Source organism: Hyperoodon ampullatus (assembly GCF_949752795.1).
Source record: "Hyperoodon ampullatus genome assembly, chromosome: 16".
NCBI classification, from domain to species: domain Eukaryota; kingdom Metazoa; phylum Chordata; class Mammalia; order Artiodactyla; family Ziphiidae; genus Hyperoodon; species Hyperoodon ampullatus.
Window position 1 is genome coordinate 61632028 of NC_136929.1, and position 60948 is coordinate 61692975.

General features: G+C 44.2%; 1 protein-coding gene across 1 annotated transcript; it reads left to right on the forward strand.

Moving 5' to 3' along the window:
- Window positions 1-29510: 29510 nt before the first annotated feature.
- SERPINE3 (serpin family E member 3) lies at window positions 29511-60197 on the forward strand (the record flags this gene model as incomplete). The annotated part of the gene is made up of 10 exons (XM_079721627.1): window positions 29511-29651; window positions 30890-30959; window positions 31077-31337; window positions 35414-35647; window positions 37448-37651; window positions 39607-39805; window positions 46462-46562; window positions 57026-57112; window positions 57619-57702; window positions 60154-60197. 10 exons carry the CDS (start codon window positions 29511-29513, stop codon window positions 60195-60197), a joined length of 1425 nt encoding a protein of 474 aa, XP_079577753.1.
- Window positions 60198-60948: the final 751 nt, after the last annotated feature.

The following is a 60948-nucleotide window of genomic DNA, read 5'->3' on the forward strand; positions in this document are numbered from 1 at the left end:
AGGTGAGAGGGTACTAGCACAACCTCTATAGGATGACAGTTTGCCAATATCTAATAAAAATCACATGTATTTTATGCTATCAAATAGCAATTCCAATCAAATAATTTATCCTATAGACATACTAGTACATATTAGAAATAATGCATGCATTAAATCATTGTTTATAGTAATAGGAAAAATCACAAATGAACCAAATGTCCATTAATAGGGTACAAGTTAAATGAATTCTGACAATGGAATATTACACAGCTGTAAAAAAGAAATAAGGAAGGTCTTTACTGATATGGAACAATTTCTGAGATATATAATTAAATGAGAAAATCAAGGAGCAGAATAGTGCCTACAGTATGCTTGATTTTTTAAGAAGGGAAAAAGGACATACATATATGGTAAAAAGTTTAAAATGCAAATATGAATATGATTTTATATATATATACACACACTCATGCATGCACACACACGTAACTGTTGGCATGAACAGAACTGAAACACAAGAGACCAGTACTCTTGGCTGCCTCAGGAGAGCAGACCTGGGAGTTAAGGACAGAAGAATGAGAGAATATTTTCAATGTATACTGTTTTGTGCGTCTCTAATCTTACAACCTTATAATTGTAATACCTTTTCTAAAAATAAAATATAAATGAAAGATGTGCCTGAAAAGAGAATGTATAATTTTGGATTTTATTATTTTTGAGCTCTCTGAAATTGAAATGCCTCCTCTACCCATAGGTCTCATACTGTACTTTTTTTTCTTTTTTTTTTCCGTGGTACGCGGGCCTCTCACTGTTGTGGCTCTCCCGCTGTGGAGCACAGGCTCCGGACGCGCAGGCTCAGCGGCCATGGCTCACGGGCCCAGCCGCTCTGCGGCATGTGGGATCTTCCCGGACCGGGGCACGAACCCGTGTCCCCTTCATCGGCAGGCGGACTCTCAACCACTGCGCCACCAAGGAAGCCCTCATACTGTACTTTTACTGCTTAGTGGATACCAACCAAGTGGGAGTTAAGCTGAGGATATGCTGCATTTGGGTCTAGTGGGATATACTTATATGTTGTTTTGCAGTTTCTTGACTGTACATAGTTAAGTCATGGCTGGTGTCACAGGCTAAGAACGGCTTCCATAAAGGTCCCCATCAGTCCATAGGTCATACTGGCATATGAACACGTCCTTTTTGGCACCTGACACTACAAGAACTTGGGTGGTCAGAGAGAAATAAGGCTTGAAATGTCCTAAGCCCAAAGCTTGTCTTGGGAAAATCCTTCCAAACCCCAGACATGTAAAAATGTGAGCAGAGAATTCAGTTCTCATAGGGGCCTTGTCAAGAATATGCTCAATAATACAATTATAAACATGCTACACATTATTTTTTTTATTTCCATGGGAATTACATGGAACAGAATTTATTAGTTTGCCTGGGTCCATAAAACACAAACCTATAGTAATTTAACACAAATATTTTATACTTCAGTATATGAAGTCACATGTTTTGTGTATCCCAACTATCATTTTAAAATATTTTGATCTTATATATCAGTTATATCACAGTAAAACTGGGGGAAAATTTTGTGATCAATTATGCTAATAAAGTCTGAATTATCTTTCTAGTCCCTCTACAGAAAGATAATCTGATTTTGGTATAGTATTACGAAAATCACTGTTATAAGAAGAGGTGGACAAAAAACGTAGGGGAAAAGTATTATAGATGTGGGATGTGTACTTAGTTCATTAAAATATTAGACTTTTTCTGGATCTTGTGATTCGTGTGATATTGGTCAGGTATTTCCAATTTGTAATTTGTTGTGATTTCTTTGTTCATTCTAAGTATTTGTTTTCTTACCTAACTTGTTTCGAATATTTTCTCTAGATATTTTTTAAAGGAGTCCCCACAAATTATGTAAGTTTCAGGCCCCAGACTCACATCTGGTATTTAGGATAAATTTAAAATTTGAATTTTCCAGTCTCTTGTGAGAAGATTAGAACTGGCAGCACAGGGCGTGACTCCCATTTTTATTCTAAGGACTATAAATCCCAGATCAGTGAAGTAACTTGAACCAATGGAAACAAAGCCCTTGGTCTCTAAAACTCCCATTAACTCTCTTCTAAACCTCTGTCTCCTCGGGGCACAGAAAACAAAAAGAGGTGTCCCCCAAATCTGCTTCCACCTCAGCCTGCTTGTCCTCAAGTGCTATCACGCTCCCTACCTGCTCAAGGTGTCAGGACACTTCTCATTTTGTATCTCAAAGCAGAGATTTAACCCTAAAACTTACTTCTCCCGGTAATAGAACCTCCACACAGCTACACATTGCAGGCTCATCTGTAGGACCTGACATGAACCCAGCTTATGAGAGATGGCCCCAAATTTCCAGGCTACTGTGCCACTTTGAATTGCATTACACGGGAGGCTTTTTCCACCTCCTGGCTATTTCACAAAATCCAAGATTTCTTAGCAGAACTTTTTACCAGTTTGTTCTCTTCAGCTATTGAAGCTTTAGTTATAACTCTAACCTGAAATCTATGAGAAACCCTCAACAGAGGTTTTCGTTTGCTGGGGAAAATCCCCCTACACCTAGCAATTGCGAGAATGCACCATTCAATTCTTTCTTGCCAAGAGGAGCTGCTGCAGGGGATGTAGTCGGCTGTCAGGATGATGCCTGGGCCCAGTGGGAGTGCCAGGCCACTCCTCCCACAGCAGGATTCTCTAGTGGGCAGTCTTTGCTTGGGCTCCCTATTGGCTGGCCGAGAGCTTCTCAAAGCTGCACCAGATTCTCCAGCTCCTTCTACCAACACCTTCTCTCCTCCAAGGTGTCAGACAGGCATCTCCGATCAATGGCTCTCCCCTCTCCCATTCTCCCTCTCTTTATTCTTCAAGGTTTCTCCCCCCAGTGACTCTCCTGCACATCGAATTTCATCTTCGCACCCGCTTCTCAAGGACTCTGATGGATACACTACCCTAGAACACTTGAATCGTGTTAGTAAGAGGAGGAGAAAGTGCTGTTTTTCTTTTTGCAAAGAAAGGAGGAAAAGAAGATTTAGAGGGCACCTACCAAGTGTCAGGTATTTTCAAATACGTTGTCTCATTTAACTCATAACAGTAAGCACTATCATTCCCAGATTTTTAAAAATCTAAGGGGAATTCTGGTTAGTAAAGTGGTTGCTGATACCCTCAGTATTTTTACAGAGCTGCCAGCCCTGCTTAGCTTTCTAGAGAAATTCTAGATTTGGAGTCAAGATGCAGTTTTCACGAGCCTCGGTAAGGGGTGCATTTTGTTGTAGGTTGAATGGAATGAGGACTGTTACCTGCAGTAATCTCATATCCTTCCTTCACCCCAGCCCCTCTCAGACAAGAAATCTGCCAGTGGGCCTTTCCCTCACTGATAAGCCCACCCCTCTTGTTCTAAGAATTCTCTGGCAAAGTCCAAACTGAGTCTGAATCCACCCTGGGGAGTTTCAGCCTTCAAATCTGACAAAAGTCATATCAAATGGTGACTATAGAATATCGTGGATGGTTAAAAAAAACTTTTATGGTAAAACTCCCTAGCCTTTTAATTTTAAAAAGAATATACAATCAAAATGGTCAAAAAATAGCTTAAAAGGTTGGACAGCTATATTAATTATGATAGCACCAACTGCTGGAACATTGACCCCTCACTTTTGACACCCAGTAGAAGCTTGTATCCTGCTTGCCCCACGGCAGTGGTGGCAAAGAGGATGGTGAGGGGACCTTGGCAACAGGCAGTCAACCACTAACCCAGGTCCACAGTGGCTCTTCCATTTTCAATGCACGGCATTTCCAAAGTTGACTTGGGTGTCAACATCCAGGTAATATGGAGAAGCAGGTAGAGAAACACCTGCTTCTGTATCACTTTTGCTAACATTAGAGCCATGGATGAGAACCACTCACGTGGCCACACCTGGATGCAAAGGAGGCTGGGAAGTGTGTCCCTGGCTGGACAAAAATGTGACACTATGAAAGAGAAATGTGAGTGTTTGGGGGAGAGCTGGCTATCTCTGCCCAGTAGGCATTGCTACCTAGGATGACTACCATCTCATTTTGCCCTGGGCACTCGCAGTTTTAGCACTGAAAGCTCCATATCCCCGGAAACCCCTCAGTCCTAGGCAAACTGGGACAGCTATCACCCCATTAATTGAAAGTGAATTAATAATTTAAAATAATAACTTAGAAAATGGACAAAATTGCTTTTCATGCATTCAGAAGATGTCAGAAAAAACCTGAGCAGGTAATTAGAAAGATTCGTTTTGAACCATTTTTTCCAGATGGAGAATTTGCTAACAGCCAAAGGCAAAATTTTAAGAATTCATGAACACACTGATTAGCAAGTAAAAGAGTCACAAACACCTGAAAGTAAATTGGAAATAAAATATAAAAGCAATAAAATCCAAAACCATTAAAACCATTCAATATGCTAGAATATGAGCAGAAATGCTTACTTACTAACATACAAAATATTGCTGAACTGACTCTCTGGCAAAATAAAGTTATCAATACCTGAAAAAACTGGGGTGATGTTCATTTTTGCCAGTTCACCCTGTTGGTCAATGTGTTATTCCATCAATTTGTCTTTAACCACGTCGTGATTCTCTGCAGAGAAGCCCTCTCAAACCAACCCAAACACAGGCAATCCCTGCCTTATCTTGTCCCCAGTCCTTTCTGTCTTTGCATCTTTCTTCAGCTTTGCCTTGCTACATTTTGTTCTCCTTGTAAAACAAGTACCATTTCTCTCAAGTACAGAGGCCAAATGTTCCCTTTTGGTGTGCTCTCCTCTCCTGCTTTCTACAACCTCTTGGTCCAAAGGGCAACTCAAATCAATGGAAGAAATAAAGCCTGAGAAGACCAGGTCCTTATTCTCTCCAGAAGGAAGTGATGCTTCTTTATTACCCTCCCATACACACACATATCAGAATTATTACCCTCCCTCCCTCATGCTCACATCATATTACATTCAGCTGCGTCTGTGAGCGCCTTTCATGGGCTGCTGGGAATGTGTGACCTTTGCCACTCTGATTTCCTTGAGGGATTCCTTACAAATTTCACATTGCATATTACTCCTCTTAGGAGCTCAAAAAATACAAAGCCTTGAAGTTTGATTCAAAAACATTAGATGAGGAAGAGATCCACAAACTTAGTCTCACGAGAAAGTGAAATTCTCTAGGGAGACTGGAATACTATAGCATTTGCATTTAAACAATTTTGAACAGCAATTTCTGTGAGAAATTTGAGCTCTAGAGGGCTATGCAGACAAATCAATAAATTCTGGCTTTCCACTGTAGCTTTTGAGAACCACAAACTTTTCATTCTTATCCCGTGCCTTTGAGTTTTCAGTGCACTGACTCCAGCTAAATTTCCTGGGCGGTGGAGTTAGTTTGTTTAGGTCATTGCTGATCGAAAGAAAGGGAGTGGGGCTGAACCAGCTTTTCACACCTGTGAATCCCAGTTGGGAATCCCCAGGGTGCTGAAATAACAGTCCCCTGCGCTAATCCAGTCTTGGCTTTTCCTGGGGGCTGTCATTACTGCAAAATGAGGTGAACTTGGTGGATAAAAAGTGCCAAGGCTGGGGAATTAGCAGTGATGCAAAATCACCTCTCCGGCATGATAAGGGGCTGTGAACGGAGAAGAAGGTAACCACAGAGACCGAATGGCCATACTATAGCCACTGTATATACTGCTATATATATTATATAATATGCATTTGATATATGTATATACAATATATATACACACATTATTTATATATATATGTATGTACTATAGCCACTATATACACTACTATATATATCTACGATAACTAGGGGCTGCATGTGTATATAGATATGTGTGTGTACACACACACACACACACACTCTGACCACTACAGCCACTACTATAGCAGCTCCCTGACCTCCTGCCCATCTGTCCAGCACCCCTATCACACCTCACTGGTCTCTTTCAGCACCCTGAGCGCCATGCTGTCACCCACTGCACGGCCCTCATGCCCGCCCTTCCCACATCTGAATCTCTTCTTCTACAAACACCCCTCACCTACTCACTCGTACTAATCTTAAGGTCCCAGCTCAAAGGTCACTTCCTTAGAGAAGGCTATCCTCTCAAATGAGGTCAAATCCCCCATCATAAGCTTTTTTTTCCCTGCACAGCAGTGTTCACCATTTATTATATAATTAGGCTAGTGTTGAAATAATATCTGTCCCCCCCAATGGACTATTAGTTCCAGGAGGACAGGGATCTTGTCTAACTTGCTCACCTTTGCATCTCCAGAGCCTAGAATAGTACCTAGCTGTAGTAGAGGTTTGATTAATATTGGTGGCATGGATGGATTTGGGTCTGATAAGGAACCCAGCCAAGACGCAGTATAGGTGGAGTGGAGAGGACGCCCGGTGGAGACTTCCTCCAGGTGCCATGGATGTGCCCTAAAGTGGTGGTTCTCAAATTTAAGCCTGCAGTAGAATCACCTGGAGGGCTTGTTAAACCGCAGATTACTAAGGGCCATCCCCAGAGTCTTCACTTCAGTAGGTCTGGACTGGGACGGGAAATTTAAAAATAACAGGTTTCCAGGTTATGCTGAAGCTCCTGGTCCTGGGACTTCCTTTTAAGAACCACTGTTCTAAGACATCAGGCAGTGGCTGCTAGAAGCAACCCAGCCACTCCCAGGCTTTTCTATAAGGAAGAGTAACCAACACACCAGATCTTGGCAATCTCACTCCTATTTACATCAGTGACTCTCAGCCATCAGTGGGCTGCAGAATCACCTGTGAAAATGCCCAAAGCTCAAACCTCGGAGATTAAGTTTCCATTGATTTGCTTGGGAACTCAACATCTACAGTTAAAAATCCTCCTCAGGTGATTTTAAAGTACAACCAGGATTGAGAATCAATGACTGAGATCATGGTTGGTAATTCAACCAAAAATTTTAATTGTTGCAGATGTCTAACCTGTAATCACCGAGGTTTTTCCAAGAACCATGTTGTGCTCCTTTATTGGACTAAAGACTAGTACCTGCATGATTCCAGGTAAAACAGAAACCTCTTACTCCAAATAACCATGTTAAAGGTACCACACAGCATGATTACAGGTAAAACAGAAACCTGTCTCTTACTCCAAATAACCATGTTAAAGGAAACTGTGCTTGGCGTCAGAACCGGAGACCAGAGGGTAGGAGATCATTCCTTCCTTCAGTTCTTTACTGGGGGATGACTATACCAGGTATGGTATTAAGTGCTGGGGACATAATGATGACTGGGACACAATGAGGCTGGCGACTGTGAACACCAGAAGGACACAGAGATGAGGGGAAACAAGACGCCATTTGGTCCAGAGACGCAGTCAGAACTGAAAAGACCTACCTGGTGTCCTCCGGGGCCCCCGGGGTATCCAGTGGGTCGCAGCAAAGCCAAGACGCTGAATGCAGCAGCAGAGGCGTCTGAGACCTGCAATACAGACCCGGCAAAGGAAAACAGCTTGATTGGGCGCACCTGAGCAGACCGAGTTTGGCGTTCTGAAATGCTGCGTGTCAGGGTTGGAGGGGAAGGTTGATATATTACCAACGGATTGCATCTTGGTGGGGAACAGGTTGTGCCCAGGGATCCCGCTCTGCCGCAACCCCTCAACTGGGGGGTTCTGGCCATCAGAGAAAACGCACACACACGCACAAACATCACACTAGCAAAATTAGAACGAAAATCTCACTAATGTCTGAGCAAGTTCCATACCTGTGAAATGCAGGGCCCTCCAGAAGTAGCTGGTTGGGGACTAAGGCCAAGCTGGAGCCTCCTACTCCCCTGTCAAATGATATCTTTGGGCAGATGTAGGTTCTGGCCACTCAAAGAGAGGTCGGAGAGCCAGCGCATCCCCTGGGAGCTGGGTGGAACCGGGCCGAGCGGGAATCTGCAGGCCAACCAGCACCCCAGGGATTGCGGGCTGTGGAAGTTGAAGGCCTGAGCTCCGCTCGCTTCTCCAGCCAGGCCTCATCTGAGAAGCACCAGAGGAGCTGTTTTCACCACTAGGGGCGCCCAGGCCCCACGCAGACCAATTAACCAAGAACGTGAAGGAGGGGTCAGACAGAGGTCTTTTTCCTGAGCCCACAGGCCCATGAGGAGTGATTGCTCTGCAGAAAAAGCCTCCTGATGGGATCCCGTTCGCAGCTGAGCCACTGCCTGGGCGGGGCTGCGAGAGGGTTGGCTCTTCTTCCTGCCCTGTGAGGTCGGCAGTCAGCCTTCCTCCTGCGGAAAAATGTGCATCCTGGGCTCTTAAAATCAGCTGACTCATTCTTAACTCCCGTGGCCTAGAGAGAGGACGGTGCTCAACGCCCCATCCCTGCTCAGGACACACCGAGTACCCCCCTACGTTCTCTCTGCTGAATGCTGCCCCTTCCCTTATTTATTCAGCAAACATTTGTGGAAGAAGAGGTCTAGATTTACTGAGCACTTAGCCGGTTCAGACAGTGTCTGCGGCTGAGGAGAGAGCCGGGGACAGCAGGGGTGCTTACAGAAAACAGTCTAGAGCCCAGAAACAGACACCAATGTGTAAACAAATAAATGGACAATGTGTCGGATAAGGGCTGCCATAACCCAGGATGATGTTATCATGAGTCGCTTGGAGGGAAGCGTTTCTGTGGATTGTCTGATCAGAAAAGGCCTCTTTTCTGAGAACATGACATTTAAGCAGAAACCTGAATTATAAGAAGAAACTGGCCACCCTGGAGCAGAGAGTCCCAGGCAGAGGGTACAGCAACAATGCAAAGGCACTGAGGTGGGAAGAGTTCGTATCTCAGGAGCACAGAGGACAAGGTCAGGCAGTAGGAGGGACCTGCACACCCACACGCAATGGGAGAGGCCACAGGAGGAGAGAGGCGATATAACTGGCAGTTGTTTTTTTTAACATCTTTATTGGAGTATAATTGCTTTACAAAGGTGTGTTAGTTTCTGCTGTATAACAAAGTGAACCAGCTATACGTATACATACATCCCCATATCCCCTCCCTCTTGCGTCTCCCTCCCACCCTCCCTATCCCACCCCTCTAGGTGGACACAAAGCACCGAGCTGATCTCCCTGTGCTATGCGGCTGCTTCCCACTAGCTAGCTATTTTACATTTGGTAGTGTATATAAGTCCATGCCACTCTCACTTCATCCCAGCTTACCCTTCCCCCTCCCCATGTCCTCAAGTCCATTCTCTATGTCTGCGTCTTTATTCCTCTCCATGACTGGCAGTTTTTAAAGATCGCTCTGGCTGCTGTGCAGAAAATAGAATGTCATACAAGGAGCAAGGGAGGAAGCTAAGTGACCAGCACGATTCTCCAGATTAGAGGCCACGTCCAGCGTCGAGGATCTGTGGTATCAAAGCACAGGCTGCTGTGTGCACCCACTGAAACCCTCACTGGACAGTTCTATGGAGGACTTTGGGGCACTGTTCCTGGCTCTGTACCATAGCCTGCTTCTTTGGCCCTCCCAGAGATGCTGTGAGCCACCAATATCCTTTAAAAAAATTCTAATTCTGCTCAGAGCAGCCAGAGTTGGATTCTGTTCCTTGCCACTAAGAATTTTAACATGGTTAAGCACATCTTGAAATCAATAACAAACAAATCAGAAGTTCTTGTGTGTTAAATGCAAGTGATACACTGACATAACTCAGTGTAGGCTTAGAGAGCAGAAAAGTATGGTAACATGATTTAATAATAAAAAGACCAATGACTCCAGTTTGCTGGACCTGCCTAGTCTGTATCTGCTGACCCCATGTACTGATTAACAGCTCTCTCATTCTCCAAAGCTTCCTGATTTGGAGGATAAGAATCATCCTCCTTATTAAGTCCTGGAGCATAACTTTGATTCTGGGTCCCCAAGTCAAAGCTTCCCAACAGGCCTCTGTCTTATGGCCCATCCAGCCATGACAGGAAACAGCTCCTTCTACAGTACCAAATGTCATGGCAACTACGGGGCTGCGGGGCATCCATCAGTGATGAGCCTTTTTTGGTAACCATACCAATGCTCTCACTGTTATGGGGGTTGAATTGTCTCCCCACCCCCAAATTCATGTGCTAAAGCCCTAACCCCCAGAGCCTCAGGATGTCACTGTATCAAAAGATAGGGTCTTTAAAGAGGTAATGAAGTTAGGCTGGACACTTAATCTAACTTGACTGGTGTCCTTATAAGAAGAGGAGATTAGGGCTTCCCTGGTGGCGCAGTGGTTGAGAGTCCGCCTGCCGATGCAGGGGACACGGGTTCGTGCCCCGGTCTGGGAAGATCCCACATGCCGCGGAGCGGCTGGGCCCGTGAGCCATGGCCGCTGAGCCTGCGCATCCGGAGCCTGTGCTCCGCAACGGGAGAGGCCACAACAGTGAGAGGCCCACGTACCACAAAAAAAAAAAAAAAAAAAAAAAAAGAAGAGGAGATTAGGACACAGACACATACAGAGGAAAGAGCATTTGAAGACACAGGGAGAAGACGGCCATCGACAAGGCAAGGACAGAGGCCTCAGGAGAAACCAACCCTGCCAACACCTTGATCTCAGACTTCTAGCCTCAAGAACTGCAAAAAAATAAATACCTGTTGTTTAAGCCACCCAGTCTATGGTACTTGCTATGGCAGCTCTAGCAACTAATACACTCACGTAACACAACGTAGACTGGCATTCTCTCAAAACCTCCACCTTAAACAGAATTTTCCATTGCCCTGACCTACAATTAGCACCACTCAGCCGAGGGACCCTCAGCTGCTGCAACGTGGGCCAGCTAATCTGCCCAGGCAGATAATCCAAGCCAGTTAATCTTCAGTACCTGGCAGCCCACTTCTGTGTAATGACCAAATATGGAGAGTTAGGGGTTAACTGGGGCTCCTTTAATCCATGCTGACTGCCAGTCTCTGTGTATACAGGGTACAGAAGGTTAAAAAGTATTAAGAACCTTAAACATGAACTTGACTCATGCCCACTGCTCCTGGCAAAGCAGGTTTCCAGGGTTACAGACTTGATGCCCGATCCTGTCCTCATACATAATACTTGCTTTCATCCCTGTGTCCTGGAGCCAACTCATAGATCTGAAGGTTCTCAGAGAGAAAGTCTTGTCATGAGGCTGGTCAGCTGTCTGCTATCAAGGCCTTTTATGGGATCAATCAACAATATTTTATCAGGTATTCCTGGCACTGTGACGGTTTCAAAGAACAATCACCCTTGGTTCCTGCCCTCAAAACAGTGACTGTATAGTTGGGGTTGATGTGGTTTAAGAACTTCAAAGTTAATAAAAATAAAAGAGCTGAGTAACTAAGCAAAGACCAGGACCAGCTCCTGATTCTTTGTCTCATTAGCTGCGTGACCGAAGTCAATTCTTCCACCTCTGAGTCTCAGGGGCCTCCTTTGCCAGTTGAGGGTAAGAATACCTTCCTCACAGGGTTCTTGTGAGAAGGGAACTGAACAGTATATGGAAAAAAGTGTCCAATAAGGAGCTGGCACCTAGGAGGTGCCCCTTTTTAAAGAGAAGAAATTGACAAGTGTAGGCCACGCTCGCAATAGCTGTGAGTGAGGGGAGACTCAGGAAGCGCATAGGACCTCATTCTCACATTTGTCCAGTATTTACTGAGCACCTACTATGTGCCAGAAACCCAGGTCTATGTTGGGAATACAAGACCAGGTCCCAAGATGCTCCCGGTCAGCTGGAAGCAGACAAGCTATACCCAGACAGGTGTGGGGCAGGAAGCGGGAGGGGCTCTCACCTGAGGAGGGTGTGGCTGAGTTTCTGTAATGCTGACTCAGCAGGCCCTTCACTGAAGAGATCTATCAGGAAGGGTGTCACTTTCACACACACACACACACACACACACATACAGAGTTTATTGAAGTTCTCACTTTACTTTGCAATTCTATGTTTTGTCTATAATGGCACCAAGAGACCCACATAGATTTATATCCATTTTCAGGTTTCTGTAATGTGATGGGTTTTTGCTTTCTATTTTCTCTTCTACAGAAAATGAAAACATAGATGAATGTCTATGATGATTCGAACTATAAAACACTTACAGACATGTGGTCTGTTTTCCCCTGAAGTCCTGATGTTTATCATATGCCAAGGTCCTGAGGCAGGCAGTTTGGTCACACAGTCTGTGAGGCCTCAGCCGCTGACCTGTGGGGTGAGGAAGACGGGTCTAAACAAGCCTGGGCTGCAGTCTGAGCTGCCCCCTGCCAGCACGAACCAAAGGGGATGGACAGTTGGGTTCCATCTGCTACTGTCATTCTTCTGGGGGGTCCAGTTTGAGCAGGGGTGATACCTAAAGTCAGGTGGGGGTAACATCATAGTTCTCCATGAACTCAGGGAGGGTCCCAGGTGGATGCAAGGTAAAGGGTCTTCACTCAGACCAAACAAAGACCCAGGGAGGAGCACTGGTCTCAAAGGGGGCCTGGGCCGGAAGCCATAGGCACAGTGGCACGTAACAGGAGGAGGCGAGGCGTTAAAGGCAACAGGAGCCCCTGCTGGTCCGGGACTTAATCCGTACGCAGTGCTTTCTGCGTGACGTCTCCCATGAGCCTCACAACAAGCTTAATGAGTAGTTCTTCATGAACCTCATTTTACAGACGAGGAATCAGAAGCTTGGAAAGCTTAGGAAGCAGCCCAAGATCCCATGACCAGTAAGCAGAGACCAGAAACCCAGCCCAGGTCTGACTCCCAGGTTCTCATCTTTAACCTCTACACCCCACTGCCTATAGGTAAAGCCCCTGGGCTTTCAGTAAATACGGGCTCATGCCCACAACACTATCAGGCCCCCAGGAGCAGAATGAGGTCCAGGCCTTGCCCACTTGGGGAGGTAGGTTCTGCCTGTGTTTACTGGCCTGGTCAGCTTTGGCTTAGGAGCCAGGTAGGGCTGTTCCTCCAGCTGAGGAGGGCTGGGGGAAGTGGGATGAAGAGCTGACAGTGGAAACAGGTAAGAAGTGAAAAATTCAGGGCTTCCATTTCTTCTATTCCAAATATATAAAATAAACATTTGGATGGCAAACTGAGTTTTCGACCTGGATGTTTGATTACAGATCTTCACATTTTCCTCATGTTCAGGAATTTTCTAAAATGATATTCTGATGCTTCATGGTCATTCTGGTCATTCTGAATGCATCTGAATGCATCTGGTAAGCCCAGAATAGAAATGGCTGGTGTTTCAACAGCATATCATCCATATAGTTTTCATGAAGAGTTTTACGTGGAAGAAGCAAGCCAATGGATACCCCTTGCGGTAACAGTCACTGGAAATGTTTATTTCATAAGGAAGAATGTTGTCATATTCAGATCTATGAAACAAGTTGAAATGGACTTTCAGCCAGGGGACAGCAGGTGACACCAACATGGTGGATGTCAGGATGCTCCATATCCAGAAGACAGACCTATTCCCTACTTTGGGGACCAGAAGGAGAGCCCCAGGCATTTTGGGGGGGGGTCTATCCAACCTCCAGCATGTGAAAAAGGAGGGCTCAACCCCCAATGGGGTTTCAGGAACAGGGAAAGATTGTGGGAGAAGGAAGGACCAGCCAAAGGGTCACTGGAGTCAGCAGCCAGAGCAGGGAGCATGGAAAGACTCAAAGCATAACCTCCTAGGGGGTGGGTGAAGTCCTAATTCCAGAGGCAAAACAGAAGATCTGTAGCAGAGAAAGGGCAGGAGTGAGTTAGCCAGAAACGATGGCCAGAGTAGACGTGATTACACAGGGATAGGCCTTTATAACCTGTCCTCATAGCCCTCGGATGAGGCCCTCGGCTGGGGGAGGGGGTCTGTGAGAGATGCTCCCTGGTTCAGACACATCCAAAGGTGATTCCCGAGCAGCTCCCTGGCACTCCCAGCAGGCATGGGCACCTCTAAACATAGGGTGATGCTCCCTTGTAGTAGATTCCTGGGGCTGCTGTAACAAAGTACCACATATTGGTGGCTTAAAACAACAGAAATTTATTATCTACAATTCTGGAGGCCAGAAGTCCAAGATCAAGTCCATCCAAACAGCCTCGTCTTTACTTGACAGCTTCTGCAAAGACCCTATCTCCAAATAAGGCCACATTCTGAGGAATTAGGGTGTTAGGACTTCAACATATCTTTTTGGGGGGGACACAATTCAGTGCATATCACCCCGTTTTTACCAGGCCTTCAAGCAGTCAGTGCTCCTCAAACCCAGCTGTCCATTAGGTATTAAAAATACCAACATCTGGGCTCTACCCTGAGACTCTGATTCACTGGGGCTGGATGGGGCCCAGGCACCTGTACTTTCTACAAGTTCCCCCAGGCAATGCAAAAGCATGGCCCAGTCTGAGCACTTCTATCCTGGGAGTAAAACAAGGTAAGGAACCAGAGACACAGGGCTGTCCTCTGCCTGGGTGAGTCCTTTGCCTACCGCTGTCATCCTGGGCTGTCGGTTGAGCAGCCCCGAGGAGGGCGCTTGGATGGAAAACATCAACTCTTTGGAACAGCATTAGATGATAGCTCCCAGTGTCTTAGGATGAGGGAGTCTGGGGTTTTCGTGCTTTTCAACCATTAAATAAAAAACGTGTCTGGGAGGGGGAAGGGTAAGCTGGGATGAAGTGAGAGAGTGGCATGGACATATATACACTACCAAATGTAAAACAGATAGATAGCTAGTGGGAAGCAGCCACATAGCACAGGGAGATCAGCTCGGTGCTTTGTGACCACCTAGAGGGGTGGGATAGGGAGGGTGGGAGGGAGATGCAAGAGGGAAGAGATATGGGGATATATGTATATATAGCTGATTCACTTTGTTATACAGCAGAAACTAACACACCATTGTAAGGCAGTTATACTCCAATAAAGATGTTAAAATAAAAAACAAACAAAAAAAGTATAACTAATCTTCCTCTTCATGAAGATGTATTTGCCTAGGCCTACCCTAAGGAGAGTCCTGGTGGTTTCCAGAGCATGTGATTGCCTGGCAGGCCAAAGAGCCAAAGGTTTTAAGTGAAGCTGAATATTATAAAGAAAACTGAGACTGACTCACCTTGCTGCAAGGTAAGACAGGAGATCACAGCCACATCTTCAGCCCAGGAAAGAGAAAAGTAATGAAAATCTAGATGCCTGTGACAAACCCCTTAAGCACCTACAGGCCTGATTGTATGCTACTCAAAATAATTTTTGCTCTATTTTTAAACACTGTTGAAATCAAAACTAAATTAATATGGGCTCAAATTTGAAGGGGAGGGAAAAAGGCACCAACCTCCATAATGAACAGACAAGCTAATTAACATATCTGAACAGAGGAAGAAAACCATAGAAACTGATTGGAAATCATGTGGATTTCACTCATCTGAGAGAGAAAGCAATTTAAATATTCTCTGGCAAATTAATTAAATCTAAAACGCACCCAGAATGCGTGTTGTTCCAGCTTCCTGCTGAGTTCCGTGGGAGAGGCTTACCTTGCCTTCTGACCAATAAGAATTTCTCAAATGCGTTCTGAAAATGTGTTTTAGAAGCAGGGCAGGAAACACAAGCATGCAATTGGATGTATGTTATTGGGCCTGTGTTACGGTCACCCTGGTGAGGATCAAGCCCACCGCTGGCCTCTTCTTTCTTCCTATGTCCTCCACCCACCCACCGGCTGGACAGGCTCATCTAAACTCGGAGTAACCGGGCCCCACTGATGCTAAAGCCAGGATGCCCAGCTGCTGGGCTGCTTGGAGCCCCTTGGCTAATGCCAGTTAGGAGCAGCCTACAATCTAGTATTAAAATTATGCTGTGGGCTTCCCTGGTGGCGCAGTGGTTGAGAGTCTGCCTGCCAATGCAGGGGACACGGGTTCGTGCCCCGGTCCGGGAAGATCCCACATGCTGCAGAGCGGTTGGGCCCGTGAGCCATGGCCGCTGGGCCTGTGCGTCCGGAGCCTGTGCTCCGCAACAGGAGAGGTCACAGCAGTGAGAGGCCCGCGTACCGCAAAAATTATGCTGCTATTCAGCTGGGAATTTTTCCTAAAGTCACAGTCATAGGTCCAGGAAGTTGTGGCCTCTGCAAGTACCTGATCACGACTTACCCAGGGAGGTGTTTAAGTATCCTCCTCCTTACCACATTGCGGGCAGGAGTCAGGTGACTGAGCCTTGATTCCCACCAGCTGTGTGAACACAGTCAACACTAGAGACAGCTCCAGTTCATGCTCTCACTGTGCCCTTTATTTTCCATACTATAATAGTAATTATATTGCTTTTAATGCTATTTGTGTGCTGACTATCCTCCCACTGGACTGTAAGTCCCTATGCAGACAGGACCGTGTGTATTTCACTGCCCACTCCCGCACCCAGCACAGTGCCTGGCATGTGGGAGGTGCTCAGTAAATGTTTGCTTAATGAAAGAAATAAATAAGGAGGAGAAAAAGAAAGGTGAACTGGTGGGGATGGGAGCGGGAGAGAGAGACGGAGACAGAGAGGAGGCAGGCAGGCAGGAAGGAAATGTTTCTAACCTCAGTTTCCTCATCTGAAAAATGGGCCAATTATTCCTGTCTCCTAGGATCGTTATGGCTAAATGACTATTTGCTCCTTCATTTGTCTTCCGGAGGCCTTTGTACAAAGTGCTATGATAGAATTTTACACGGATATTCATTTGCACATATGTCTCCCCTTAAACTGTGTGCTTCTCTAGGGCAGGGGCTGTGTGTTTCTTTCACTGTGTAATCACTGCACCCGTGTGTTTCTTTCACTGTGTAACCCCAGCCCGCCAGCGTCTGGCACATAGCATTTAACACCTGCCTGTGTGCATCCTGCCTCTCCCAGGAGGGGACCCTGGCAGAGGCAGTCGGCCCAGACGTCCACCCTCAGCCCCAGACATCCACCCTCAGCAACGCCCAGTTCTCCAGCCAGTTCTGTGCAGTCCCAGCTGCCTCACCTATGAGATGGAACGCATACTCTGCCCAGGCTTGCAGAGGGGAACACACAGGGAGAAACAAACCAGAGAGACAATGAGGAATCAGAACGATGCTGCTCTTGAGGTGGGAAAAAAGTGCCTGGACGCCTGGGCTCACTGGCTCATTTGCATAAATCTGCATCCCAGGCTGGGTCTGTCCTCCCTCTGGTCAAAGCTCCCCTATTTGGTGGGCTGGCCTTACTCTCCCCCAGGCATTTCAGAACAGAGCGTTCTGGCCACCACCTGTGCAGCTCAGCTCACTCAGCCTGAACCCCCAGAGCTGTGGCCATGGCCTTCCCAATGGGTGGAGGACTTCCCAGTACTTGCACTGGGTTATTTTTCTCCAGTAGACTTACCTTCCTGTTGATAGCAGGTTTCGCCCTTGTTCAAACCAGTTTTCAATCCCCAGCTTTTACGATAACTAACAGAAAAGTCCACTGGGCCCTGAGTCCTCACAGGCATGGAGAAGGATTCAGAGATTTTAGAAATTAAGGTTCACCACTTGTACCATATCCTGCTGTGATGTTAATTGTAGGTCTCAATTCCCATCTTACAGATTGAGGACACTAAGGGTTTGCAATGTAAGTACTTTGTCCAAGATTGGGATCCAGGTTTGCTGACTCCAGCACAACACCCCCTCTCCAGAGTTTCCAAATTATCCATGCAGAGAATTCCCTGGCGGGCCAGTGGTTAGGACTCCGTGCCTCCGCTGCAGGGGGCACGGGTTTGGTCCCTGGTTGGGAACTAAGATCCCGTATACCATGCAGTGCGGCCAAACAAAAACAAACACAAAAAAGCCCAAAATATCCATGCAGTTGACTGTCTCCTCCAGCAGCCAGCCCTGGAAGGCATCTTGTGGGACTGTGTGGACTTTTTTGCTTATGGGCTGGGATGAAATGGGAGAAAGAACAACCAAGGCCTGGGGTCCTGCACCTGCCCTGGGGGTTCACTCAGTTCTCAAAGAAACTGACTTCTAAAATCCACCACCTTGTGGCCTGAAGTACCTGAACCCACACAATCCAACAAACGGCACTGCCTGGGCGGACACCGCAGGCAGCAAATATACATTTTTTAGCATTTGTGTGCTCAATTGCGTCTAATTGGCTGCCCAGAGAATAGCAATCTACCAGTGGTGTTAGAGACATGCCCTTTATTTTTGCCTGGGAACAAACCCCTCTAGGCTGGGACCCCTCTGAGAGAGGGAGAAATCTCAGCAGATGGGTGGCAAAACAGACGCTCAATGGGCTCCATTATTCTTGGAAGACGGAGGGGCTTCAAGGGCCTGGAGCTAATCTACCCAGGTTTACATCTGAGCCTGATACTCCCTAGAAGTGTTTTAGGGCAAATCACCTCTCTACGCCTCCATCTCTGATCTATACAGTAGGAACAATAGCCAGCACCTGCCTTCTAGGTGACATGAGGATTAATGAAATACAGATACGAATCTTAGCTCAGTGCCTAGAACACAGTAAGGGCTTAAAACGGGAACCACTGTTTTCTTTTTTCATACCGCCATTCTCCTGGGCTTGGAGGTGGCCAATTCTTTCCTGACCCTTTTCCTGTTTTGATTGCCAGGATGCTGGACCTGGCCTCCGAGTAGATGGCATGATGGCTGCCGGCCCCATCACCCCACCCCAACTGTCCCGAGAGTCAGTGGCCGGAGCGCGGACCTGGGCACTCCCCTGGTACACACGTACCTTTCCAGAACCTTCTTCCTCACCTCACTGGCATTGGCATCCCAGAGGATAGAAAGAAAGGTGAAATAAACAAGTTATTCCACTCATCGGAGTGCAATCACAGGTATTTGGGGTTTTCTTTACATTTTTATTCTATTAAAATATTTCGGCCATGACCATGAGGAACATTTGCTTAACTGGCAGGATGATTATGAAGATTAAATGAGATAATGTTTATAAAAGGCTTAGCATGCCACGTAGCCAGTAAACGTTGGCTCTCATTCAAAAGAAAAAGAAGTTTAACCAAAAACAAGAATATATTTTCTAGAACTTTAATTTACAAACTACTTTCATATGGCTTATTTCATTTAGATACTCACAACTTCAGATGGGTTTATTGTTGCCGCCTTACAGATTAGGAAACTGAGGTGTAAAGATATTAAAGACTGGACCCAGGCGACTTAGTGTGTAGCAACATGGCAGAGCCAGGATGCAGCTGCAGGACCATGGCCGTGGTCCTGCTCGTGGACTCACCACAAGGGGCTGCAGAACGCAACTCCCGCTCGCGGGACCTCGCTCCTGTCCTCCTGCCCAGGGACAGCTCTCTGAGTCTGTCTGACAAAGCAGTCCAGCATCGCCTGGCCCTTATTCCTGACTCCAGGCTCCCTGTTAACTCCTGAGTCTAGAAACCAGGCATCCATCCCTGATCCCCACAAGCCCCTCCCCCTCGGTGGAATCAGGATAAGCCACAGGCCTGATGGGTACACGAGGGGAGGCCTGTTTCCCCCAAGGTGACAGGCAGGATGCAGAACCCCAGGGCTGGCGTGGGATAGGAGGCTGCCTCTGGCAGACAAGTGGCGGTTCACAGTTTCCCCACCAGGCCACGTGGTCCAGCCCCCTGGAGCCCAGGATGAAAATCCAGGAGACCCCACTTTACTATGGATCCACCTGGGAAACCAAAGGCAAAGCTATTAAAGCATTTTTTTTTCTTATTTGTAGAATGGCTCAAATACCGCTCTTTTCTTATCTCATCAGGAAGAAGTTTTGAGTAAAAAGTAAGATCTGTGTAGTATTTTGAATTCTTTGTTTTTTGGGCGGTGGGTGAGTTGACAAAGTATCCGTTAAAAGAGTCATTCTTCCTTCCATTCATTCATTTACTCATCCAACAAATATGTATTAAGCACCTTTCACATGCCAGACTCTGTTCTCAGAACTGTGGGGATACAGCTGTGAACAAGAAAGAATGCCTCCCATACCCATGGAACACAGTGTCCAGAAAATCAAAACCACAAGTACCCAAGACATTATCTCGCTGTTATTCTCCTAAGTATTTTTGGTAGCAATTTTTTCAATGAAATGCTCCCAGATGAAAGCGGCACCACCCTGCTTCCAGGATGAGAAGCCAGGTGTACTGGGAAATGCAAACGAATCTAAATCCAGATTGGGGTAAACAATAGGTGGTAAGGGTAATCCACTGTCCAGTCTGAGGTACATGAAATGATTTTTTGTAAATGATGCCTCATCCTACATTTTAAGAGGCACGAATGAACACCTGTTTGCTGTGCTTAAAACTGATAAGTGAGACTTCCCTGGTGGCCCCAGTGCAAGGGGCCCAGGTTCGATCCCTGCTCAGGGAACTACATCTCACATGCATGCTGCAACTAAGAGTTCTCATGCCACAACCAAGGAGCCCGCCTGCTGCAACTAAGGAGCCTGTGAGCCGCAACTAAGACCCGGTGCAGCCAAATAAATAATTTTTTTTTTAAATATAAGCTTTTCCACCAAAATCATTCTTTTGCTTGTAAACACGTTTTTCTCAAAATCACTTAGAATTGTCAACATGCTTATCCCATTACCAATAAGCATATGGCTATCTCTTCTAAAGGAGATAAACATCTGCTGTATCCCAAAGTCATAAACATGTTTTGGATGGTACAGAAAAAGCAAGTAATATATTGGTAAGTTGTGGCAACATGCAAAGAACTTATAGAGACAATGATGGAATGGTTTATGTACAACAAACATGGCAGATGCAACTGTAAACCAATGGACTGTGAGGGGATCCCAGGGTACGCAGGCTCCCCAGTTGGCATCTCGTCCCAGCTGCCAGACCACATGAGCACTGACAACTCCTGCATCTACCCAGTGTAGCATGAGCAGGGTACAGTGTGCCAAGTGCTGACCATAAGGGACTCCTGCCTTTGAGGAAGGTGGAGAACAAGCTCTCTGCCAGTGGAAACCACTGGATACACCAGCTGAGACTGGGTGGCGGCCAAAGCAGTGAGGGAAAGCCACTCCCAGACAGGTAGGCATGCCTTCCACCCTGTCCCCTTGCTGGCCCCCGGGGACCCCTGAGTTCATTGAAGGAAATAAAGGCATGAACCTCATTTAGGGTAAGTGGTGTTTGTGCCTGATGGTTCCTACTCCTTGACGTCTTGCACCTGGGTCTTTGTTTTGCCTCGAGGTGTAATTCCTCAGAATAAACCACCATCACATCATTATATGCATTGCCAAGCCCAATAAAGAGGTCGTAGGGAGCCCACCATGTGTGAAATTCCCCATTTCTTCATGAACAATCAGGTATGGGCGCTACTGCAGTGAAGATGCTCCTGGGGGTGATGCAGTGGGCCTTCAAGGTGCAGCATTGCTCCTAAGGTGTGTGACTTTGTGATAGCCCTGACTTGTCCGCAGAGACCTCAACCCCTCAGCTAAAGAGCCAGCAGGACTGATAAGCCTTCATCATCCAAAAGACCAGCCCACTAGGCTCCCTCCGGAGCCTCCCCGGGCTCTGCCTTGTGTCTGCAGCCCAGAACCCACACCCCTTTCCCATGTGGCTTGCTGGGTTCTTACTAAGAGCTGAATCTGTGCTTGTCACTGCTATTCCTATGGACATTAGGTCTCTGGCTTAGGCATCCATAAGCATTCCAGAACTGTGCCAGCATCTGAGGTTTCCTTGAGTGGCCGCCCTTCCCCAGCATTCACAGACTCCACTGCCAAGCAAATCACATCACTGTTAACCACTATCACTAGTGTTTTGAAAAGAGAAATAATGTTTTTAAATCTCACTCCCACACACCCCGACGTCTCTCACCTCCTGATCTCCCGTAGGGGCGCGTTAACTGAATGTGTGTGCTGGGAACTCTGCCTCAGCTTTCAAAATAACCTCCTCACATCGTCACTTGGGGCCTCACCGTAACGTCTCAGCAGCAGGTCAGAAGGTGGAGGTACAGCCTCCCAGGACCCACAGTCGGGGCTGCTCTGAGAGCTGGGCCCCCAGGGGCAGGACGTGAACCCCACAAACCACTGTGCCAAGGGCCACTTGCAATGTTAGATTCGCAAAATGCCTTAAAACTCTTTTAATTGTTGCTCTCTCCGCCCCTTCCCTCTTCTCCCTCCTCCTTCCACCCCCCCTCAAAAAGGTGATCGTTTGGGCTTCCCTGGTGGCGCAGTGGTTGAGAGTCCGCCTGCCGATGCGGGGCACACGGGTTCGGGCCCCGGTCTGGGAGGATCCCACGTGCCGCAGAGCGGCTGGGCCCGTGAGCTATGCGGGCTGGGCCCGCAGAGCCCGCTGGGCCTGCGAGTCCGGAGCCTGTGCTCCGCAACGGGAGAGGCCACAACAGTGAGAGGCCCGCGTACCGGGGAAAAAAAAAAAAAAGGTGATCGTTTGCATTAATGTGCCATTTGAACATAGAATGAGAATTGACTGTGTTGCTGTATCCATGTGGCTTCCCCTCACAGGCTCCTCCCTGGAGTCCCCAGGGTCTCCCCAGGGACCACACGGCCTCCCCTACCCCCAACCCAACCCCTCCCTTGGGCAGAATTTGTCTAAAGCCACAACTTAAAACACTTACCGGATTCCCCAGCCTTGCCGTCCTCCTCCCATTCATAAACCCTTGCACAGCTCCTCAGTGGCTCATGCTTTTTCCCAGATTGTGGCTTCCATGTGACCAACAGCAGACGTTTCTGATGTGGTGGGCTCAGGCCACAAGGACGGCGTGTCAGAAATGAAGAGGACACAGCAGTGCACCCGCAGGGGATCACGGCCACGGCAGTAGTCGGCCCAGCCCAGAAAGAGCTCCCTTTCCTGGTCTCAGGTTTCAAGGCCTCCTAAGTGGGCTTGCGATCTGTCAAGAGTCTCTTCCCTGTGTATTCACTGTATTTACACAACTTGCCCACATGCCTGTCCGGCCATGTCGTCCAGCAGCCAGCAGGGTCCTGACTTGTTGGGTTCATAGGAGGCCATGGGAGTTTTCAGAGCTGAGCCGAGCCAGAGGGTCCTTTTGAGGTAATTCAGGGATGACAAATACATTTCTTTGCATAGTCTGTGCTGGACTGAATGTTTATCCCTCCACCAAATTCATATTTTGAAGCCCAAATCCCCACTGTGAGAGTAATAAGAGGTAGGGCCTTTGGGAAGTAATAAGGTCACAAGGGTGGAGCCCTCATGAATGGAATTGGTACCCTTATAAGAAGAGACATTAGAAAGGTGATCTCTCTTTCTCTCTCTCTCTCTCTGTTTGCCATGTGAGGATACAAGGAGAAGGTGCCTGACTGTCTACAAACCAGGAAGCAGGCCCTCACCAGACAGCGGATCCACTGGTGCCTTGATCTTGGACTTCCCAGCCTCCAGAACTGTGAGAATAAATTTCTGTTGTTTAAGCCACTCAGTCTGTGGTATTCTGTCATAGCAGCTGGAGCTGACCAGGGCATGAACTAACTATGATAAATTAGAAGCAGCACCCTCAAATCCTACTCAGAGAAGCCTTGTAGGTCAAGGCCAAGCTCCCAGGAAAGCCTGTTGCAATAAATCAGTGATGCCCACAGCTCTGTGGTGAAGGAGGAGAGGCACATGTCCTGGGCTTGCAGTGCTTGGGTTGATTTTTCCCACTGACTACAGCTGCCAATTCCTAAACATGATGCTGGCTTAGTGAGGACCGGCCTCCACTGCCTAGTTATCCCAGGCTGAAGACTAGAGAGGAAAACATGGCATAGTCCCAACTCTTCTTGTTTTATTATTATTGTTTAAATCCAACTAATAAAAATGGCCAAAATGCTAACTAATCACACAGAAATATATGAGAAAATAACACTGAAAAGCAAGCTCTACAGAACCAGAATATCCAAACACAGTTTGGTGCCTTTTTCATATTTTCAACCTTAATTACTCTCTGCTTAATTTTCCCTGTTCTTAGGATTATTTGGAGCCAGCTTTGAGGCAGAGCTGCTCTCTGCACTGGTTCTGGTACCACACTGGACTGCAGAGCAGCTGGGATGAGAACCAGAGCTCATCAGCATAAACAAAACCCTAACATGCCCCAAGCACACAGCCCCAGCATTTGTAAGGTCCCCAAACCACTTCCACCTCTTTGCCCGATCACCCGCTCTCCTTTGTCCAGTTCACATCACATGGCCTGTCACCCGATATCTATATTTTAAACTTCTCATAAACACAAATATCACCCTTCCCAATCAGAACAAAAATATGAGGGGAAAAAAATCACCATAATGGGAAAAGAGTTTGAAAAAGAATCAACACATGCATACGTATAACTGAATCACTTTGCTGTGCACCTGAAACTAACACAACATTGTTAATCAACTATACCCCAATCTAAAATTTAAAAAACACCATGAACCCCTCTGACATCTGCCCAACACAGCCTCTAACTCAGTGATATCCACCTTCCATTAGAACGACATAACCATGCATTGATCACATGACCTAAATACTTCCTTCCCTGTGACTCTTGCAAGCACTTACCATTTTGCATTCTCTAAATTTTTCATAGAAGAAAAGAATTAAGAATTGAAAGACAAGCCACAGACTGGGAGGAAATATTTGAAAAACATATCTAATAAAGAATTTGTTCCCAAGATAAACAAAAAGCACTTACAATTCAGCAGTAAGAAAACAGGCACGCTGACACACCAAATGCTAACAAAGACGTAGAGTGACAGGAACTCTCATTCATTGCCTGTGGGAATGCAAAATGGTACAGCCACTTTGGAAGACAGTTTGGCGGTTGTTTCTTACAAAACTAAACATACTCTTACCATACTATCCAGCATTCATGCTCCTAAGTATTTACTCAGATGAGTTGCAAACTTACGTCCACACAAAAACCTGCATGTGAGTGTTTACAGCAACTTTATGCATAATTGCCAAAACTGGGATTGATCAAGATGTCCTTAAATAGGTGAATGGATAAATAAATGGTGGTACATCCATACAATGGAATATTATTCAGAGATAAAAAGAAATGAGCTATCAGGCTTCCCTGGTGGTGCAGTGGTTAGGAATCCACCTGCCAATGCAGGGGACACAGGTTCGAGCCCTGGTCCGGGAAGATTCCACATGCCGCGGAGCAACTAAGCCCATGCGCCACAACTACTGAAGCCTGCGCGCCTAGAGCCGGCAACAAGAGAAGCCACCAAAATGAGAAGCCCCTGCTTGCCGCAACTAGAGAAAGCCCGCGCGCAGCAACGAAGACCCAATGCAGCCCCCCAAAAATTAATTAATTAATTTTTAGAAAAAGAAATGAGCTATCAAGCCACAAAAAAGACATGGGGGAATCTTAAATGCATATTGCTAAGTAAAAGAAGCCCGTCTAAAAGGCTACATACTGTAGATTCCAACTATGTGACATTCTGGAAAAAGCAAAACTAGGGAGACGATAAAAAGATCAGTGGTTGCCAGAGGTTGCAGGTGGGAGATTGGGAAGGGTGAATAGGTGAAGCGCAGAGGATTTTAGGGCAGTGAAACTATTCTGTATGTTACTGCAATGGTGGACACAAAACATTATATATTTGACAAAGGCCATTAAACTGTACAACACAAAAAGTCAACCTTAATATAAATTATGGACTCTAATTAATAATGATAACATATCAGTTATAACAAATCATACCAGGGCAATATATTAATCACTGGGGAACCTGGTGGGGGGTTGTCTGATGAAGGGCTTTACGGGCATTCTGTGCTTTATGTTCAATTTTTCTGGAAACCTAAACCTGCCTTTAAAAAGTCTATTAATTTTTTTAAATGGCAATAAAGTATAAAACATGGGAATTTAATCAAGAATGCATATAAGATCTCTATTTTTAAAACTTTAATGTTTTATTAAAGTAGTCTATTACAGAAGATGGTTTTAATAGGGAACCCTCTTGCACTGTCTGTGGGAATGTAAATTGGTACAACCACTATGGAGAACAGTATGGAGGTTCCTTAAAAAACTAAAAATAGAGCTACCGTATGATCCAGCAATCCCACTCCTGGGCATGTATCTGGAGAAAAACCATAATTCAAAAAGATACATGCACCCCAATGTTCGTTGCAGCAGTATGTACAATAGCCAAGACATGGAAGCAACCTAGATGTCCATCAACAGAGGAAGGGATAAAGAAGCTGTGGTACATATATACAATGGAATACTACTCAGCCATAAAGAAGAATGAAATAATGCTGCCATTTGCAGCAACATGGATGGACCTAGAGATTATCATACTAAGTGAAATAGGTCAGACAGAGAAAGACAAGTATCACATATGTGGAATCTAAAAAAATAATACAGGGCTTCCCTGGTGGCGCAGTGGTTGAGAGTCCGCCTGCCGATGCAGAGGACACGGGTTCGTGCCCCGGTTGGGGAAGATCCCACATGCTGCAGAGCGGCTGGGCCCGTGAGCCATGGCCGCTGAGCCTGCGCGTCCGGAGCCTGTGCTCCGCAACAGGAGAGGCCACAGCAGTGAGAGGCCCGCGTACCACAAAAAAAAAAAAATAATAATAATAATAACACAAATGAACTTATTTGCAAAACAGAAACAGACTCAGACATAGAAAACAAACTTATGGTTATTGAAGGGGAAAGTAGGGGCAAGGGATAAATTAAGAGACTGGGATTAACAAATACACACTACTGTATATAAAATAGATAATCAACAAGGACCTACTGTGTAGCACAGGGAATTCTATTCAATATTCTCTAATAACCTATATGAGAAAAGAATCTGAGAAAGAATGGATATATGTATATGTATAACTAAATCACTTTTCTGTACACCTGAAACTAATACAACATTGTAAATCAACTAGACTCCAGTATACAATAAAATTAATTTAAATGGAAAAAGGATGATTTTAATAAATGGAAAGACATTTTATAGTCTTGGATGGGGTGATTTAATATTATTAAGACATTATTTCATTCCAGAATAATCTATAGGTTCAGTGCCATCATAATCAAATTTTAGTTGGATTTTTTGAATTATTTAATAAACTTACTTTAATATTATTGATTTGGAGTAATAAAAGTCTATAGAAAGCTGAATCAACATTGAAAAGGAATGGTAAGGAAGAGGAACTTGCCCTATTACATAATAAGATACATTTCAAAGCCATAGTAATGAAAACAGTTTGATAGAGATAAATGGACCAATGGAATGCAGTAGAGAGCTCAGAGATTTAACAGATGAGAGAAGGGGCCTACAAATCAATAGGAAAGGATGATTTGAATACATCAAAATTAAGGATTTCTTTCTAACAAAAGACATCATGAAGATAGGTAATAGATAATGGACAGAAAAGGAGAAGATATTTGTAATACCCAAAATTGACAAGGGATTTATACTAGATATGGACTGCAAACATAAGAAAAAAACCCAACTACAATATAGAAAAATGGTAAAGGATATGAATAGGTAAGTTCAGAAAAGGAAACACAAAAATAAGCACACGACGGCATGCTTAAAATCACTGGTGATCACCTAAATGCAAATTAACTCAATGAGATACAATTTTGCACCTATTACACTGGAAAAATAAGAGCTGGGAAGTACCAAGTATTGGCAGGAATGTGGGATGTTGATGGAGTGTAGATGAGTTTGAAAGTGATTTGCCTTATAGTTTATGCCTATAAAAAATCAGGTTGTGAAAAATTAAAAACTATAATTAAAAGGGTGCTGCACCTCATAGCTGCCTGTCTACAGGAGATTCACCATAGCATCCCTGGTGAATGTGGGCAGAGTGGACACACATTATGAGCCATGAGAGTCTGGGCTCTCCACCAAATGTCTTGGAATCCCACAGCCATGAGGGATTTTAAGAGCCCCGTGGCTCCTGAAAGACACCACCAGGACTGTGGCAAAGAACATGAGCCTTGGCATCAAGGTGGCCCTACGTTCAAATCCAGCTTGGCCTCTAACTAACTGTGGGAACTTGGGCAAGCACCTTGAGCTCTTTGAGCCTGTTTCATCCTCCCCAAAATGGCGATAATAATACATTCCTCACAGGACTGTTGTGAGGATTCATTGCAATTATGAATTGAAAGGATATAACAGAGTACTTGGAACACAGTAAGCGCTCAATAATGTTCACTAGTTTTGTTGTTATAATTATGATAAGTATCTTCAGGAGTGGAGGCTCCCTGAGCAGTGTAACCAATATCCCAGCAAGGCAGAAACAAGCATGATAACCTCTGCTTAAATGGTCAGAGAACAAAGAGACTTACCCAGGTTCACAGCTGAGCACACACACAAAAAATTGCTGCCCATCTTCCATTTCATTCACAATTTGAAATGTTTAACCTACACAGGAAATATTTTTTGTATGTTAATTTCCCTAGTATTTTTTTCTTGAGAATGTAAAAGCAATTTAGAATGATACATTCTTAGAGTCAGGTAGGAAGGAATGCTCGCAGAAGTCACACAGCTAGACTTTTTCGAATTTGGGAAAACTTTTCATAAGCATCTCCCCAACTCCACCACTGGCACAGTGAATCAGCTTCTGCTCAAATAATTGCAACCACGGGAAACTCACAGCACTGGGAGACAGCCCTTGCAAGTTACCATGGTCCTCTTCATGGTTGGTTCTTTTTCTTAAAACCGTCAGTATCAACATCAAAAGTCTGCACTCAGGGAACAAGACTGTAGGTCCCCTGAGAGCTGAGCCCAGGTTGCTGGTTCACTGCAACATCCACCAGACCTGGCACAGTGCCTTGGAACCTAGTAGGCAAGTTAAGAGCTATTGGATGGATGGATGGATGGATGGATGGATGGATGGATGGATGGGATACCAGCTCTGGATGCTGTAGAATAAGTTATACATATTTATTCCCCCATCATACTACAACTTAGAGTTCAAAGCATGCAAGAATGCACTATATCTACATTAAAGATTTGGGGAAATTTCATGTGAAACAGTTCTAGAGGTGTAACTATCCTAAGACATATAAACTATTCCGGGCTTGAGTGTCAACAGTTTACTTTAAAGTGAATTACCCACTGATTACAAGGGTGTGAGTAGTCGTCAGAAGAAAAACAGCCTCATTCTTTTTCAAATATTAACTCTAACAGGTGCCTGAGAGAAAGTTACTAGATCTTCCAAATCTTTTCTTTAATCATTAACAACATATAACCTACCATGTATTTTGTACTTAATACAATGCCTAAGACCTTAATTGAAATGTATGCAATTCTGAATAGGTCACAAGGACAGACTTTGGATAGAATCTGCTTATTCTTTCCCAAAATGTGCATTCGCTTATTGACAACATGGTCTCTTTCTCGAACTGAGTCATCAGATTTATTAACTGTTGTATCTGAGAAGAACAAGATTGTTAATAGTACTTATAATATTTATTATATTACATATAAATAAGTGCATTCACTTTTATTAATAATAAATAAGGCAAGTCACCCTGTTCCAAACTGACTGTGCTATATCTTGCATTGGTTTTTTTTTTTTGTTTTTTTTTTCTTTTTTGCAGAATGCCATTTGCTAAAAGTCTCAAGTCATGCCCAATGACTGATTTATTGTTTTCTTCACAGGAGGAGGGGAGAAGCATTAGGTACCTGGTACCCAGCAAAAGCCCTAATGGCAGAGTTATCAGTGAAATTCCTCAAAGTGACAAAGGGTTAGATGAGGGGTTCCTTGCTGGTACAACCAGGTCACAAGCCTAAGAAGGCTTGACGGGGTATGGCTGGCTCCCTCCCCAGGGCCCGCTCTGTTTCCGATCTGGGCTTGGCTGGCCGGGCTGTGCTCCTTCCCCTGGCTCTCTGCGGGACCTCAGGCTCCAGGAATTTGGACCGAGTGGTAGAGACATCGCCGACAGAGATGGTAATTGCCAGCTTCCTCCCTGTGCTGTCTTGTGATTCAAAGCAGATTTTGCTCCACTTTTTAAAAAGGGGAGCACGTTAACGCTGGAGACCCACGAGAACAGAAACAAGCGAGGAAACTCTGACCGTCCCATACAAGAGTCCGTGAGTAAACAGCTCATCTGCGGTGAACCACGGCTGGGATGTGGTCACGGGGAGCCCAGGGGCATGAAGGTCTGCTTGCTCTGTCCCTGCGGGAGGCGATAGGAGCTTCAAGACCACTAGGAACTGGTCATTTCACAATGATCCTGGGCTGGGACCCTCCACCTCCAAACACACACACAGAAAGACCCCCACGTCCATGCACGTCCCTCCCACTGAGACGCCAAGTCCTCCAAGCACTGCCTTTGTGCTTGCCTATAGGATGGAAGAGTTGAGAAAAAGAGGGTGCTCTTCTATGTGGGGTCTTTATCCGAAATAAACACCTTTGAGTCCAGTGGCTTTACATGCAAATTTCTCATCCTCAGATGACTTTGGACTGGGCCTCTCTCACACCAATCCTGTCTGACACCAAAGTCAGACAACTTAGCAGAAATTGCTGCAGGCTGTCTGTGTAGCATAGTCACTGAAGACACTTTTTGCTCTACCTTCTTTTCTTTGCATTAATTTCCAACTGATGCACTCTCTTCCTCGAAGGGGTACCTTTCTGTAGTAGGAGTTATATTTGTATCATTCTACTCTCTGTGAAACTGTTCTTTTTTATGAGAATAATTCACATTGCAAGAATTCTGATATCCTGGGTACAATTAGCTCATGGCTCGATATTTTAATGTGCATTTAGATTCCCAATATTTCATGTACCACCCATAGGAGACCAGGACTGGAGTCCTGGGCCTCTTTCTATGCTCATGTATTTTTAAATGAGCCACCGAGCTCTCTAAACCTCATCATCTCTATATTTACAATATAATAACAGCTACCTTGTAAGATTGTTGTAATGATTAACTGAGAAAATATACTAAGTCCTTTTTAACATAGTATATTCTTCTTATTATATTACTATTATATTACTATTATTATTAATGATAGACACAGCCCAGCTATAAGCTGGCTAAGTACCAAGAAACATGAGTAGGATGTACTTCTTACATTTATTTTTCAACATAATGGTTTGCTTCTGGTCTGACCAGAGCTTTACCCAAGGTCACACATATAGTAAGTGACAGAGCAGGCCTAAAATCCAGGCCTTCCAACTCACAGTTTGGTTTCTCAGTATTTCTAACGCAGACACAACAGGATACAGTGAAGCATCCGGTGCGGGTGGACAGGGGTGGGTAATAAGCCAGCTAAGTGATCATCACCCTCAGCCTGTCCCAGCGCCCGATGCCTGCTTCCCTGCAGGATGGACCGGCTCTTGCCTCACTTGCCTCTCTTCCCTCCACTGCAGGAACCATGAGGTCTGTCCTGCTTGCTCTCTTCCTCCTTCATGCCTGCCCCCCTGGAGGAGCCAGCAACCTCCCTGAGGACCTGACGCTGCTGAGGACGGAGCTCGCGCTTCGCCTCTACCGGATCGTGGCCACGGGCGGCAACCGAACCAACCTGGTCCTCTCCCCCGCCGGCGCGTTCATCCCTCTGGAGCTCCTGCAGTTCGGAGCCCAGGGGAACACCCAGAGGCAGCTGGTCCAGGCCCTGGGGTACACCGTCCACGGTAAGCAGGCCGCTGCTCCCCCTACTCTGCTGACCACACCCACTGCCCTGCTCACACTTACCCTCCTCCCGTTCAGGCTGCCCCCGGGGGGCAGGCAGAGAAGGTTGCCCACGGGCAAGTGCACAGCAGAAGGCACTCAAACTCTGCATCGTTACTCCAGATGATGTTTAAGGTTCCCTCTACTCTAGGTTGGGTGGCAATTTCTCAGTTGCATTTCACAAGCCGTTTCATAGTGCTTACTAGGTGTCAGGATGTGCTTGAAGCACTTTACAAATATAATTTAATTCATTGTCCCAACGACCCTATTGGTAATTATCTCATCAAACCTATTTTAGAGATGAGCCTAGTTAGGCACAGAGAGTACAAGCAACTTGCCCAAGATCACACAGCTAGGAAGCAGCAGAGTTGGGACTCAAGCCCAGGCTGTCTGGATTCAGAGCTCACGCTCTTGACCAACCTGCTTTCATAAATCTGTGACTTCAAGTCAGGGCCATACCTACCAACATAATTCTATGATTATGGGCTTCAGAACAGCTCTGTCAGTGGCGGCAAGAGTCTCATGAATGCCAGGTCAGACACGCCTGGCCCACACTCAGGGCCTGGCAAAGCCTGGCCTTGGTCCCAACCTCCCAATTCCATACAAACACTGACACTCGTGCACACAGCTTTTTCTTCTCTTAGAATAAGATGCCAGTAAAAAAGGATGGGAGCTACAATTGTATAAATTAATACTTTTTAGAAAGTGCAGGAAGTCATGGCAAGAGCTTCCTTTGAGTTGGAATCTTGAGTTGGCAAGTAAAGGTGAGCACTCCAAACATCAGGCCACAAGGCACCAGCTGTGCATCCTGTCCCCCTCCATCCATACCCTGTCCTTTGCCAAAACAATTCTTGTGGGCCTGCTGGCCAACAGACAAATGTGTTTTCTCTCTGGGGATAAGTGAAGACAAACATAAGTTATCAAGCTGGATTTTCCTCAGCAAGTATATCACGGAAATGCACGTATCCATGGACTCACTCTTGGATAGCCACATTAGATTCAGTGCAATGCAATCCATCAAGTACTTTTGAGCTCCTGCCACGTGGGCTGGTATTACGCCAGGAATTTAGCAGCCAGGTATGTAAGGAAACCGCTGAACACAAAAGCTTAGTCTCATAGGAACGATGTGCATAGAAACACATTCTAACACAAGGCAGTGAGTGTACTCATTTGAAATAAGTTAGTACAGGGGAGGGAATGGTTTATTCCACTGGCAGATCAGGAAGGCTCCCCAGAAAACATGACACCTGAGCTAGGTAATGAAGAATAAATAGGAATATGAAAGAGGGGCAGGCATTTCAGCCTTGAAACAGATTCTCCCAGAAGTCAGGGTTATGGGGAAAGTGAGAAATGCAAGTGCAGTTACCCTGCAGAGAAAGAGAACTGATGACAGTCAATTCTTTGTTTACAGGGACAATCATGGTACCTGGTTAACCAAATATGATGATTAACAGGGCTTCCACAGAGCCCATTCAAGAATTACCAAACTTCCAGAATTGCTTAAGGGTCAGACTCTGTGGAACATAATCGCACCTTTTTTTTTCTTACTCATAAATGGCTTCATTATCTTATGGAGCCATGGTTAATTATTACAAACAGGAATGTGCTGCTTACAGAGTTCTAGTTAATAGAATACCCCTGGATTTTTGTTTGCCACAAAAATTGCTCAGAGAATCACATGCGTGCTGATTGAAAAACAACCTGCCACTGCCCACCACCCCTGCCCTGGCCCAGCCTTTCTTTTACAAGTGGGTGCAGACCAGGGACATGAACCCACAGTCCACGGGCTTGGGGCATTGTTCCCATCTGATCAACAGAGATCCATCCAAGTTCACAGTGGGACCCATGGGCCCTGTCTTCTCACTGACATCCAGTCAATAGGTGACCACCAGCAGCTTTGCCAGGATCCCCACCTGCTGGTGCTAAAGCACAGCATGCGTTTCAGAACAGGCACCAGTGATATTCCCCCAAAATACCTTTGTTTTCGCCGCATGAAACACACGATTTCCCAATGGTCCAAGTTGGAGGAATTTCCATTGCTTTTCCAGGTAAATTAATAAAGAACGCTTTACAGCTTTCTATTCATCACAAGAATGGTGCTGGGAACAGAGGCCTCAGAGACGGAGGTAGCCTGGCCCCTGGGAAAGAATCTTGTTTGATGATGCATATGGACTCACTTTTACAGTCATTATGTCATTTGGTCCTTATAGAAACCATATGTAATCGTTAGGCCTCCTAAAGTCCCCATTTTACAAGTGAGACAAGAGGTTAATGATTTGGTAAGACTCAGCTCACCCACCAGGCAAGTGGATTCCAGTTCCAGATTTTCTGACTCCAGTCCTATGCTGTTTCCTCAACTCTTTAGCCCCACAGTCAACCACTGAGCAGTTGCAGAAACATATCTAAGCACCTTACTTTCTTGATTTTTCACCAGACTCATCCTCATCACTCTCTCAGCTCAACCAAACCCTTTGCACATGATCCGAAACTTAACCCTCTTTAATCAGCATCACAAATTGCCAACTGAGAATTTTATATACATTAATCTGACAATCCAGAACCCCTCCCCCAGCCCGTGGATTCAGCGTCACATTCAAGACGTTCAGTTCAGCTAATGTATTGAGAAGGAAGGCTCTTTCCAAGCTGGTCTCTCAAATGAGTTAAAAGGCTGGTCTGCAGCGGGACTCAGGAAAATACCATTTCTTCTAGCACTTTCCTGCCACTCTGCGCCATCCCAGGGACCCTCCCTTCAGACCCTCCACCCTCCCCACTACATTCCTGATCTACTGCAGCCCCCTGGTTTCCCTCCTTCTGGCTCAGCATTCTGTTAGATCCATCCAGCCCCTCCAGCAGGCAGGACAGCTTTGTAGGAGGGGAGGCGGGGGAGAGAGGAATTGAGGCAGCAGTTTCAAGGGCTGGGGCGTAGGGGGAGCCGACTGTCACCACTCACGTCAGTCCCTTTTGCCCCATTACAGACAAGACCTAGGAAACGCAGCAAAACAGGAGGCTCCGTGAGGCTCTCCCGAGCATAGGAGCAGACTGTTCCCAGCCCACCTGTCCTTCACCAGAGGGTGGGAGTGGGGAGGGTGACGCCGGGTAACACTGAGCAAGTTTGTTAATTTGCCTGAGCCCCGGCTCCCCCATCTATACGTGGGACCATAATTGCACTTCATTCACAGGGTTGTAGAAAGGGTTAACCGTGATCACGCATGTAGAGCGTTTAACAGAGTGTGAACACCGTCAACCTTCAGTATCTTTTATTCTGACGATGTCTGTTCATTCCGGCAGCATCTAGAAAAGCACTTCCAATGTGCTAATGGTAGGGACAAAGCAGGCTCAGGTGGAGACAAGATTTCTCAAGCCTCTTGACTCTGCTAATTGGACGTGCCAGGCTAGAAGGACAGCTGGTCCTCTGGGCCAGAGAGGGTGAGAGGACAGAGAGCTCTGTGACCATCCCCTAAGGTCATGTGACACCGAGGACCACAGAAATGTCTCCGTTCTCCCCTGCAGACAGTCTACACTCTACAGGGACATGATTCCATAAGTACTTATGACCTTCCTCAGTAGAGGAAAGTCTGATGGGTATTTTTTTTCATTCATGGCTTTTCTCATTAAAATAAAAAGCAAGCACTTGAGTAGCAGCACAGTTGTCGACTCTAAGAAGCAGCTTTGGTAGTGAAAGTTCTGTGGAGTAGAATCTGCCCACAACCCCGTTCTGCAGCCTGGTGGCTGGGGACCCTGGCCGGCATGTATTCTGGATGCCTGTGTCCCCAGAAGGACTCTGGCCGGCACGTCGTAGGGGGTCTGCTGCTGCCTCTTGGCCTGGCCTCTGTGACATGAAGGATGAGACATGGTGTGGACGGACCTCCAAGCCAAGACAGAGAGTCACTCTACCTGGCACCCTGGGAGAGCCAGTAGGGGCAGGGTGGGGCAGGAATAGGGTACAAAGCCTGGGTGTCACGGGGGAGATTTGTGGGCAGCCACTGGGCCATGCCTAAGACACTCACCATTTTGATTGGTCTCAACATCTTTTTTGCAGACCCAAGGGTCAGAGAGTGGCTTCGAGCTGTTTATGCCGCGCTACCCAGCACCAGCCCTGGCACCAAGCTGGAGCTGACCTGCACCCTCTATGTGCAAACAGGGATGCCACTCACCCCCTGCTTCGTGGAGCAGGTCTCCCGGTGGGCCAACAGCAGCCTGGAGGCAGCCAACCTCAGGGAGCCCAATGGCACCACCATCCTGGCCAACGGATGGGCCCCCAGGCAGACCACAGGTAAAGGAAAACCGTCCACCTTGATGAGGCTAAAGACGGAGGGCTGAAGAGACAGGTCTCCCCCGTTACTCATCAGAAGCCAGGCGACAGGTACTCAGGCCGCCCTCAATTGCAGCAGAAGCTTCTCCTGTTGGAAGACCTTACCCTTGAGTGAAGCAAAGCTCCCTTTGGGTCCCATTCTGCCCCTCCCCCACCCCAGAGACACAGGCACAAACGCAGGCACACCCAGAAGGGCGCTCTTCAGAGCCTCCCACCCCCAGCCGAGCCCTGCAGGCTTTGTTCCATGCAGTGCCCCGAGGTGTGTTCCAACTGAGCTCTGTTCTCATCGACAGCTAACTGCCTTCAGACCAAGATGCAGTAGGACCCCCAAAAGTGGTACCTTGGGAATTTAGCTTAAGGAAATACTTGTATGTAATAAGATGGTTAGCCCAGTATTATCAAAGAAAAAGACTGATAAATAACCTACCTGTCCAGAAATTAGGGATGATTCAATGAACTATAGCACCAACATATCATGCAGCTGTAATCACCATCAAAGAGGATGAACATCATTAACACCTACTGAGTGCTCAGTTTATCCAGCACCCTTCTAAGTGCTCCGTGCCTATTAGCTCAGTTCCCCCTCACAGTAATCCTAAGAGCTAAGTGCTATCATTGTCCCCATTTTACAAACAGAGAAACTGAGGCACAGAGAATCATGCCTCCTGCCCTGCACCCATAGAGCCAGGATTCTAACCCAGGCAGTCTGGCTCCAGCATCCTTGATGATTACAAAGGTTACACAGAAATAGGAAGAACGTTGAAGACCCAGGGTTTAAAAGACAGAACAGGGAATACGTACTTTACGAATTGAGAACAATATGTTTGCCGGCAGGAGTGCAGAGTTAAAATGCAGACGTTAAGATCTTTATTGATGAGGAGGTTTCCTCTCTTTCAGTTTTCTCCAACGTTTCACAATGTCTTTCAATTTACTTAAAAACGTTTAACTCCCTGTTGCAGCTGTTGTGCTGCTGGGAGACGCAAGGCCACGGTTTGCTGCTATCAACCCCGCGGGTAGGGGTCGGCGTGGCACCGGGGGAATGGATGGTCCTCCAAGAAAGAGGGGTAGTTGGTGCCCTGAGACCGGGGCCAGGCTGCTTGGGTTCAAATCCAAGGTCTCTGTCTTGGGTAACTGGGTGGATGGTGACTTTGTAGCTCACAAGTATGAGACTTTGGACAGCCTATCTGAGTCATGGTGCCCCATCTTTAAAACTGGGAATAACAATAGAACTGGCAGGGGGAGTTGGGGAGCGTTTGCTAAGCACTGAAAACAGAGCCTAGCGCAAAGTGTGTGTTTAGTAAATGAATAACGAGCTGGAGCAACGTGGCCGCTTGACGGGTGGCCAGCCCGCTCCGAAATTTCAAGCCCGTGCCCTGGACGTTGTCGTGTAAACAAAAGCTCTGCCAGGCATGAGGCCCAGCAGCATTTGGGGCCATGGGGGTGGGGGATAGAGGTGACACTGTGCAGCGTCTCCCATCACGACGCCCAGTCCCTCCCAGGGGGCTGTCTGAGCTGCGCAGGCCTCGTGCTTCCTGGGAAACGGTCCCAGCTGGAACACAGCTGGAACAAGCCAGAGCATCCCAAGCTGTTCGGGAAAAAATTAAAGCATGGTCTCCAACCACAGCTCATTACAAACACTACAGTTCCACAACTAAGTACTAAAAAGCAAGCTACAAACCCAATTTCGGGGATGCCTCAGCACCCGGGAGGGTGTGCACGCAGGCGTCAGCATCACAGCGGTGCTCCGCTCTCTGCCTACAGGTGAGCGTCCCGGGGGCTCCACCTGGGAGCAAGGCGGCAGCGGCGTGGAGTCCGCACAGCTGGTGCTGGTGAGCACCGTGTCCTTCCAGAGTGCCTGGCGGCACCGATTCTCCTTCTCGGACACTCAGCTCCTGCCTTTCACCTGTGCCCAGGACGTCGTCCTCCAGGTCCCCATGATGTACCAAACGGCCGAGGTCAACTATGGTGAGCCGCGAGAGCCCGGGAGGGAGCCGTGAGGGCAGGAGGGGAGGCCAGGGCTTCGCTCTGAAAGGATGGGGCTGAGCATCACTGCGATACCCTCGGCTGTGCGGGGCCCATGGAGGAAGGACAGACCAGGGAGCAGGAGATTGTCAGGATAGTGAGGGAGCAGACGGGGAAGAGAAACCAGAGTTCATGCCTGGCCTTCCCTTCTGCGCTGAGTGAAGGGGGGAGTTAGTGTGAAACCAAGAATGTTTGGGCAAACCCCTTCCCCTGGCAGTCACTCCCGTAAAATGAACACCGGCCTCAGTGTTCGGTGCTGAGAAAGGATGGAAGGTTGAGAGTCCAGTCTAGAAGGTTCTCGAGAGCATGTCCACTCGAAAGTGCCACTGGCCTGAAATACCAGGGTTCTCTGCCTGCCCACCCTGCCCACTGTCCCTCATTCCCCTCGCGGTGGAGGTACGCCAGGCTGTCCCCCATCCCAGCAGACTAGTGAGTGCTGTGGATGCTCCGGTGGGGCCCCAACGAGGCCAGGGAGGGAGGGACCCCGCTGTCCATCCCCCGCTGCCCTGCCCCCTACACACCTCCTCTCCCCGGCACCCCGCCAAACCCTGGTTCGCAGGCTCAGCTCCCTCCGGCTTGCGGGACTAATTATGTTGTTATTCACTAATTAAGCCAGTGAGACTTGAATCAGTGTTTTAGGAACTTTGGTGTTTAGAAAACTTGTTATCATCCTGGTTTGATTCCATACAGGACCCTTGTGAGTTCTCAGTGAATTTATTCATTAGCTTATTCAACCAATACTTATTAATTGAGGTCAAGTAAGATGGGAATGAAAGAACATCTATTGAATAAGTAAAATGTACCTTCACAGCGGATTGTAGTTCTTGCTCCTAACATTTTCCCGTCGCTGCTGTGACCCAGGCTGCTTGATCTGTCCACTGGGCGGTGGCTGGCAGGCAGGCTCTGAGAGGCTCTTACTCTCCCCAGCATACAGTGCACAGTGGCTGGCACATAATGGAGGCTGAGCAAATATTTATTGAACAGATACAATAAGGAGTATGAACCATGCCCCTGTCTTTCCCCACTGACCCTAAGATTTTGCCTTAGTGACCCGCCAACTCAGCTGTCCCTCGACATTAAGGCCCAGGCCTCCCGGTCCTCCCAGGGAAGGGATCAGGCCTGGAGCTCTACCCAAGACCGGGGCTGCCACAGACAGCCAGGTCTCCCCAGCCCAGCTGGATGCTGCATGTTACTTGCCCATCTTGCCCTGTCACTGAGTCTGGCCACTGCCTCTGCATTCACCAGCATCCCTCGCCGGGTCTTCTGATCTCTGGCAATCTGGGTCTGCTGCCACCTGCCGCCGTCCCATCACACGCTTCTGAAATCAGGCTCTGCCCAATGGCCTGGACTTGTCCTCAGCCAGCCATTGCCATAGCCCACAAGCTCCCAGCTGTCCATCCTGAGACCTACAGGGTACAAATTACATCAGGTCAAATCCAGCCCGGACTCCTGTTTCGTCAGGCCTGTGCAGTGCTTTCGAAATTGAGAAATTTCCCGTGACATCTGGGTTTAGAGCTTTTGTCGAAAGACAGGAAAATCTGGCCCAAAGAGCCTGGGTCCTGACATGGCAACAACAAGCCAGGATTGGACTGGCTGCCCCTTTAAGACAGGCTCTCCCGTGTGCCATCATCCCCACCCTGCCCAGCCGCTGCCGGCCCTGCGGCTCGATCCCCATGAGTATATCTTAGAGATGTTCTAGGTCTTAGGAGTAGAAAAGATGGCCACAGCTACCCACAGTCTTCGGCCTCAAACTGCTCCCTGAGGCAGAGGTGGACACCGTGTTTGTTAATAAAATGCATTGTTTCCAGTTCTGTGAGCTGGCCCTTCCCAGGGTCCGGCACTGTTAGGTTCCCTGGGCTCCTGGGACAGAACTAACCCCCCATCCGCTGAATCCCCAGGCCAGTTCCAGGACCCCGCGGGCCATCGGGTAGGGGTGCTCGAGCTGCCATACCTGGGAAATGCGGCCAGTCTCCTTCTGTTGCTGCCGAGAGACAGAGACACCCCACTGAGCCACATTGAGCCTCACCTCACAGCCAGCATCCTCCACATCTGGACCTCCAGCCTGAAGAGAGCCAGGATGGACGTGTTCCTGCCCAGGTGAGCAACTGCGTTGTCCTGACGGGGGGCTCTGCAGCCTGCTCCAGTCAGCCAGACCTGGAGCCCAGGCGGCCTGACTCGAGGGTCTGTACAGTTACCTTGGAGGAATGTGCCCTAAATCTTATCACATCCTAAGAGTGTACAAACATCATTATCAAAACCAAAGAGGTAAGATCGCTTATGCAGTTGAGCAAATACAGATATAATTCTGATCCAAAGGCAAATTAAAGCATACAAATTCAAGACTTTAAGTCTTTGTGCTGAAAGTTTTATTCTTTCTAAATAAAGGTGAGCCTTTCTTTAAGAAAACCCAATGGGTACCAATACAAAACCCCAATAGGTCAAAAAGTTAAACGATGGTGCTGGATTTTGCTTCTGCAAAACAAAACCTATTTGCAAACCTCATTACTTTACAAAGGATTCCTCAACGAACATCTTTAAATGATAAGATTCTCTGGTACATTTGAAATCAGAGTAAATGCATAGTTAATTTGTACACCAGCATTAAGCAAGAAAATTATCCGAGGGCTCATTTGCAGCGTGTGGATTCTTCGTGTGCCTTTGCACTGGCCGCCTTGGGCTCCTCCACTGACCAGGCTGTCAGCAGCGCTGAGCCAGAGGCCTTGGCAGTGGTCCCTCGAGGAGTTAAACATAAGTCCAGGCACTGGAACAAAAACACATAGAGACCCAGTGAGTGAAGGGCCAAGGTCTAAAGTGGGATCCGGCATAGCGAGGGCAGAAGGTGAACTAAACTCGAAGACAAAGCCTATCTCTCCAAGCGAAATATTTAGACCCCAAATCAAAGTCCAAAGACTGGCTATTTCAACGGATCTCTCTGGTATGGAGCAGAAGCAGCCCTGATCTTTCTGTTACGTTAGAGAGAAGCTCAGCAAAGGAAGAAGAGCATTCAAGGCTAAAAGTGGAGAGAAAATGCAACCAGGTGCAGGAATTTGCTACAGTCTTTTTGAGCATATGAGGCAGATGGCTGGCCTTGTCCTGGAGCAGCTGATATAAGGAAGAGGCCTCAGGGAGGTGCCTAGCTCCATTGCGAACTCTTCACTGGTGCTGAATCTGCCTTTAGAACTTGCAAACCCTTGAGGAATGATCCTAAAAAACTTTGGAGGACAGAGAAGGGACAGGAAGGCAGAGGTCATAGTAACCCAAGTATTGCTTCACACTTGACCTCATCCAGATTAAAAAAAAAAAAAAAATTAATCTCCCGAAGACTGCCTGCTGTCTGAGAAGGATAGAAGATTTTAGGGAAATAAAACTCCCCTTCCCTTTTAGGGCTATTTCACAAGCAAAACTAACCAAGTTTTTAAAAACTAGCTTTAAGCCCTTTAGGGAATAAAGAAAGAAGTAAAAACTATTTTAGGTCTAGATTTGGGTACAAAACTTTGGACCATGGTAGACGCAAGTCAGCTTTTGGGCAAGAATTTTCCTCTAGTTCCACAAATCATTGATTCATCACTTAGTATGACCTGCTCTAAAGTCAGCCTGCATATTTTACTTAGCAAGAGCAAAAACTTGGGCACTCTGTGGGTAGCCAGGCAAAAATTGTACAGCAATGACGTGTGCCTTCTGGTTAAACATCACCAAGCAGTGCATCAGTAGATTCTGGATGAATTATGATATCTTCCTTCCAAAGTAAACGTTTATTTATAAAGAAATAAAATAGAACATATAAGGACTGTCAGTCTTCATTAGGAACATTATCATACCCAAAGAATAATCAAGAAAACCCACAAGAAAGACTAATTATGTCAAATATATATTTGTTTAATGTGTAAAACACTTAGTTTTTAGGTCAACAAAGTGGGAAGCCAAACAATGAGCATTTTTTTCTTATATTAGACACGATGTGTGCATTTTCTTAAACCCACCAGATCTCACATGTCCCAGATGAGTTTGCCCTTCCTTCAAGGAGCTGCTGATCATCATCATGTGTAGCTTTTCTGAGGGTGTTTTCTTTCTTTCTTTTTAAATTGAGAGATAATTCACACACCATAAAACCCATTCTTTTAAACGGATTTACAATTAAAGTGTACAATGCAGAGGTTTTTAGTATATTTGCAAAGTTGCGCAACAACCACCACTATCTAATTCCAGAACATCGTCGTCACCTCAGAAAGAGACTCCACACCCTTTAGCAGTCACTCGCACCCCCTCACCCCAGCCCTAGGCAATCCACTTTCTCTATCTGTGGATTTGTCTTTTCTGGACATTTCACATAAATGAAATTTTGCAATACATGGCCTTTTGTGTCTGGCTTCTTTCACTTGGCATAATGTCTTCAAGGTTCATTCTTGTTGTAGCCAGTGTCAGTACTTCATTCTATTTTATGGCCAAGTACTATTTCATTGTGTGGATATACTACAGTTTATTTATTCATTCATCCATGTATAGACACTTAGGTGCCAAGACACTTTTTGGCTCGTTTCTGTTTTTTGGCTGCTACAAACATTTGTGCACATTTTTGTGGCTATATATTTTCAATTATTTTGGGTATATACCCTAGGAATGGAATTACTGGGTCATGTGTTAACTCTACACTTTACATTTTGAGGAACTACTAGACAGTTTTCTAAGTGGCTGCCCCATTTTACACTCCCACTAGCAATGTATGAGGGTTCCAGTTTCTCCATATTCTTGTCAACACTTGCTATTGTCCTTTTTATTCCTAAGACCCTCTTCATGTTTAATGGGTACAGAGTTTCAGTTTGCGATGATGAGAAAGTTCTGGAGTGGATACTGGTGATGATTGGACAACAATGTGAATGTACCCAACACCACTGAATTATACACTTAACATTGTTAAAATGGTAAAATTTTATATAATGTATATTTTACCATAATTTTTTTAAAGGCCCCTCTTTATGGAGGCAAGGGAGATAGAGAAAGGGAAAAGACTGCCTTCCCAAATTGTGGACTAAAAAGTAGGGATATTATAAAGCTCGCACTCAGGAACTGTGTTGTTATTCTTAGTTACATTAGTCAGGATGCGTTCACCTCCTCTGCCCCTCAGCAATGCCCTCCTCTGTGCTTTGGCCTCCTCCTCAGGCTGGGGGCAAGTCACTGCAGCCTGGGTGACCTCACAACTGTGTGTAACAACAGCTGTAGGGGGAAGCCCCTGTCTTTTTGATTAGAGCCATAATGGCACGTGAAGTGGTCTCTCAGTCTGACTTTCATTTATATTTCCCTAAAGACTACTAATGTCAACAATCTTTTCATGTGCTTGTTGGCCATTTATATATCTTTTTTGGAGAAATATCTGTTTGAATTCTTTGTTCATTTTTAAATTGGTTATGTGACTTTTTATTGTTGAGTTACAATAGTTCTTTCTATATTCTAGATCCTAGCTCCTTATCAGATACATGATTTGTAAATATTTTCTCCCATTTTGTGGGTTGTTGTCTTTTCACTTTCATAATGGTGTCCTTTGAAGACAAATGTTTTTATTTTGATGAAGTTTAATCTATTTTTCTTGTTGTTTCTTGTGGGTTTTTTTGGTGTCATACCTAAGAAACCATTGCTTAACCAAGGTCACATAGATCTATGTCTATGTTTTCTCTAAGAGCTTTCTAGTTTTCACTCTTATATTTAGGTCTTTGATCCATTTTGAATTAATTTTGGGTATGGGATGAAGTAGAGGTCCAACATCATCCTTCGCATGTGGCTCTCCAGTTGTTTCAGAGCCATTTATCGAAAAGCCTATTCTTTCTTTCCATTGAATTTTCTTGGCGCCCTTGTCAAAATCAATTGACCATAAGTGTATAGGTTTATTTCTAGACTTTCAATTTTATTCCATAGGCACAAATATCTATACTTTTGCCAGTACCACACACACTCTTGACTGATTACTATAGCTTTTTAATATGTTTAGAAATCAGCAAGTGTGAGTCCTTCAACTTTGTTTTTCCTTTTTAAGATTGTTTTGGCTATTCTGGGTCCCATGCATTTCCATATGAATTTTAGGATCAGCTTATCAGTTTCTGCCAAATAAACAGCTAGAATTTGGTAAGGATTTTGTTGAATCTACAGATTAATTTGGGGAATAATTTCTTTATAATAACATTAGGAGTTTCAACCCATGAACACAAGATGTGTTTCATTTTATTTAGATTTTCTTTAGTTTTTTCCAAAAATGTTTTGTAGTTTTCAGTGTACAAGTCTTGCACTTCTTTCATTAAATTTATTTCTAAGTATTTTATTCCTTTTTGATGCTATTGTAAATGGGATTTCATTTTCAGACTGTTCATTGATAGTATAAAGAAACACAGTTGATTTTTGTATCTTGATCTTGTATCCTGCCACTTTGATGAACTCACCTATTAGTTCTAATAGTTTTTTCTGTGTGTGTGTGTGTGTATTCCTTAGGATTTTCTATATACAAGACCAAGTCATCTGTGAATAGATATACGTTTACTTCTTTCTTCTGATTCTGGATGCATTTGCTTTCTTTTTCTTGCATAATCACCATGCACACCCTTCAGTACAATGTTAAATAGAAGTGGTGAACATCCTTATCTTGTTCCTGATCTAGGGGGAAAGCATTCAGTTTTTCACCGTTAAGGATGATGCTAGCTGTGGGAGTTTTATAAATGCCCATTTTGAGGTTGAAGAAGTTCCCTTCTATCCCAAGTTTGTTGAGTGGTTTTTGATTTTATGAAAGAATTCTAGATTTTGTCAAGTGCTTTTTCTGCATCTCTTGAAATGATAACGTGGCCCTTGTCCATTATTTCATTAATATGGTGTTTTACCTTGATTGATTTTCATATGTTGAACCCACCTTGCATTTCTGGGATAAATCCCACTTGCTCATGGGGGATTTATATGTCGCTGGATTCAATTTGCTAGTATTTTGTTGAGGATTTTTACGTCTATATTCATAAAGGACACTGGTCTGTCGTTTTCTTGTGATATCCTTGTCTGATTTTGGTAAAGGGTATTTTTTTTAACTCAAGATATTTTTGTAGCATTTCTTCTGGACGCCTTCGTAGCCATACAAAAAACAAATCACTGTTGTCTTTCAGAGTCATACCTCACTTTTACTATTGTCTTTAGTTACTAAAAGTGATATTACCCAGTTTTATCACCTACCATGACCACCATACTTGGCTTCAAATGTGCCTTAGCTCTTTCTCAATATCACTGCAAAACAATAAAACCACAGTGGTAACAATGAAGTGCATGAGCTGCACTGGGCATTGTTCTGAAGACTTTACAAGGACTGTTTCATTTAATCTTCACAAAGCTAAGAACTAAGCACTAGTATTAGGCTCATTTCACAAGCAAGGAAGCTGAGGCAAAGAGAGGCAAAGTAACTTGCCCTGGGTCCCTCAGGTAGTAAGAGGCTGAGCCAGCTTTCAGACGCCGGCACTGGATTTCCAAGTTCATGTTCTTAACCACTGTGTTTCAGCATTGAGAGTTCTCAAAAGAATGCAGTTTAAGGAAGAAAATTTCAGAAAAGGTGATCCAAATTTTTTTGAGAAATATCAGCATACTTAGAGAAAGCTTGCGCCTTTTTTTGAAACTATTGAACAGATTCAAAACACACATATATGTGAAAATCTGATTCCTTTGTTTAAAATATTGGTTACATTGTCTTGTATGGCAGTGAAGAACTTTGATATTGTGCAGTATTTTTATTCTCCTAGAAGTTCTTCATGGTTTATAGAAACGACCATCTAAATTCCATTTTGAACTTTTTTATTCTCAAAGAAAAATAATGTCAGCCGTAGTTTTAAAGGCTCCTTCAGCGTTGAAGTTTTAAATGCCTTGCCCTTGAAGAAACATGAGGAAGTTGGCATGCTGATTCTTCCCGCTCTCAGGACTTGCTAGGAAAACCAAAGACCCACGCTGCACACAGCAAACATGAAAATATGTTGTATCAAAGATAAACACATTAAATGAGACACTCTATCAATTGGCAGTTAATCAACAACTTCTTTTCTGCACCTACTGTGTGTGAGAAGCCACCCGGGATGTGAGGTAGTGAAGTGTAGACGCCAAGAGCACAGGCTCTGTGCTCAGCCTCATCTGAGTTGAGCTCCACCACGTACTCAGGACGTCCTCTTGGGCAAGCTTCTTAAACTCTTTAAGCCTCAGTTTTCTCATCTGTAAAATGAGGATAATAATAACATAGTTACGTGAAGATGAAATGAGAGAATGCACATAAAGTACTTGCTGTAGTGCCTAGCACATGGTAAGCACTCATTAAATATTAATTATTATGAGGAACTAAAAACTGACCAGCCTCTCTTCTCAAATAGTTTACAGTATCATAAATAACAGTAACAGGAAGCAGAATGTTCTATACATCAGTAGAGTAGAACAAGGTGTTTAAAGGGGCCTTAAGAACTGACCGTTACAGAACAGCTAGGGAAGAGGAGGGTAACAATTGAACTGAGCTTAGAGGAAAGGTCTCAAGGGAGACCTGGAAAAAACATCAGAAGCAAAGGTCCAGAGTTGGGAGAGAGTGCTGTGTGGTCAGATTAGTCAGGGGGTCTGGGAAGGAGCAATGACAGATGAAGCTGGAAATGAGCCTGGAGATCCCTGACTTTCAAGTGAGGGGGTTTGGTTGTCATGTGATGTGTATGAAAGTCCACTGAGTGAGAATTTTAAGTGAAAGTTGATGGTTTGGTTTTGTTTTTTAGGTTTAGGATCCAAAATCATTTCAACTTGAAAAACATTTTATATTCCTGGGGAGTTACCGATCTCTTCGACCCACTCAAAGCTAACTTGAAAGGAATTTCAGGTAACACCAGTTCTTCTTCCAAGCTTATTAGCATTGTGTTTGGGGCAGTTTTTAATCAGTAATCATGCACTGATGAAGGGATTCTCATCTACAGAGCCTTCAGAGGTAAAAAGCCAGAGTTAACATCATTTAAAAGAATTTAAAAACTGCTTTGCTTTATATAAGAATTTATTGCTTCAGATAACAGATTTGGGTTGGACTTTGTTGAGGAGGGGGTGGTTCTTGAGACCACCTCGAAGCACCGTTTTCAGATGCCACCTTCAGAGTAAAGTCAGTGACCACAGGACACAATACAACTCCCCTCCTCTGCCCGGCATGACTAGGAGATGCCAGAGACATTGGTGCAACAGAGTCCTTCGTTCTGACCTCCTGCCATCCTGATGGCCTCACGGTCACTCTGTCTCTACCTCCCCTCCCCCCCTCCCTTCCTGTACCTCTCAGTCCTCTTCTAATGAGCTAACCTTGGAACTTACCCTCATCCATCCAACTTCCTTTCTTCAAATTACTCATCCATCTACAACCTTGCCTTAAAATGTCCTCCCTCCCAGAGTCTATATTCAATTTCTTGGCTTGCAGTAGACAAGCTACTCCTAATCAATAGGATCTGTATTCATGTATGGTCTGACAGACTTACATCTAATGTTAAAAGAGAGTGGAATGCCAGAACCTTATCTTCCAGAATCCTCTCAGGAGACCACTGGCTAAACTATTGCCAACTCCAAAGGCTCAGGTTCATTTCTGCTCTGGATGGTAAATTATCTATACGAAGATGACACTGGAGCAGGCATAGCCATTGGCCTTGATGTTTTCCTTGCCTGATGAGCTTGTGAAATCTCTGTTTTGAATGCTAGAACCTCATAGCACAGATAAGTTTTCTAAAGGCTTGCTCAGATTTCTTTAAGCAATCACAGAAAAACATGGGAGTTTGGTCCACAAGAGAAGTCTCAGCTTGGGCATTAGATGTGACCAGTTAGACTACATGGCACATTAAATAAAACACAGGAGGAAGGATCTATTCTAGATTGTTTATAATCCACCAGCTCTGAACTCATTGCCAAAACAAGCAAAGAGATAAGCAAGGTGATACTCCAGTTTGGGCACAGTGCCCCAACAATGCCTGGCACACAGTGGATATCCAGTAAATACTGTTGACTTCGTTAAATGACTCTACCAGAAATTTTGCCTGGTGACACAGACATAATCTAGCACTGCCAGGAAAAGAGGAAGATTAGAGCAAAAGGATGAGAAGCAAGGAAGGAGCCAGGGATGAAGAACTTGAGTGCACTCTGTCTCTAATAACCTGCAGAATCCAATCACAGTATCTTTTTGTGGCTCTGGAGCTCAGCTGTGGCATTCCTGTTTTGATCATCCTAGTTCAAAACTTTGGGGCCGTTCTGACCTTTTCTTCCACACCACTACGTTCAAGTAATCACTGTGACTCACTGCTCCTTCCTGGTTCTCAAACCTCTCTGCCTTTATGTCTTAGAAGTGCATCCTAAAATGCAGTCAGTTCTGTCCTCAAACAGGACTGAGTGCAACCCACATCGTGCAGTTCCCTTATTGGTAAAGACTTCTGAGGCCCATGGTTCCTTTGATAAGATCTAACAAGCAGCTTAGCTTTAAAAAGAACCTTTTAAAATACCTAACCTCTTGTTTTATAATGCAATTAAAGCCTACTTATATTTGCTCCAATCAACACAAACATAGGCTCATGGATCTGGCTTGTTAAATAATTGTCAAGCAGTTACCATGCACCAAGTGGGAAGCTTGCATGCATGTTTCCTACAGATAAAACACATCCACCTTACAATCTTCTCCCATAAAGTTTTGTTCCTCTAATGCAGGGGTCACCAAATGATGGCCCACCACCTCTTTTTATAAATAAAGTTTTATTGAAACACAGCCACTCCCATTCATTTACAAATCATCCGTGGTTGCTTTCCTGCTATGATGGCAGAATTGAGATGTTGCAACAGATGCCACATGCTCTGCAATGGCTAAAATATTTAATATCTGGCCTTTTACAGATAGACTTGGCCAACTAAAATATTGCTTTCCAATGCTGTTATTTAAACGTAATCAAAAGACGAGTCACTTCTGTGCCCGAGTAAGCTGTTGACTTAATTCTGGAGACATGGCCACTGAATCTCTCTAACAAATCGTCGTATCATGCCTGAATGGGGTATCCACCACCCACCTCACATCTTACTTGCGGAAATGAAATTCTTTATCATATAGCAAAGCATCAGCAGAGAGCTTGTCAGAGAGTAAATGATCAGAAAATGCTGGCCTCCCATCTTACACTTAACAAAGGGTTGCAAACAGTTTTGTGCTATTGATGGAAACTAAACAACCACGGGGAACGTTTGGCTTTTTCTTTCCATTTGGTTCCAAAGCCCAGAATCATTTTACTCAAGTTCCCCTGCTCCATTTAAAAGTCACTCATCTCTCCTTTCATGGCATCAGATCCTTTTTTGGCTGCATGAAGAACTTGCTTGATATCATTTCAAGGCCCAGCTGACACCAGGGTATAATTTTCCTCCCCAGACAACCTTGACACTATATGTTATGAAGCTTTTAAGAAGAATTCCAGTTTCACTTACACTAAAGACATCAGCTAGAGATACCCTTTTTGAGCAATCCCACTTCCTATAGGATCAGCAGGCTTTGATACCAACCCATGCTTCCTAATCCAAGAAATACTCCTTGTGCACCAACTTGAAACTTTGAAGAAACTGTCTTATTCTTGACTTTTTTAAGTGAATAGTTTTCAATCTCTGCTCATGAAGAAGTACAAGTTCCCTGTTACTATGATGTGAATGAGGAAACCACCCACAGTTGTTTGGTTGTGTACTGAAGTTAACTTATGCCATACCAGATGACTGGGCAGAGCTGCAGTAGGTCATCAAGATGGCAACATAGGTCATTCCCGACTTCAGTCCCTTTCTCAAGAAGACCAACTAGCAACTATCCATAGACAAGTCCCCATTGTGGAAATACGCCCACCAGGGGGTGAGGCTGAAGCACACCTCTGAAACACAGAGACTGAGAAGGACCACATTAGAAAGGTAAGAGGAGTGGCTACACTCAGACCACATCACCCCTCCTCCAGGCTGACATAACACTAGGTCTATGGTTTCTCCAGTGGGAAAAGAGAGCCCAAGGTAGACATTCAATGTTGCAGGACACATCCTGGTAGGCCCTCTCAGGTCTCTGATCTCAGGGAATCAGATAAGAGATGGAGAAGATGGGCAAAGCTTACAGCAATTGGCACTCAAACCTTAATAGACCATATTGCAGTGGCAACTAGGCAAAGACCCCAGCCAGCAGCAGCGCCCATCTGCAGAGCCAAGCCAGTGGCCCCATCTGGCCAGAGGGCTCAGTTGGCAGTTCTGTGATTTGGGTCTCCAGTCAAAGGGCCATACTCCCAACCCACCCAGGCAGGAAAGCAAATTCACAGCCCAACCCAACTGCCAAGCATAGCCTCAAGTCCTGCTCATCCAGGAAGCCTGGCCAGAGAACCCAGATAGCCAGGAAGCCTATCCTACAGCCCTGCTTGGGCAAAGAGCCAAGCCAGATGGCCTGCCCAACTGTTGAGCATAGCTCCTGACACCATACAACCAGGGAGCCTGATTGGTGACTCTGGATGGCCTTGGAGCCCAACCCATGGTACCACCAAGCCAGATCCCGGCCTGTCACTGCACCTGGCACAGAGCCCAGCCAACAGCACCACCCAGTTGGAAAATACTGCCTGAGACCCTGCCTGACCAGGAATGATTGCAGAGCCCAGCCCATAAGTGCCCAATCATGGTATCCAATCAGTGCACCATCCTGCCAGGGAACACAGCCTGCAACCTCACCCAACCAGAGGTGATTACAGAGCTAGTGGCCCAACCCAACCATAAAACATAGCCAGAAGCCCCATCTGAACAGGGAGCCCCCGCAGTGGCCCCACTTGAACGCACAGTCCAGCCAGCAGACCCACCCAACCAAGTAACCCAGCCACCACAACCCCTGCAACCTCAGAGCATATGCAGTAGCCTTGCTCAAACAGAGACCCTGATAGAGAGCCTTACTTGCCCATGACTGCTACCAGCTGACTGGTGAAGGTCTTTCCCTGCCAAAGCAAACCTGTGAAGTCTGGAAGAGGAGACTGCTTACTTAAATACATAGATATTAATGCAAGGAATGAAGGATCATGGAGAATCAGAAAAACATGATACCACCAAAAGAAACAAATAAAGCTCCAATAACTACCCTAAAAAAATGGAGATCTGTTAACTGTCTAACAAAGAACTCTGAGTAATCCTCTTAAAGAAGTTCAGTAAACTACAAGAATGCACAAACAAAATTAGGAAAACAGTGCACAAATAAGTAACAAGTTCAACAAAGAAATAGAAACAATCAAAAAAACAAAACAAAACAGAAATCCTAAAGCGTAAGAATACAATGACTGCACTGAAGATTAAGAGAGCTTCAACAGCAGACTTGACCAAGCAGAGGAAAAAAAAATCGGTGAACTAGAAGGTAAGTCATTTGAAATGATCTAGTCAGAGGAGCAAAAAGAAAAAAAGAGTGAAGAAAGTCTATGGGAGCTGGGACATCCATCAAAAGAAACAATATATACATTATTGGAATCCCAGGAGGAGAAGAGAAAGAGAAAGGGATATAAAGTCTATTTAAAGCAATATTGGCTGAAAACTTCCCAAACTTGGAACAATAAATAAATGGGCATCCAGATTCATGAGGGCCCAATGACCCCAAATAGGTTGAGGATGAAAAGGGCTACACTAAAACACATTATAATTAAATTGCCAAAAGTCAAAGACAAAGAATTTTGAAAGCAGCGAGAGAGAAGAAACAAGTTACATACAAGGGAAACCCCATAAGACAATCAGTGGGCTTCTCAACAGAAACTTTGCAGGCCAGGAGAGAGTGGGATGACACATTCAAAATATTGAAAGAAAAAACTGTTAACCAAGAATACTATACTGGCAAAGCTGTCCTTCACATATGGAGAGACAAAGACTTTCCCAAGCAAACAAAAGCTGAGGGAATTCATCACCAATAGACCTGCCTTACAAGATATGCTAAAGGACATTCTTCCAGTTAAAATAAAATAATGCCAATTAACATTGTAAAAATGTATGAATGTGTAAAAATCACTGGTAATAGTATATATATCATCAGATTCTCTAATATTATAATGGTGGTATATAATTAGTTAGAACTAATCAATAAATTCAGTAAAGTTGTAGCATACAAAGTCAACATACAAATATGAGTTGTGTTTTTTATACACTAACAATGAACTATCTGAAAAAGACATAAAATAATCCCATTTACAATTGCATCAAAAACAGTAAAGTATGTAGGAATAAATTTAACCAAGGGGATGAAAAATCTCTACACTGAAAACTACAACACACTGATGAAAGAAATTGAAGAAGATACAAATAAATGAAAAGACATCCTGTGTTCATGGATTAGAAGAATTAATGTTGTTAAAATGTCTATACTCCCCAGACCAATCAGATTCAATGCAATCCCTATCAAAATTCCAGTGTTTTTCACAGAAACAGAAAAAAACAATCCTAAAATTTGTATGGAACCACAAAAGACCCAGAATAGCCAAAGTAATCCTGAGAAAGAACAAAGATGAAGGTGTCACACGTCCTGATTTCAAACTATATTACAAAGCTATAATAATTGAAACAGTACAGTACTGGCATAAAAACAGACAAACAAATGGACCAGAATTGAGACCCCAGAAATAAACCCATGCATATGGAGTCAACTAATATTTGACAGGGAAGCCAAGAATACTCAGTGGGGAAAAGATAGTCTCTTCAGTAAATGGTGTTAGGAAAACAGGATATTCACATGCAAAAGAAGGAAACTGGACCCCTATCTTACACCACTCACAAAAATTAACTCAAAATGGATTAAAGACTTAACTGAAGCCATAAAACTCCTAGAACATAGTGGAAAACTCCTTGAAATTGGTCTTGGCAATTATTTTTTGGATATGACACCAAAAGCACAAACACCAAAAGCAAAAGTAAACAAGTGAAACTACATCAAACTAAAAGCTTCTTCATAGCAAAAGAAATAACTCACAAAATGAAAAGGCAACGTACTGAATGGGAGAAAATACTTGCAAACTACATATCTGTTAAGGGGTTAATATCCAAAATGTCTAAGGAACTCATACAACTCAATAGCAAATCATCATCAGCATCCAATTTAAAAATGGGTAGAGGATCTGAATAGACATTTTTCCAAAAAGACACCCAAATGGCCAACAGGTACATGAAAATGTGCTCAACATCGCTAATAATCAGGGAAATGCACATCAAAACAATGAGGTATCACCTCACATCTGTGAGAACAGCTGTTATCAAAAAGATAAGAAATAGCAAGTGTTGGGAATTCCCTGGTGGTCCAGTGGTTAGGACTCCACGTTTTCACTGCCGAGGGCGCAGGTTCGATCCCTGGTCGGGGAACTTAAGATCCCACAAGCTGTGTGGCACAGCCAAAAAAAAAAAAAAAAAAGAAAAGAAAAGAAAAGAAAAAAAATAGCAAGTGTCGGTAAGGACGTGGAGAAAAGGGATCCCCTGTGCACTGTTGGTAGGAATGTAAATTGGTGCAGCCACTACGGAAAGTAGTCAAATAGAACTACCAAATGATCCAACTGTTTCACATCTGGATATATATCCAAAGGAAATTAAATCACTGTGTCACAGAGATATCTGCACCCTCATGTTCATAGTAGCATTATTTATAACAGCCAAGACATGGAAAAAAGCTAAGTGTCTATCACCAGGTGAATGGATAAAGGAGTTGCAGTACATACATATGCAATAGAATATTATTTGGCCATAAAAAAGAAAATCCTGCCATTTGCAACATTATAGAAAAACGCTGAGTACATTACGGTAAGTGAATTAAGTCAGAGAGAGAAAGACAAATACCGTATGATCTCACATATATGTGTAATCTAAAAAACCTAAACTCATAGAATCAGAGTGTACAATTGTGGTTGCCAGGGCGGGGAGAATGGATGAAGGTGGTCAAAGGGTACAGATATATTACTTGCGATATATACATACATAAAATATCATTGTACACCTTAAATGTACATAATGTTACATGTGTCAATTACATCTCAACAGAGCTGGGTTGGAGGGTGGGGAGAAAGAAAGACGTGAGGAGTGGGCTAGAGGAGAAGGATGGAGAAAGGAACTAAGCACCTACTTTCAGAGGCCATTTCAGATTCTTTCCAGCACTAGCTCTGTATATGCTGGGCTGGGTGCTATGTGACACACACTTGCCATCTACAACTAAGTGACAAGAGGATGAGAAAGATAAACTAGAAGCAAATTCTGGCAATAACTTTTCAAAGTCATTAATGTTACCAATAGTAAGTGATAATAACTGGGAAGACAAAAGACACAGCAAATGATAATGTTTGTCCTGCTTTGTGAGAAGCTGAGGATGAAATGTAGGATTACTACTTTATATTTTGCAAATCTTACATTTACATAATGTCATATTATCAAAACTCTTAAGCCTTTTGAGAGTATGGCCAATCACATACAAAGAATGACGGGCTCCACTCACAAAGGGGAAGGGACACTAAAACGGTCATTTGGATGAGATTTGCCAAAGACTTGTTCTGTGCTGTGCCCCTGTGATTCCAAGGACAGCAACCAACATTTCCTTACAAGTGAAATCAGATTAAAGAACATTAAGTCAGTTGTTTTTATGGGGAAATGAAACAAATGTACAGTGTGAGGAGTGTCGAGTATTCATTCATCCAACATTTACTAAACACATACGTGTACCAAGCATTATTATGCTAGTTGAGCAAAGTAAATATTTAAAATGAATAATACAGCTTCTGCTTTCTGGGAACTAACAGTCTAATGAGGAAAGTTGAGATGGAAATACTTAAAGAAGATGTTATGGAAGAAGAGTAGAGTATGCCAGGGAGGGCAGGAAGAATTTTACCCATTTGCTTTGGATATTGAAATGTAATATAGGAGCATAAGAGTTTATTCAGGGGGAGGGAAGGCGGCTAGTTTCCCAAAGTATGTTCTATAGAATGCTAACCTGCTAAATTTGGAGACAGGAGATAGTGTGGGTATTTCCATGGTGAAACACTACATATTATAGCCCTCCTGTGGAGATTCACTATGAACATTAGCAAATTAGCAGCTCTAAGAAGTCCACTATTAAAAACAAAAGCACAAACCTATTCAACTTGCAATTCCCATTGTAATTACTCATGGAACCCTTTTTAATAGAATAGCACCTATAAACAACCTTGGGAACAAATTTTGGGGAAACAGGTTGTACAGCCATCAATGGCACTAGACAGCTGCCAACACTGCAGGAGAGGATGAGCCCAAAGCCAGGAGAATCCCTTTGTGCTGATTTCATTAGTTGCATAACATTTCCAGAGCTACTTAACAAAAGTAAGCAAATAGGGATCTGTAATACAAGATCAAACAAGAAAAACACAAACCCACAGATGACTCCTGAATCCTTATTTTGATCACAAATATTGGTCTTCTGAAATATTAACTCTTACCAGAGATAAAATGTATGAGAGATGAGGATGCTGGGACTGACAGGCTATGGGTCTTAGCCTATGTCTGTGCAAACATGTAAATGTCAATTATTGGACCACTCCTGTAATATGATGGAGAAAAAAGCTACTTAAATGAAACCTCCATTGCAGTTTCAAGAAATTCAAAGCGTCAAGCCCATCTAACCAAAAACTCATTCATACCAACCAGTCGACCCCATTTCTCACATTGTGCCAGGGTGCCTGGACTCTAACACAAACGCATTTACTATATTCTAGCTGATGAAGAACCTTTGCTCATTTCATTAACATTTATTTTAAATGTCCAGATGGCATACTAGATAGTAATGAAGTCACAGATTAGTAAAAGCTTCTCATGACCACCAACCATTCCTTATACACACAATCCTGATCTGGGCACTGCATTTCAGTTTGCTCAATGAGTTAGTGAGACAGGCTAGTTAGTATAGAGAAATTTGTTTCTTTTCTAAAAGATCCTACAGAAAAAGACCAACTGCTACAATCAATCAGATTCTGCACCGGTTTTAGGACAAGCGATGGCAAGTGAATGTTTCCGTTGATTTTTCTCCTCCTCTGGCCCTTGTCTGGCCCCCTTCACTGATGCTGCAAAATATCTGTTCCTTACACTGAACACAGCCAGCTCACAATTTCCCGTGTATGCCTTATTTACAAGATGGATGAAATGTTGCATATTCTGTACTCCACTGGTATTATTCTCTCACAACATTCATTTGCCATCCCCTTGTATGTGCATGAGAAATGCAAAACAATTTAAATATTAGTCTAAGATCAAGCAAAGAAGCCCCCTCAAAATACATGTCCATCACAATGATTATTTTAAGACTCCTGCCACAGCTCCCTTTCTAGTGCATGCTGCAGTGGACTAGAACACACTTTTCCAAGGTGGTGGCGTCTGTATGGAAGGGTGGGGGTGGAAATAGGCACTGCACCTGCTGTCAGAACACCTGCATATGCCCGACTGGACCTCTTGTCAAGTGTGTGGCCTCAGATGACTTCACAGCTCACTCTAAAATGAGAGGGTTGGACTGAATGATTTCTAAAGTTTCTTCTCATTCTAAAGATTCTTACTTTCATTGTGTCATCAAGTACCATTTCACTGTGGAGAGCTGTTTAAAAATGATTGATGGCTAAATTACAAAAACCTGTCAATTCCTCTAACGCTTGGATCACTCAGATTCCTATTTGCTAAGCTTATAATATCTTTGAAATTGTTGGCATACAACTATTATAGTTCTCATTTTCTTTGCAAATTCTAGCCAATAAGGCAAGATAATTGCATAACTGATGTACTCAGTATACAGAATGCAGTCATGAGGCATGAGACATTTTTTATACACTGCCTTATAAGGCCCATAGTACAAACCTCTGTCATTTAAAAGGGGCTCCTAAAATGCAGCCCAAGAAGGCATTCAAGGGAAATCATCTCAGAAGCTTGCTGAATGTGCAGATTCCTGGGCTCCAGAATTTGCATTTTAACATGTACTATGGCAATTCTTATACCACTGAAATTTCAGAAATACTGACTAAAGATTTCAACAGTAACTAGAAATTATTTTTGAAAATTAACTATTGAAAAAAATGGGGCACAGCCCTGAATGTTAATCTGAGAGGGGTTATTTATTAGATAATTTACCAAATTTGAGGTTTTGAAAGTTGCATAAATTACTGTACCTTAAAATTTCCCAAACAAATCTCTTCCTAACTACACAGTAAGCAGCATACGAACGAGACTGTAAGTAAAGTCCATTCTTTAAAAATGTACTCAAATCTTTCAACTAAATGCATCAAAATGCAGATAAACAATCACATTTTTATGTCCTGGGATTAGGCCAAGATGGCGTTTATGTTTCTGAAGCAATCCACAAAGCCAAGATTGAGGTTTCAGAGGAAGGCACCAAGGCATCTGCAGCTACAGGTATGTCCCTAAGAGCACAGAGTGTCAGCAACACTCAGTCAGCTGCTTCCCACTTATCTCCCTTTGTTAGATTTATCCAGTTCAACCTTCACACTTCTAAGCCTCCCCACTAAAACCCAAGTCCAGATGTAGTAGAGCATTCTTAAAAAAGAAATGTTAACAGAACAAAGTTTTTGAAAACTGATGGGAGAAAAGAGCCATTTTGAAAAGGATTTGTAGCACGACCCCATAAACAAGGAATAGAGTCATTCTGAAAATTACCTTCAGGAAGGAATTTATTCCATGGAATATTTTGAAAATAGGACACAGTGTTGGCTAAGTGGTATCTTTTCCCTTTAATTTTCCCATTTGCACCCCATCATAACACTAAACAATGCTATATCATTAGGATGCTTTTATTTCTCCAAAAATCAAGGCATATAAGTGACTTCATATCCAATTTTAATATGACTTTCCTCAAATGAAGAGAAAATAAAATGGGATTCTATTCTTTATCTTTCCTGCAGCTCTGTTGTTACTGAAAAGGTCTCGGATTCCTATTTTTAAAGCAGATCGGCCATTCATCTTTTTCCTGAGAGAACCCAACACAGGTATTACAGTATTTTTTGATAGGAATCACATAAATTAAATATTTATCAGCATCTCTCTAGCAACAAAGCCTCGTTTGTCCACCCTAACCTAAAACAAGCATTCCTTCTAGCTGGTTTCCATGGTGCTTCAGAAGCTTCTCAGTTGCTATGTATCCTGAGAAAGGGGAATATTTCATAACTACTGAGGAAACTAATATCCTCTGTGGCTTTTTTGCCTTCTGTTTCTCTCAGCTCATTTATAGTTGATGTAGGTCTTTAAAAATTCAGGTTTCTACTTCTGGGGAGACTTAAAAAGTCATGAAAGTAAAATAAATGATAAATCTTTTTTCCCCATTGTTGCCGAGTTTTCTTGGCCTTGTAGGATGAAAGAATTCCTTCAGGCCACTAGAATGTCCAAGCAGTCCTCTGGCTCTCAGCACCCCTAGTATCCTAGGGAACGCACCTGCATTTCTATAGTTTTCCTGTTGATCTTTCTCAAGCTTGCTGAAGCTACACAAAAATCAAATGTTTGCCCTAGTACTTGTTAAGTCTCACCATACAACCTCATCTTAATCCAAAGAGGGGATGGTACAGGCAGAGAGCCTTAGCACATCAGAAGGACAAGCAGAAGTCCTTTAAGCATCAACAACAGTGAACAAAGTATTCAAATTATTCCTCTTAATGTTACCCCACCCTCTCTGGCAATTACTTATCAGGCTAGGAAGGAAAAAGAGATTCTCAGTAAAGAGTTGTTGGCAAGTCTAAACAATGTGTTAAAAAGAAATAGGATGGAACAAGACTAACAAAATCAAGCAAAAGTGGATCTACTTTAACTAAACATCAGGCATTATTTTTATTTATGGAGAGAAAAAAAGTCAAGTTAGAATAATGAAAATTATGCATAGGTTTTACACAAATTGTTAAGGAAATACTGTCAACATCATTTTATCTGAGAATCATTTGCATACTGCTGCAACTTGTGCTAGAAATCAAAGAGACACGTGTGACAAAAAGGATGAAGATAATCATTCACTAGGAAATAATCTATTGGGGGATTATTTGGGGAGCAAGAGTCCATCAACAAAATATATCCTCTTAGTATTTCATGATGATCATCCCAACCCCATATTTATTAGATGAAAATGTCACTTATCACTCAGAACAGGCAACAGAGAGCCCTCTCTTAGAAAGGATACAGGTCAAAAAATGAAAGATGAAAAAAAAAAAAAAAGACAGGTTCTACTCCCTCAAGAAACAAAGAAACAGGACTAAACTTGAACAGAAAGGTCACTGTCAAAAGCTCATAGCCAATAAAGGTTGATGACAGTTAAGAGAGAACAGTTTCTCTTTTGGAATTCAACTGCATAAAATGATGTAAAATCTTTGAACTACCTAGTAAAGGACACACCACTGTTTCCGTGCTAAGAGTTTCCAGAAGGCCATAGTAAACAGAATGAAAATACAATCCAACACCAGTTCCATAATCCGCCGCACGTCTAAATACAGGCCTTGTGAATTTATTTACCTCTCTTTCTGGGAGGTACTTGCTCATAACACACAAGGCAAAGTGGCTATTCTTCTGGTGACGGGGTATTGAAAGGACAAATGAGTCTCAGCCTTCAGTACACCAAACTGACAAAGCTTACTGATAAGGGTAAATAATGACTCAATCAGTTGACAAATGGGACACATACAAGAACATTACAAAAAATGATCTTAACCTGAAAATTAAACTGTTGGAGAACATCATTTGTCCAGCCTACAGTCATCCATCCATTGATCTAAAGGGCCTAAAAGACATGATATTCCCCTCAAATGTACTCCCCCTCCCCTTTGCTTACAAAAACTCTGCAGTATTTCATTAATTCACTAATATGCCCAGTTTCTTAAAATGTAAAAAAAACCTGCAAGAGATGAGATATTAAGCTTGAATTCTGATGGGTTTCAAAGCTTGTGACTAGGTTTTGGGATGAGGGCGTAGAGTATGGAGGCAGAGAGATTAAGGACAAAAAGAGGAGACGGAACAAACTGCTTCCTTCCAACTCCCTCCAGGGTTCATACCCCAAAATGTAGTAAAGGTCAAGCAAGAGTCTAAAGGATTATTACCTCATGAGCAACCTGTGAAATGCAAATAAGAACTTTCTGATAAGGAAAGTGGCCAAATATTGGACTAGATTGAGTCCCTTTCCTAAATATTCTTGTTAAGCATTAACTTTTATCTGAATGACTTGTAGTCCCCCTCCTGTTAATCTCAGAATCTAAACATATATAATTTAAAACCAGACAGTATATTCTGGATTTTGTGTATCTCTTGTTGAATTTAGCAATGTGACTGCAGCTAATTACCTTAACAATTCCATTTACTAAATGATATCCTGCTTAAAGGTATTTTGTAGAGGTGAAAAAATGTTTAAAGAATTGCATATGAAAATACTATTTAACACTACATTAAATGCTTTTTTTTCTTGACAGCATTTGTCTTCAGTATTGGGAGAGTTTCAAATCCCCTAAACTGAATTAACAGATCTCAAGCATGTTCTCCACTTTCATCTATGCTTTTCTTCATAAAAAGTTACAATTTAATTTTGCTATACCCTTGATTTTAAAAATGTTCTGCTAAAGTATAAAAAGATAAGGGTATGTGATTTTCAAATATTATGAACCTAAAAATACTTCAATTTTACCATAATTTTATAAATTCATTTCACCCTCTCTTTATCTAAATGTATTTTAGCCTTCTTTTCTACTGGTTATCCCAAAAGCGCTACAAGGCACAGCAGTGATCTATGAATGGTAAGTGAGTCAGGTCACAGGGTCACGTCCTCAGTAAGGACACGTGAGGCCATGTTGGACTGAGGGTGGACAGTGAATAGTGTTCAGTTTTCCTTATCCTGGATAACTTAGGGAGAATGCAAAATGAGCAAAGTCATTTTAAACATGTTTCCTTTCCATTTAGCTTCTAAATAAAATGGAGAGTTGAAGTGTAATAGCACAGCAGAACAAAGAGATCCCTGTTGAAACCCCAGTCTGTTGTGAGACTTCTGTAAGTATGGCATCAAGCTGCTAAATGCTAGACATTTCAGAGTATGTGGTATACCCCAAACTTACAACTCCCTAACTGATGGCTTCACCTTAGTGCCATCCACAATCCTAGTGAGAAAGGAAAAGGGGTTGAAGGAAAGTAAATAAGGAAACCAATAAAGTCCAAAGGCGTCTGCTTTTTAAACAGCTTTAAAGAGTCTGCCTATCCGCCACAGATACCATCAT